At 38.5% G+C, this 72,089-nt stretch overlaps 1 protein-coding gene and 1 long non-coding RNA gene across 2 annotated transcripts; one reads left to right on the forward strand and one right to left on the reverse strand.

Moving 5' to 3' along the window:
• Nucleotides 1-12,976: 12,976 nt before the first annotated feature.
• On the reverse strand, nucleotides 12,977-19,361 carry LOC107830921 (uncharacterized). Its single transcript, XR_001658253.2, has 3 exons — nucleotides 15,762-19,361; nucleotides 15,206-15,283; nucleotides 12,977-14,212 (listed from the first exon to the last, which is right to left on the reverse strand). It is a non-coding gene; the product is annotated as an uncharacterized LOC107830921 (long non-coding RNA).
• Nucleotides 19,362-27,198: 7,837 nt separating this feature from the next.
• Nucleotides 27,199-38,534, forward strand: LOC107781480 (derlin-1). The gene is made up of 7 exons (XM_075225389.1): nucleotides 27,199-27,367; nucleotides 32,446-32,581; nucleotides 36,658-36,731; nucleotides 37,030-37,123; nucleotides 37,332-37,460; nucleotides 37,571-37,731; nucleotides 38,029-38,534. Exons 1-7 carry the CDS (start codon nucleotides 27,351-27,353, stop codon nucleotides 38,252-38,254), a joined length of 837 nt encoding a protein of 278 aa, XP_075081490.1. The 5' UTR covers nucleotides 27,199-27,350; the 3' UTR covers nucleotides 38,255-38,534.
• The last annotated feature ends 33,555 nt before the right edge of the window (nucleotides 38,535-72,089 follow it).

The following is a 72,089-nucleotide window of genomic DNA, read 5'->3' on the forward strand; positions in this document are numbered from 1 at the left end:
TCCAAAAATGCATGACATGACCATTGGGATCGGTTATACCATTCAGATAAGTTATTTTCTCTTCAAACAATTGTTCAGAAAGATTATTGCTTGTCCTATCTTTCGAAGTCATCATTTTCCATTTCTTTTTTATCAATAGTAGTTTGTTTTTAAGAAGGATTTTCAGAGCTAACTACCAGTTGCCAACACGGTGCAAGGTAAATGGGGATAAGACAGGTGAGGATAATGTAATGGGACGAGAAAGACATCGTTGTAAGACCAGATGATGGATTGGTCTAAGATTTCGGGACAATGTGGAGCAAAGGTGGAAAACAACGGTTGAGAGGTTGGTGAATACAGAATCATCAAGAAGGTCGGAAGTTATCAGCCAAGTTTCAAAATGGTCGAACAACGCAGAGCATGGAAAAGAGCGAAAGGGAAAACCGTCCCCAGCAGGAGCATCCTCACATTTTAAACTAACAAATTCTCTTTGATTTTAAGCAGGGACAGGAAATGTTATTGATGACAGAAAGACATGCCACAAGAAAGATTGTCAAACTGGGGCAGAAAATTTTTTTAAATTTTGAAAATTTTCTGGAAGTCAGGTACCCACTTAGGGAAGAAGGAAGATAACACAAGTTCGGTGAAAAGCGGTATCCCCAGCAGTTTTCGGAAGAAGGCAAAACAAGTTTTAAAGAAAGCAATTTCGGGAGGAAGATAACACAAGTCTCAAGGGAAGTAGTTCCAGAGGAAGGAAAACACCAGCTTTAAGGGAAGTAGTCTTTGAAGGAGGAAAATAACATATTTTTGAATGAAACACCGGTGTTATCCCCAACAGTTTTCAGAGGAATGAAACACCAGTTTTTAGGGAAGCAGTTCTGAAAGAAGATAATTCAAGTTAGAAGGAAAATGGTTCAGGAGGCAGGAAGGAACAACAGCAATAGAATGCATTTTAAGAAGTTGTTGAAGTCAGGAGCCTGTCTGGAGAATGGAGGTGTTATATTTTAAAAAAGTAATTGAAGTCAGGAGCCCGCCTGGAGAATGGAGGTGTTATATTTTAAAAAGTAGTTAAAGTCAGGAGCCCGCCTGGAGAATGGAGGTGTTATATTTTAAAAAGTAGTTGAAGTCAGGAGCCCGCCCGGAGAATGGAGGTGTTATATTTTAAGAAGTAGTTGAAGTCAGGAGCTCACCTGGAGAATGGACGTTGTTATATTTTTCAAGTTGTAGTCGAAGTCAGGAGCCCGCCTGGAGAATGGAGGTATTATCTTTAAATTGTTTAATGAAGTCAGGAGCCCGCCTGGAGAATGGGGGTATTATCTTTTTAAGTCGTAGTAGAAGTCAGGAGCCCGCCCGGAGAGCGGAGGGTTGCAACAAAGATCCCCAGCATAAAGTAAAGTTCAAAAGTTGGAAGGAAGGCAACACTAGTCAGAAGAAGGCAATTCAAGCTTCGAAGGAAAAATAATTCGAAGCTCACAAGAAGGAAATAAGCAGTTCAAATTCGAAAATCAAGAGAAGACTACGAGTCAAGACAGAAAGAAAGAAACATCAGAGGAAACACCATGTCAGCAAGACATCAAAGCAACCAGAGACACAAGAGCAAGACTGAAAATCTAGATAAGATTTGGTAATTCATAGACTACAGTTTAGTCTAGCTTCTTGTTTTCTACTAGCACGGTGTAATAAGGAGGTCAGTAAGTGGCGACAGCAGCAGCAACAGTAGTAACAGTAAAACCACAGCTCCGTGGTAGTTCCAGCTACCAAAACTTCCCGAACTACATTGACCTGATTCCTTTTAGCCAGGGATATGTAGGAAACCTTTGAAGCAGAGGTTCGGTCAAATTCTTTCAAAAATGCTTCACATGGAGTAGCCGAACGGGCAAAAATCGCTCGTATCCGCTCACTTTATCTTTGCACGAAAACTCTTCATGTTTCCGGACAAAGAGGGGCAGCTGTGAGCACGTGATTTTTTCCCTACAAGAACTACTCCCAAAAATTCAAAATAAAATAGTTTTGTGTTGCTTGTGATTTATTTGTACTTGTCTGTGCATGTTTATTTTTACTTTAATTAAGAAAGATACAAAAATATGTGTTGCATGTGCTTTAGGATTTAATTTTACATTTAGGAATTAATTAAACAATATTTGGATTTGCGAGAATGAAAATCACAAAAATATGTACTTTGCATTTAATCTCCAATTGTGTGATTTTATTTTAGTCGGTATTGTGTGTGATAATTGTTATTAGGAATTAATTAGTATTTTTAATTTGTTTTATAATTCAATTTAGAATTTTAGTTTTATTAATTAGGAAATAGAAGAAAAAGAAGAAAAAAAAACAAAATGGGAACCGGATCGGGCCAAATTGGCCACAGCCCAGTTCTTACCCAAAAAATCAGCCCAATACCCGCCCCAAATCCAGTCCACCTGTGACCAACCCAGAACGACGTCTTTTGGGCATTGTGAATCTGGACCGTCAATCTCATACGATCAAACGGTCTAGTCCGCCTCCAGAATTATCCAAACAACGTCGTTTTAAGTCAGTCAATCTCAACCATTCGCTTGATTTGATCGAACGGTCCAGATCAACTCCTCCGTCACCCGACCCATTTCCACCAAAGACCAACCCGGTCTTAAGACAAACTAAATGACGCCGTTCCGTTTAGTGATTTGATCCAAGCCGTCGATCTTAATTGATCCAACGGCCTGGATCTGATTTCGTCCCCAGTATATATTTTGCCAAACAGACCCCACCCCCCTCAGACCCCCCCCCTCTCTCGTCTCTTCAGAGACCAAAACATACACCACCACACACCACCGCCTTCCGCCCGCCGAAAATCGCCCACGGCGGCGGACGGTGGCCAAACAACCCCAGAAATACACCCCTGAACCACCTTGTTCCCCCCTCTCCGATTCCACACTCCATTAGCCTCGAATCATACTATAACTCCTAGAATCTTCGATCGAAGATCCCCATCCCAAACCCTAGCCTGTCCATTTAACCCCAAAATCACACCCAATAATCCCCTTGACCTCCTCGTCGCTAATCACTAACCAAATTGGCTCGAATCAGAGTAAAACTCGTCGAATGACGGATCTAGGGTTCAACGGTTCGAGACTGTTTCGAAGCTGTCAGGGTTGAACGGGTTCTAGTTAGTATTATGAGCCTATTTCTGACGAAATAGACGTATAATACTAACTGGAACTTAAGTTCGAAAGGGCATGTTGGTGGGATCCGAGAAAAGAACAGTAAGGTCTTCTTAGCTTTTCCTTTTCTTTTTTTTATATGTTTATTTGTCTGTGTTAAGTTGTAATTAGTCGCTGCTTCAGGTTTTCATCATTTTTGTCAAGTAATTCGTTTGTGTTAAGTTGTAATTCATCATTTTGTCAAGTAATTCTTCCTCCTCTTTCGGACCTTTTTCTTGGTCCAGTTTGCTTCTGTTGATTAGCATATGCTATAAATTGTTGACTCGATTAAATAGTTTCGTCAATTGTTTCGTTCATGTCTATAGTTCAGTTGTTCTCTTCAAGTTATTGGATGTTGTTTTATCTTCTGACCTTTGTATTCTCAACCTCATGGCTCATAGCTAGTATACTTGTTGTTCCAGCATTTTGTTCGAGGTTAATTTGGAGTTATATTTGTTCCCAACATAGATAACTTATTCTCATGCATCTGTGTGAATCAATTTTTGACCTTAATAGTCCAGTCTGACTATTGCCCTGAATCATTGAATCCCCATCTTGGTTGAAATGTTGTTAGATTTGATCTGAGTTCAATTGGTGATTGAGTTTAATGATTCGAATCTACTTGTTTATTCTGTTAAGTTTGTTCTGATATAAATCTGACCTTGTTGAATTGTCCTAATGTTGTTGATTGGGAGTTAGTTCATTAGTCAATTAATAGGCTTAAATTGGTTATAGCTGAGGTTTCATACAGGTTTAAAAGGATTGGGGTAGGATAGTAATCACAGGGGTTTCAGGGGATAATTTGGGACTTAAAAGTTTTAAAATGGTTAGTTTAAGTGTTCTGTCTAGTAAGTACTAATGTAGCATTAAACTAATGCATTTGTTTAGTAGTAGTGGGGAACAAAACATAATAGCATGGGGAGGCCTGATGGAAATGAAATTAAAGTATGTACTACCCATAGCCATTGAATTAAATAAAGAAAAGACAAGGGTTAGTGGTGAACAAGTGAATCAAAAACAGAACAAAACATACTCTAGTGGAGTTCTAAAGAATATCATGGGCAGAATTAGTTTCTTAATTCTGCCTGAGTGCTCTTACGAGCTGGCAGGGTCAGTGTTTGGGTATAAAGGGAGGAGTCCAGGATCAGTCTTGGGGGAGTAAGGAAGTTTTGGAGAGTTTTTTTTTAAAAAGGCAGTCTTAGAGAGTATTTTAAAAGCTAATGCATTCAGCTTTTTAGAGTTCGGGAGAGTTTAAGAACAGAAAACCAAAAATATATTGTTTCATTGCATTCATAGGTGTAATTCGAATTCTGGACAGAGTTAAAGGGGGTTGATTTTTGAAATTAGACTCAAAGGTGACACAAAAAGAATAGCAAGAAATATAGAAAAAAAAAGCAATTAGTCCTCTTAGGTTCTTCATTTGATCCTTCTTTAAGCAGTAAAAAATAGCATTGCAAGCTTGAAGTAAAGTGCCTTATTTTCAATTGTTGGGGTGTAGTTTCCAGTTTCAAGTCTGTTTACTGGAGTGTTTCAGGTTCACTGGTTGGTTTTCTTGTTGAGTTTGAGGTCCAATTAGTTGCCCGGAGATATTTATTGTTGTTGTTTGGTTTTACAACTGGTTATGAGCTGTGATCAAGTGTTTTCCTGATTTGAAACTGGGTTTGGAGCTGTTTCTGAATTCCAATTTGCTGTCTGCTGGTGTTATTTGCTGCTGTTGTTGTTTGTCGTATTGTACTGCTGCTGACTTCCTCTTTATTCTTCTGTTCACTCCAATCCAGGTACACAATTAAGCTCAATTTGATGTCACCTTGAGATGTAAACATGAAATGGAAGTGCTCGGGCCCTTAAATATTTGATGTTGTATCTGTAGCTCAGTAGATATAGATGATAAGTAGTTGTTGATCATAGGCTAAAAACTCGTGTTTTAGTCGTAGTAACAACACTTTAATTATTGTATTTTACAAATATTTGAGCTTAAATGATTAACAATTATACTAAATTCATGATTTATGCCTTGCAGGAAGAGTTTCCAACTTAAAAATTAATTCAGGATGAATTTGAGTAATTTGAGGCTTTGAAGTCTGAGTAAAAGCTAAATAAATCAAGTTGGAATCAAGTTGAGTAAAATGGCCATAACCTTTTGCTCAGAACTCCGTTTGGCCTCCATAATATATTGATGGAAAGCTATTTAAAAGGGCTACAACTTTCATGTTTTGAATTTTATCGAGTTCCCAATAGCGCGATCAGTAGAGCGCCCAGATGTGCGGTCGTGCTAGTTGTGCGCGTCCAAGACAGAATACTGGGCAAACTAGCGCGCCCAGATGCGCGGGCGCGCTAGTCCAGTCCGGGAAATCAATTATTTGAGGGAAAAATGGGAAATCTGAGAGGATCCACTAAACTTACATAAAGTAAAGCTCCATTATTGAGATGGGAGATCAGATTTTGAGGGACAAAAAGCCATAGAAGAAGGAGGAGCTTCATCTTGGAGCTAAGAAAGGAGAAGAAGAACAACATCTTGGAGCAAGGATTCAAAGAGTTCTTCTAAACTTTCTTCTATTTGTTTGTTAATATTATGTTTAAAACTTTTATTGTTGATTTTTGTATGATTATGAGTAGCTAAAAACTCAAATATTCTTGGGTCATGGATGTTAGATAATTATGTTATTTGAAGCTTAGATTGAAGATCTTAAATCTATCGTTATAGGTTGTTTATTTGATTCTGCTTCGAATTATTTTACTGCGTAGCTAACAGTGAAATATTATTTACAAATCTTGAGTTAAACTTGAAAAAGGAAATTCTTGATTGCATATAGAATCAAATAGAGCAAGATCTGAATCCTGGGCATCGGGTGAAAGATTTGCAATTAAGATAGACATATACTTAATTGCCTTGTTTGGTTGAAAAATAGGAGTTGTAAATGCATTCTTGCTAATATTAATACCATAGACATATAGGTATTAGTTTAACTTGAATAGATGCATAAGAACTCGAAAGATTCTTATGAATATTATTAACCCTATAATCAATAACCCGGATAATTCAATTAATTAATCTAAAGCTAAAATAGTAGCATAATTTCTAGCAAGTTCATGACCCGGGAATATATTTATCCAAATTGTTATAAACATATTGTGAAATTGGTGTAGTAATTTTGTGTTGAATTATTGTGCAATTATTAAGTACGTTGTAAATTGGTTCTTTATATATTTTGTGATAATTTAACTTGAATTGATAATTGTTTGAGTCTACATCAGTCGATAAGTTGATCACAATTCCTCGTGGGAACGATACTCTACTTACCACTATATTACTTGTCGATCACGTACACTTGTGTGAGTGTTTTGGTCGCAACAAGTTTTTGGCGCCGTTGCCGGGGAATTAGACATTAACTATTCTTCTGGGTTAGACTTTTATTATTATCTTTACAAGTTTATTTTCTTTTCTTTTTGTAAATATGTTATTTTTATAACTATTTGATTTTTCTCTTAGTATGTTTCTAGTTCTCTCAGGATGACATCTGAGGATGAAATATACAGAAGTAAGGTTAATGATGAAGACGCTTAGTTAATCAAAGATTTTTATGGCCCATATTTTTTGGCTAAGTCATGACCTCACCTCTTGGACATCTGAATTTGAATATGGGAGTAAGGGTTGGTATTGGGACGGATATTCTCGATTAGTGTATTCTGCTAAACGACGTTGTTTACTAACAACGGTGATGAAAGATTGGTCTAAGGAGAGAGATTAGCTTGCACAAAAAAGTGATAATTTTGGCTTGGTTGTGCATAACTTGGATTCAGATTTGAGTGCAAAGGTTGATGCGTGTAACGCCCAACAATTTAATGATGAGTTGTATGAAGCTGAAAAAAATCTTCTAGACCAAATAGAGGAGCTAAAACAAGAATACCAATCATTAGATCATATTTTTCTTGAGGATGTCCATGTTAAGAAGAGTGCTCTAGAGTCATGTGAGGGAGTAGATAACATTACTTTAGAAGAATTGAGTGTTTGTATAAATGGGGATGTAAATAGTAGTAAAATTTATGAGTCATGGCGCATTAGACCTCATTCCAATCATTTTTCCACATTGTGTTTAGATAGTAAGATAGTAATCGAGCCACCTGACCCTATGGGGAAGTCAGAGAGTGAGGATGAAAGTGTCTATATTCTTGAATTTATTGTGCCAAAAAGCAAAAATTACATTCCTCATCCAAAGGCCGAGAAGTGTCGAGTGAAAAATTTATTACTTGGCCTGGTTATCTTTGTAGCCCCACCAAAGAAGCATAGCGACAAACTTGATGCCTTGTTAGGGGTACAATTCATAAGTTCAAGGTGGAAGCAAAAAGTGGTTCACATTGTATATTGTCTATGTAGGATTTGTATATACGCCTGTGTAGTATATTTTGTATAATAATTTTGAATTTTGTTAAATAGACTAATTTCTTTTTATGTTTATTGTTTATATTTTCAGCTTAGTTTGTAATTTATATTTTTATGTACAATTGTAGTAAGTATCTCTAATATTAGGTAGACCGATAAACATTATATCATTCTAATTGAAGAACAGGATAGTCTGAATCTCTGTTATACATACTAAGTGTCAACATGATATTAACATAAGTGTGAGGTATTTACTCCACCTGCTCTAAAATGATTTTTTTAGCTAATATATCATGTTGTGCAGATAAAATGTCTAGGCGCCCAAGCAAAAGATCAAACATTGGACTACCTGAGGTTGCATCTAGTAGCCGACAAGGATGGGGATGGGGACAATGTTCCCTCAGAAGACGAGGAATATCTGCGCACATTTGAAGAAGAAGATGCTTAGGCCAATGGCCTCAGGGAGTATTTTTTCTGATCTATTTTGTTTTTATTTTGCATTAGGGACAATGCAAGTTTTTAAGTGTGGGGTGGTTTGCCCCTATTATAATGTATTTACTTTGTCAAATTGCTCTTTGTTTGATTGAGTTTAATTATTTTTTTTGATTTTATTTAGTGTGTTGAAGTTTCTTTTAGTTTGTTTTGTTAAATTACAGTATTGATAGAGAGTAGTCCTAATTTCGAAATATTGCTACTAGATTTTCTTGATTTAGTCGGGAAAAAAAACAAAAAAAAAATCAGAATTAATTCGAAAAAAAATAATAATATATTTTTGTTTATTTTATTTTTCAGTTTAATGTACGCTAGTTTTGGTTTAATTTAAATAATTCCCCTTGGTTTTTCTTTATGCCATGGTTCTTTTCCAAGGGTGTATTTGAACCGGGTATAGTAATTTTTTTTTCTCCTTTATGTCAATTGAATAAAAAGTTCCTAAATTAAAGAGTTAATTCTTCTCAAATGCACATGCTTGAAAAGTGATATATGCCTTATTTGTGATGTTCAAATCTCAATTCTTGATTCTAAAGTAAGTGTCTTAAATTATATAATTATGACTATGCTTAACTGCTTTGACTAGAGAGTCGAGAAAGATCCAAGCTTGAGTGAATTGTGTGCCAATATGTGAGTAAGGATTGCTGGAATATTCTATGTATAATAGTTGATGTCTAGAACTTGCCCCCAAGTGTTTTGCAAAGCGAAATAGTAGCATTATTCAGTTTAGGAGATGATATAGGCATTTCTTTGTTGAACCAGTTTGATAATTATTTCCACCTAATTGTATATATCTTAGTCAAACCTTTTGAGCCGTTAATCCTATTTCTTTGGCACCCACTTTATAAACCTTACCAATTTATGTAATATATTAGTTGTTTGCACCTCTATCTCTCATGAGCACTTAATGTTGTTTTAATGTTGAAGAAGTTGAGAAGAGATTGGTTGGTTTATTTGAAAAATAAATCAAAAAAAAAGAGTGAAGAATAATTCATATATGTATATATGTATATATATAGGGGATGAATTTTCAGTAGTAACATTCCCTAACCTAAGGTGCTTGAAGAGAATGGAATTTGTTGTTAGTATGTAAAATCTCAAAAAGGTTGGAGATGGTTTAACATAGGAATGATGCTGAAATTTTGAAATATGTTGTATGTTGGAAGTGTTCAAAGAGGTGTAGTTACTACATTCTATATTTTTCACACCTTTTTTTTCTAGCCTACATTACAACCAATAAAAGTCCTACTAGATCCTTGACTGAATAAGTTCAATTAGTAGAGTATTACACTAGGGGCAAGCATATGGTATGTCATCTGTTGCACATGAAGTTCTATTCTAAGAGTGAGTTAATTCTTCCTATTTTGAGTTCCTAAATATTCTTGATTATTATTTTGAGAGGAACTAGTCTATATTATTTGTGGGAGGGCACATGATTTTTAAAGGCAAGGAGAATTTTTTACCTTTGTGTTAGAGCAAGTAAGCAAGTTATGAAAATGCGCGGCACTTGTGAGTCATGTCTTGAGGTTGAATTATTATGAATTGGTACCTAAGTATCAACATGTGTTATTACAAGAAATTATTTGATAAAAAGATCGTCCTTATCTGAAGTGTATGTTAATTGCTCGAGGACGAGCAATGGTTTAAGTGTGGGGTGTTGATCATAGGCTAAAAACTCGTGTTTTAGTCGTAGTAACAACACTTTAATTATTGCATTTTACAAATATTTGAGCTTAAATGATTATGAATTATACTAAATTCATGATTTATGACTTGCAGGAAGAGTTTTCAACTTAAGAATTAATTCGGGATGAATTTGAGTAATTTGAGGCTTTGAAGTCTGAGTAAAAGCTAAATAAATCAAGTTGGAATCAAGTTGAGTAAAATGGCCATAACTTTTTGCTCAGAACACCGTTTGGGCTCCATAATATATTGATGGAAAGCTATTTAAAGGGCTACAACTTTCATGTTTTGAATTTTATCGAGTTCCCAATAGCGCGGTCAGTAGCGCGCCCAGATGCGCGGCCGCGCTAGTTGTGCGCGTCCAAGACAGAATACTGGGCAAACTAGCGCGCCCAGATGCGCAGGCGCGCTAGTCTAGTCCGGGAAATCAATTATTTGAGAGAAAAATGGGAAATATGAGAGGATCCACTCAACTTACATAAAGTAAAGCTCCACTATTGAGATGGGAGATCAGATTTTGAGGGAGAAAAAGCCATAGAAGAAGGAGGAGCTTCATCTTTGAGCTAAGAAAGGAGAAGAAGAACAACATCTTGGAGCAAGGATTCAAAGAGTTCTTCTAAACTTTCTTCTATTTGTTTGTTAATATTATGTTTAAAACTTTTATTGTTGATTTTTGTATGATTATGAGTAGCTAAAAACTCAAATATTCTTGGGTCATGGATGTTAGATAATTATGTTATTTGAAGCTTAGATTGAAGATCTTGAATCTATCGTTATGGGTTGTTTATTTGATTCTGCTTCTAATTATTTTACTGCGTAGCTAACAGTGAAATATTATTTACGAATCTTGAGTTAAACTTGAAAAAGGAAATTCTTGATTGCATATAGAATCAAATAGAGCAAGATCTGAATCCTGGGCATCGGGTGAAAGATTTGCAATTAAGATAGACATATACTTAATTGCCTTGTTTGGTTGAAAAATAGGAGTTGTAAATGCATTCTTGCTAATATTAATACCATAGACATATAGGTATTAGTTTAACTTGAATAGATGCATAAGAACTCGAAAGATTCTTATGAATATTATTAACCCTATAATCAATAACCCGGATAATTTAATTAATTAATCTAAAGCTAAAATAGTAGCATAATTTCTAGCAAGTCCATGACCCGGGAATATATTTATCCAAATTGTTATAAACATATTGTGAAATTGGTGTAGTAATTTTGTGTTGAATTATTGTGCAATTATTAAGTACGTTGTAAATTGGTTCTTTATATATTTTGTGATAATTTAACTTGAATTGATAATTGTTTGAGTCTACATCAGTCGATAAGTTGATCACAATTCCTCGTGGGAACGATACTCTACTTACTACTATATTACTTGTCGATCACGTACACTTGCGTGAGTCTTTTGGTCGCAACAGTTGTATAGTCCAATTTGATCTATAACTCAATGAAATGTAGACTGTGAAGTTTGTACCTAATTAGGACTGTTTAAACTGTTAATGTGTATTCATTAGTTGTAGACTTACAATAGTTTAGTACTGATTTCAATTAACATTGAGTTAAAAATCGGATATCAGTATTGTTTGGACCTACAATTAATTCAGAAGTCAACATGTGGTGCTTATTCCGATTTCAGGTTAAACGCGCTTTTAAAACAACCCAACATGCTAGTTATTGATGTCCTCTCCTTTGTTCGTTAAGCTCACTATTTCGACGTAGGAACAAGTAATTGCATGTTAATGGTTAATATCAATAGTCTACTTGAATTTGAATCAGTTAACTTATTCATGAATGTTAGCAGAATCAAATAACCGAGTCGTGTAGTTCAAAACTCGATCCAGCATATGGATTGGGTTCTTTGGACCTAAAGTTGAAATGGCATTTGGTCTACTAATTTTCAATTGATAGACTATAGGATTTTCTAATATTAACTAATTAGGGCCCCCTTTTACTTATTTCTTTAGAGACAAATAAATAGAAGAATAATAGTCATTTTAGGATTAGCCTTTAAATAATAAATGAGACGAGACTCGCCAAATAAAACGCATAAGTTGCGGGGCCCTCAGTAAATATTGCGTTAAAATACTTTAGATTTCGGGACGGACCGTCTAATAAATTTCACGACTTTTCTCAAAATAATAACGCGCTAGTCACTTTAGGCGCGCTTTTAATAAATTACTTTCTTAAACTCGGGTGCACATTTATGTGACCCAAATCCAAATCTCAACGGAGTCGAAATGTGTCAATAACCACGGGTGCATTGATGTGACGTGGTTCGAGACGTGTTTTCACGACGTTGCAATTCTCTCTTAAAATAACAACAATAAAAGCGGGAAAGAGTTAAAATTTGCACACAGGTCTAACATGTATAAAATCAGATAAATAAGTCGAATATGGCAGTTGAGCGACCGTGCTAGAACCACGGAACTCAGGAATGCCTAACACCTTCTCCCGGGTTAACAGAATTCCTTATACGGATTTCTGGTTCGCGGATTGTAATACAGAATCATTTCTTCTCCTCGATTCGGGATTCAACCGGTGACTTGGGACACCATAAATCTCCCAAGTGGCGACTCTGAATTAAATAATAAATCTCGTTTCGATTGTCCTTTAATTGGAAAAAATTCCCTTACGCCCCTGCCGGCGCAGGTAAAAAGGAGGTGTGACAGTGGTCTTATCCTAGATTTTTGTTTTTTAGGTAATTACCAATTACCCGTATAATTAAGAATTATCTCGAATTACTTAAAATACCATTCACTTTGAACACACTTTATATCACTTACTTATAACTTACTATCATAGTCATGTGGTACCATATAAAATAAATACATACACTATTATTATTAAAATATTCATGTAAAAAAATACATATATTTTCTCAACTTATAATTTTCCTAATCTCATATAAAGAGCACAAATTTTCGTACTCTTAATTCTTAAAATGGTAAAAAGATAACCTTCTTTTCTTGTGAGAAAGTAATTTCTATCTTTACAATAAAGAAAATCTTATAAACTTTCTTATTTTATGTGTATAACTTAAAGTATTTTCGAAAGTAGTAATATTAATAACTATATAGAATCATAATTTTCAAACTTTTACAAAAATATTCCACTCAAAATATCATATCAAATATATAGAATCATATATATAGGGTCTTGCAATAACATAGTCACGACATTCTCTTTAGAAGAGCAATCTACTTTTAGCAAGATACTTTTGCTAATAAAATGACAAGGACACATAGGAAATCATGATTCAATTTTATCGTAGATAATGAAGAAACATGCAGGATTTCTAGTAACGTAGCAATACTTTTGAAGATATTGTGAAGGGGCTCATTTCCCAACATTGCATCATAATCAAAACTAGAACAACACTTACGAATCTCCACCAGGTATAGCATCTAGAGCATCAAATAGGAAAATCCAACTAACGGTAGATTCATACAAATAACAATAACTGAAAACAAGACAACAGGACACATGGCCGAGATTTGAAAGTTAAATTCATCTATAATCTCATGAATCGTCTTAATCCCTTCTAGCTTATATGGGTTATTACAACTTATCCTAATATTAAAGTACGGGATGTAATATCCTTCCCCCCTTTAGAACATTCGTCCTCGAATGTTAACTCTTAGAGATTTAGAAAATTTTCATTAGGGTCTCATATATAAATTAGGTTAAAACCTAAACTATATCTGAAGTCTCGACTATTCACAACTTTTTGTAGTTGAGTATCTCCTATATTCTTCACCTTTATCTCACTTATCTTTCAATATCGCATCGTATCTTATTTTTCTTTCATAACCTCTCTTCCACATTACGCCTTAAATACTGCGATACTTGCACCTCTGGTGCATACAAAATCTGGCGAAAGCTTCATACTGACTTCTTACGACTTGGCATGATTTGAAAACAAAAGAAAGGAAACATTTCGTAAATGCCCTATAGCCTCTCAATTATAAATTGTGGTGCGCAACACATCCATAAGTGAGACTCTACAAGACATGTCTTTGTAGACTCCCTAGGACACGACTCGCTCTGATACCACTTGTCACGCCCCGAACCTAGGGAGGCGTGGCTGGCACCCGGTGCCATACTGGCCCGAGCGAACCACTATGTAACTCATTTATTCCTTTTGTAACTATCATGGGCCAATATGGCTACAACTCATAATGTACAATTTTAAGTGGACAACATTGTATCTGTGAACTATTTTTCTTAAAAGATGGACACATATGGGCCGTCAAGGCCTCTGACATACCGTACATAATAAACCTGTGTCTAAAAAGCCTCTACGATTATATGAAATCAAATGGGACTAGGTACCGGCCTACCCATATGTCTGTAGCAAAATTTTAACATAAAAAACCATGATGACTCATAGACTCGACTGCACTCCGAATAAGGTGGAGTCTTACCAATCCTTCGTTGAATGTCAATCTCGTCTACTATGAAGGCTCGTCAAACTGATTATCTATACCTGCAGGCATGAATGTAGCATCCCAACAAAAGGACGTCAGTACGAATAATGTACTGAGTATGTAAGACATGTAAATAAATATATAAGGAGCATGAAAGAAACATAGAGTAAAGGACTCAACCTGCAAGTTTGGATAGTTCTATAAATTATGAAATACTTATAGTGTCATGCATATGCGTATAAATGTCATGTAATGCATAGGTCTGTACGTACATAACATAATCAAGCCTCTGAGGGCATCCCATCATATCTTCTCGGTCATTATGGGCAAATCATCAAGTACATAACAGACCTGGAAGAAGTATAGAGTAAATAACTTGACTTGTAAGTCTGGATAACTCTGTAAATCATGAAATATTTATAGTGTCATGCATATACATATGAATGTCATGTCGTGCATAGGTACATGTGTTCATAACATCATCAAGCCTCTGAGGGCATCCCATCATATCATCTCGGCCACTGTGGGCAAATCATCAATGTATACCAGTTGATCAGGTGGTGGTGCGTATATAACGCCGTAACCTTTTCCCATATCCCACATACATATAATATACATATATAATGTCATCTGGTGCCATGTGTGCAAAATCATCAACGTATACTAGCTGATCAGGTGGTGGTGCGTACATAACGCCGTAACCTTTTTCCATATTCCATATACATATATACGCATATATAGCGTCGTCTGAGTCATGGGTAAATGCACATGTAAATGAGTGCAATGCATGAGAAGTACGTTAATAAAACTTCTCGGAACGTCATAAGACCATTATACATCTGACTAATATCGTAAAATAAATTTTTTTCAACTTACGTATTTTTCTGAGACCTATGAACAAACAATAGAATAATAAGACTTATGGGAATTCAAAAACATAGGCATCTCAAATACTTTTGTGAATAGAGTCATTTATGGAAATTGTGCGGTTGCTCGTTTCTTCTGTATAATTTGGATCATGCCAAAAGAAAGAAGGGATAGCCTTAATATACCTGGAGGAAGGAACTAATATTAGCGGAGATCTTTAAAAAGTATTCACCCTCATCTTGGCAAGGCACACGAATCCTCTACTGCCAAGTAATACATAATTATCAACAAACATATGAGCAAAATCACAATAATCATTCACCTATGTCAGATTTGGGCTCAAAAAAGCAGCTCAAAAGGCAATAGAAACATCCAACTAGTTTTGCTAAAACATATGTCCTTTTTTGATAACGTAAAGTAAGGATTTATGCTCCAGGTTCTATCCTTCATGCTTTTAAAGAAAACAATCACCCGTATTTTCCATTATCACGGATTCTAGTCCTCGAAACTACAGCCATATTATCACCTAAATAAGTAGAAACATTTTTAGGTCAGGACAAACATTCAACAAGGAGATTTAAGAAGTTTGTTCTTCTCCACATCATCCTAACGAGTAGGAGTTTTAGAAAACATCTAACAAGGACACCAAATTGAAAGAAAGAGAGGAATGATGTAGCATACTGAAGATCTAATCATTCAATTACCTAATACTATTAAGACTTGAAAGAAAACAGGAAATACCATTTACTAGTACATCAAATTTGATTCACCGTTTACATTTCTGCTATCTACCTACAAAAGTTTATGTGTCATCAAATAGTGACCCCTCCATCTCAAATTAAATATCCCACCATTGATCGGCATGAGTCACAAATTTTTGCTTTGCAAAATCTGCCACGTGGTGGTCTTATCCTAGATTTTTGTTTATTAGGTAATTGTCAATTACCCACATAATTAAGAATTATCTCGAATTACTTAAAATACCACTCACTTTTAACACATTTTATATAACTTACTATCATGGTCACGTGGTACCATATAAAATAAATACATACACTATTATTTTATTAAAATATTCATGTAAAAACAACAACAACAACAACAACAACAACGACAACAATGACCCAGTAAAATTCCACAAGTGGGGTCTGGAGAGGATAGTATGTACGCAGACCTTACCCCTACCCCAAAGGAGTAGACAGGCTATTTCCGGAAGACCCTCGACTCAAGATAATAAGAAAAACAAAAAGGAGAGAATATTAGTTTCACCACAGAGATCATAGGAAAAATAGGAACATAAAATGCAGAAGGAAAAATGCAAAACAAAAATGATGGCTAGTAAATAGGTCCTGCACCGAAAAGAGAAAATAGTAAGACACTGCAACGCCCCTAGCTATTTCAGACAAAAACCCTACCAGACTAGGCTCACAGCAGTACAAGGTAACGCAAGACTCAGCTATTTCCTAGCCTACAATCGTAATACTCGACCTCCATAACTTCCTATCAAAACCTCCATAATTTCCTATCAAGTGTCATGTCCTCAGAAATCTGAAGCCTCGTCATATCCTGCCTAATCACTTCTCCCCAATACTTCTTAGGCCACCATCTACCTCTTCTCGTGCCCTCCACAACCAGTCGCTCACACCTCCTTACTGGAGCATCTGGGCTTCTCCTCTATACATGTCCAAACCATCTGAGTCTCGCTTCCTGCATCTTATCATAAATGGGAGCCACGTGCACCTTCTCCCGAATATCATCATTTATAATTTTGTCCATCCTAGTGTGCCTGCACATCCACCTCAACATTTTTGGATATGTGAGTTCTTAATAGGCCAACACTCAGTCCCATACATCATCGTCAGTCTAACCACCGCTTTATAGAACTTACCTTTGAGTACCGTTGGCACTCTCTTGTCACAAAAAACTCTGGATGCTAACCTCAACTTCACCCATCCTACCTCAATACGGTGTGCGACATCCTCATCGATCTCCCCTCCCCGTGGATAACCGAACCAAGGTACTTGAAGCTGCCTCTACTTGGGATAACCTGTGAGTCAAGCCTCACATCCACACCCACTTCCCCCGGCTCAGTGCTGAACTTACACTCCAGGTATTCCGTCTTTGTTCTGCTCAGCTTGAAACCTTTAGACTCAAGAGTCTATCTCCAAACTTCTAGTCTCCCGTTAACCCCGGCTCGTGACTTATCAATCAGAACTATGTCATCGGCAAATAGCATGCACCATGGCACCTCCCCTTGAATATGGTTTGTTAATGCATCCATCACCAGGGCAAATAAGAATGGACTGAGCGCAGAGCCTTGGTGTAACCCCATTTCAACCGGAAAATGCTCAGAGTCACCTCCTACTGTCCTAACCCGAGTCTTGGCCCCATCATACATGTCCCTAATCTCCATAATATAGGGAATCGACACACCTTTTATCTCCAAGCATCTCCAGAGAACTTCTCTAGGAACCTTGTCATATGTTTTCTCTAGGTCAATAAACACCATGTGCAGATCCTTCTTTCTCTCTCTGTACAGTTCCACCAACCTCCTAACAAGGTGTATAGCTTCTGTGGTAGAACGACCCGGCATAAACCCGAACTGATTGTCGGATATAGACACTGTCCTCATCACCCTCGCTTCAATGACTCTCTCCCATACTTTTATGGTATGACTCAGTAATTTAATACCCCTATAATTGTTACAACTTTGGATATCACCTTTGTTCTTATACAATGGAACCACCGTACTCCACATCCACTCATCCGGCATCCTCTTTGCAATAAAAATAACATTAAACAACCTAGTCAACCACTCCAAACCTACTCTCCCTACACACTTCCAAAATTCCACCGGAATCTCGTCTGGTCTGGTTGTTCTGCCCCTACTCATCTTACGTATAGCCCCCACAACCTCCTCAACCTCGATACGTATGCAGTGCCCGAAGTCACGGTGAATCTTATAATGCTCCAATTCGCCTAGCACAATATCATGATCCCCTTTTTCATTCAGAAGTTTATGGAAGTAAGTCTGTCATCTCCTCTTAATCTGGGCATCTTCCATCAGTATCCTACCATCTTCATCCTTGATGCATCTCACTTGGTCCAAATCCCGAGCCTTCCTCTCTCTCAACTTGGCCAGCCGGAATAACTTCTTCTCCCCGCCCTTTTCCCCTAGTTCCTCATACAAATGACCATAAGCCGCAGTCTTAGCCTCTATGACTGACAGTTTAGCTTCCTTCCTAGCTACCTTATATCTCTCCATGCACGCTCTCCTCTCCTCCTCACCGATGCTCCCCACTAGCTTCATGTATGCTGCCTTCTTCGCTTTCACTTTACCCTGGACCACTTCATTCCACCACCAATCTCCTTTATGCCCACCAGAGACACCAGTAGAGACCCCTAATACCCCTCTCGCAGAAGCCCTTATACAGTCTGCTGTTGCTGACCACATAGTGTTTGCATCCCCACTGCTCCTCTAAGCACCCATAGCCGCCAGCCGCCACTCCAACTCTTGGGCTTTATCCTTAGTCAAGGCTCCCCACCTGATTCTCAGTGTTCCCCGAGCAGTTCATTTCCTCCTCTTTAACCTAATACCAACATCTATCACCAATAGTCTATACTACGTCGCGAGTGTCTCACGCGGAATCAATTTGCAGTCCTTGCACAACCCGCTGTCACACCTCCTGAGGAGGAGATAGTCAATCTGAGTCTTCGCTACCGCATTCTGAAAAGTAACCAAATGCTCATTCCTCTTCGGAAATCTAGAGTTCGCAATCACCAACCCGAAAGCTTTAGCGAAGTCCAACAATATAGTACCTCCACCGTTCATCTCCCCAAAACCAAAGCCTCCATGCACCTCGCCATAACCACATGCGGTCGCTCCAATATGACTATTGAAGTCCCCTCTTATGAATAGCTTCTCGCCAGGCGGAACCTGGCACACAATCTCATCTATCCCCTCCTAGAAGCGTCGTTTAACCTCCTCAGCTAGGCCCATTGCAGCGCATAAGCGCTAATGATGTTTAGGGTGTACTCACCAACCACCAACTTAATAACCATCAATCTATCATTCACTCTTCTAACTTCGACCACAGACTCTCTAAGTTCTCTATCCACCAAGATACTCACTCCATTCTTACCTCTCTCGACCCCTGAGTACCAAAGTTTATACCGATCCGCATCCTTCGCCCTCGACCCTATACACCTTGTCTCCTGGACACACGCTATATTGACCCTCCTCTTCTGGAGAATCTTTACCAACTCTATAGACTTACCCGTCAATGTACCTACGTTCCATGAACCGATTCTTAACCTATAGGCACCCTTGTTCCCTTTACCTTCATTGCCTCCCGACCCACCCCCTAACCCCCGCCCTACATCCCGCCCCCCCCGCTCCCCCGAGGACATGACCTCACTCGACCATCCCAGACCACAGCCACTATACTTACGACAGACTAAGGGAATCCCTAATACACACAAGGCAACATACCAAGTTAGACAAAGACATTCTACAACTATAAGCGCACTAATATGATGGATAAACAAATAGGAACAAAGATTGCAATAATTTAACTAACACAATAAAAGAAAATGAATAAGGGGAGGTACCAACTCCCACGAGCAGAACCTGGGGATTGTCTTGGTATATACGACGATGTTGTGTCCACCTCGACAGCAGCGAACCAACAAAACTCGCTTAAATAGAGTTCAAGAAACTTGAAAATGGAGCCCAGCAATGTTGAAGAGCAGGAACAGCGTTATGAACCTCAGCAGTTATAGAAATCGAGTCGAACAAAATCGAGCAGTTTTGTATATTTTTTTCTGAAATTTGAAAGAATCGGAAACAAAGAGAGGGGTTTGAAAAATTCTTGAAACCTCACTTTCCTCTCAATATTTCTGTCCGATTTCTGCTGCTCTCTTAGGGAGTGAAAATGGGGGACGATTCTCAGCTCTCTCTATTCCTTTTTCAAGGAACGACGCTTGGGTTTTTTATGGTTGCCAGCGAAAATTTTGTTCTCTTTGGCTGATGTTCCTCTGTTCCTTGAGATCCGTCGTTCTATGTGGGATGAGGGATCTCCTTCCACATGGAACCAGCAGAAAGTATTCATGTAAAAAAAATACATATAAAGAGCACAAATTTTCGTACTCTTAATTCTTAAAATGGTAAAAAGATAACCTTCTTTTCTTGTGAGAAAGTAATTTCTATCTTTACAATAAAGAAAATCTTATAAACTTTCTTATTTTATGTGTATAACTTAAAGTATTTTCGAAAGTAGTAATATTAATAACTATATAGAATCATAATTTTCAAACTTTTACAAAAATATTCCACTCAAAATATCATATCAAATATATAGAATCATATATATAGGGTCTTGCAATAACATAGTCACGACATCCTCTTCAGAAGAGCAATCTACTTTTAGCAAGATACTTTTTCTAATAAAATGACAAGGACACATAGGAAATCATGATTCAATTTTATCGCGGATAATGAAGAAACATGTAGGATTTCTAGTAACGTAGCAATACTTTTGAAGATACTGTGAAGGGGCTCATTTCCCAACATTGCATCATAATCAAAACTAGAACAACACTTAGGAATCTCCACCAGGTCTAGCATCTAGAGCATCAAATAGGAAAATCCAATTAACATTAGATTCATACAAATAACAATAACTGAAAACAAGACAACAGGACACGTGGCCGAGATTTGACAGTTAAATTTATCTATAATCTCATGAATCGTCTTAATCCCTTCGAGCTTATACGGGTTATTATGACTTATCCTAATATTAAAGCACGGAATGTAACAATTCAAATTTGGTTAAATTCTATGATTATGTCTTGATTTTTATCATTTAATTTGGGAATTTGGGGTTAAAATTGGGAAAAATGAAAGAAAATTTGGAGAGTGAATTTTAGGGATTTGGATGACCATTTGACATCGGATTTTGGTGAATTTGATATGGGTAGACTCGTGAGCGAATGTGTTTTCTAGTTTTGTAATTTTTATCGGATTCCAAGACGTGGGCCTGGGCCGGGTTTGGCCAAATTCGGGATTTTTGGTCTAAATTGATGATTTTCGTATGAGTTTCATTCCTTTAGCGTATATTGAAGATAATATACTGATTTTGGTTAGATTCGGAGCATTTGGAGGCTGAATCGAGAGGCAAGGGCATCACGGGCTAAAGTTTCGGCTTGGTTTGAGGTAAGTAATGCTTCCAAACTTGGTTCTGAGGGTTCGAACCCCCGAAATATGTGTTCTATGATTAATATTGAGGTGACGCAAATGCCAAGTGACGGGTGTGTATGTGTGCACCGTGAGAATTGCGTCCCGGATCATTTCATGACACCGCTTAGTGACTCTTTCTTGCTGATACTTGTATAGTGATTAAGTTAATGAGCTGTAAATCATGCTAATTACCATGTTAAGGCTTCACGCTGATACTGTTGAGACCCGAGAGGTCTTTTCTTGCTGTCATATCATTAGCTTCATGGATATTCTGTACTCAGTCCTGTTCATGCATATTATATCATGTCTCAATCTCGGTTATTATTATTTGGCACATCATACCATTGTTTCGGGCTAGTTTATTGGTATCGGGAGCCAGTGTGTGTGAGACTGGAAAGTTATGACTGAGTGAGGACGAGGGCCTGAAATTGAGTGACAGTTATGGGATCGGGTTGTACGCCGCAGAAGATTATTTATTATGCCTTCATTCACTTGTTATAGCGCTTGGGCTGAAAGGAGTCCCTCCGGAGTCTATACACCCCCAATGAGCGCGGATGATATATATTTCCATGATGGATTTCCCTGGATAGATTTGTCCAAAGTATTGATACTTGGAGATGGATTTCTCCTCAGGGTTGGATTACCCTTTATCATCGGTACCGGTTGACTTGAAGTCAGTGTTATATATATTTCCGAGATGGATTTCCCTGGGCCGGATGGCCATATGCGGTACCGAGTGGTTGAGCACTTGAGAGTGGGAGCACATGATGCATTTTCATATATTTCTGGCATTTACATGTAGAGATTTACTGAGTTTACACTTCACATTATTCAGATATGTGTTCTGCTTTACTGTTGAGTTGAATAATTAAACTGTCAGCATACCTACTTTACTGTTCCATTTAAATGTGTTATAACTGTTGAGGTTTAGTTCGTCACTACAAGTGAGTCCATAGTTTGGACTTGTTACTTACTGAGTTAGTGTACTCACGTTACACTCTGCACCTTGTATGCAGATCCAGGTATTTCAGGCTACGGTAGTGGCTGTTGACTGTTCCAGACGTGGATTTCATCGGAGATATCGAGGTACCTGCCTGACGTTCGCAGTCCTGACTTTCTCCTTCCTTATCTACCCTCTAGTATATTGTTTAGATATTTTCAGACTATTTTGGTCTAGTTATGTTTTCGAAACAAATGTAGTATTGCTCATGACTTAGTGACACCCGAGGTCGGGAGTTTTATTTTTGTTTTGACTTTACATATTTTATAGAATTTCAGTTAAAATGGTATTATTTAAGGTTTAAATGAAATGTTGAACTATCTTAGAAATGTGTCGCCTAGCCTAGTTTCACGATATGCGCCATCACGATCGGGTCGGTTTTGGGATCGTGACACCTACTTCTATACATAATTAAATCATCATATATTCAGTTCTTTAAGAAGCAAAACTTAACTTATTTCTTACTTTACATAGCCAAAATTCTACCAAATATATGAATAAAAATATGTAATTGGCTGAATTGCCACCAATAAGGTGTTTACTAATATTTACTCAAATTACATATGTATCTTTTAAAAATTTAATCTATTTATCCTCTTTTCCTGAGTAAATAATAAGCTTTAGAGAAAGTGAACAGAGTTATTTGAGAGATTATGGAATCATGCAGATCGAGAACCCCTCTTTGTTTAAAAACTTACTTACTGTTAATAGAAGAACATGTGAAATATTTGAAGAAACTACAAAAGAAAGAGTCATTATTAGAATTCAGTAACAATATTTCAAAATACTTATGCGAGGAAGTCCCTTCCAAATGACATCACTTCTTCAAATTTTATTTGCAACTATACTGGTGCGTTATCATCCAGCCGATGTTAGAAAGTTGTGAAAAATATATTACATATAAATACTTTAAATTACTTTGGAAGGATACATGACAATTCATCAGATACTTAATTATAATCCTTATGAAAAATATATTACATATAGATACTTTAAATCACTCTGGAATGATACATGACAATTCATCAGATACTTAATTATAATCCTTGGTGAAGTTATTTCTTAGAGAGTACATGCAAGAATATAGAAAAATCTGATATATCTTGTGACGACCTGGCCAGTCGTCTTATGAGTCGCCGCTCTATTTTTCATATTTCTGCATTGCTATGCTTTAATTATTCGTGTTATGTGGTATCAGGTTGGTCGGATCGAGTTCGAAAAGAATTTTGCAAGGTTTGAGACACTTAGTCTCTTTAGAGTGAGTTTAAGTTGAAAAAGTCAACCAGATGATGACTTATGTGTTAGAGTACTCGGATGTGAGTTCCGATGGTTCGGTTAGCTTCGGGAGGTAATTTGTGGCTTAGGAGTGCGACCGGAATGAATTTTAGAGGTCCGTAGTAGATTTAGGCTTGAATTGGCGAAGTTAATATTTTGGCGATTTCCGGTTGATAGCCGAGATTTGGATATAGGGGTCGGAATGGAATTCCGAGAGTTGTAATAGCTTCGTTATGTCATTTGAGATGTGTGTGCAAAATTTCAGGTCATTCAGACGTGGTTTGGTTGGGTTTTTGATCAAAAGCGTATTTCGGAAGATTTTAGAAACTTAAGCTTGAATCTGATGTGTTTTGAGTGATTTGATGTTGTTTGAGGTGTTTTGACGATTGGAAAAAGTTTGAATAAGGTTTTAGGATATGTTGGTACTTTTGGTTGAGGTCTCGGGGGCCTCGGGTGAGTTTCGGATGGTCAATCGGACCATTTTAGAGTTTGGGAGATTGCAGAAAATGTTGTTCAGCTGTTGCAGGGATTTTACCCTTCGCGTTCGCGAGTGGAGCCTCGCGTTCGCGAAGAGGTAGTTAAGGAAGGCTAGAATTAAGCCTTCGCGTTCGCGAGAAGGGCTTCGCGTTCATGGAGGGCTAGCAAGTGGTGCATCGCGTTCGCGAGAAGGTCTTCGCGATCGCGTAGAGGAAATTGGGTCAGATGGGTTTGAGGTCCAGTGTTCATCGCGTTCGCGGATGAGTGAGCGCGTTCGTGAAGGTTAAGGTGGACGAAGCATCGCGTTCGCAATGGTCATTACGCATTCGCATAGAGGAAAAGTTGGTCAACGCGAGCGCGTTCGCGAATAAGGAAATATAGGCCTGGGCAGAATGTTTTTAAGTCGTCTTGTTCGCGATTTTGGGGCTTATTTCACCCATAGATGCTCTTTGGAGATTTTTGAAGGAAATTGAAGAGGGATTCAAAGGGAATCGTTGGGAGGTAAGATTCTTGGACTAAAAACGCGATTATTATGTGAATTCCACCTAGAAAATCATGAAAGCTAAGCCTAAAATTGAACAACTAGGGCTTGAGAATTTGAACTTCTGATTGGGGATTTGGAGGACCATTTGGCGTCGGATTTTATAACTTTTAACATGTATGAATTCGTGGGGAGATAAGGAATCTAATGATGTTAAAAATTTCTGAGTTTCGAGAAGTGGGCCCGGGGCTTGGGTTTTGCTAATTTCGGGATTTGTGCCCTTTATTGATGGTTTTCGCTTGGGCTTTGTTCCCTTAGCATATTTTGACATTCTCGTTCTGATTTTGGATAGATTCGACGCGCGTGGAGGCCGATTTGAGGGGCAAAGGCGTCGCGAGCTAGAGATTTAGCCGGTTCGAGGTGAGTAATGATTGTAAATGATGTTCTGAGGGTTTGAAACCCCGAATTGCACATCGTAGTGCTATATTGAGGTGAGACACACGCTGGATGACAGACGTGGGGTCGTGCACTATTGGAAATTGTGACTTGGTCCGTCCCGATTGATGATTTTACCTTGTATTTGATTGACACTCATTTGCTATCATCATGATTTGGGCTGATTGCCATATTTGAGCTTCGTTCCAACTACTTGAACCCTTCGGGGGGTTTTTATTACTATTTCCTCACTGTTTTGACTTATTACTTGAACTCATTCATGTTATTTTCTATTGTTTTACTACTCAGCCATTTTTACTTAGTTTTGAGATTTAAATTATATTTTAAATGATGTTTGGGCTGAGAAAAACTGTTTTACTATTGCCCGAGGGGCTTGTGAGTATTTTTGACTGAGTAAGGCCGAGGGCCTAGTTGTGAGGAAACATTGATATTGATTTGAGGTCGAGGGCCTAAGATATATACGCCATGAGGTGGCTTGATTGATATGTGGCCGAGGGCCTAGTTTGATGCCACGAGATGGCTTGTTATTGCGCTTGGGCCGTAAGGGGCCCCTCCCGGAGTCTGTACACCCCAGTGAGCGCGGGTACCCATTGTGATGTGAGATTGAGCCCGAGGAGCTGGTATTGTTCTATGTGATTGAGCCCAAGGGGCTGATACTGTTCTATGTGAATGAGCCCGAGGAGCTGGTATTGTTCTATGTGATAGCCTGAGGGGCTGGTACAGTTCTAAGATGTTTCCCGAGGGGCGGATTGTTGATACTGTGACCGAGGGGCGAGCCTTTATGTGTTTACTTTTCATAATTGACCGTCAGTTTCCTGCTTAAACATTTAAAAAGGCTTTTCGTGAAAATTACATTTGAGTTAAAGGATTCTATCTATCTTTCACTGATTTACTGATTTTAAATATTTTTACTGCTTCATTATAGAATGCTTTGTGCCTTATGTGAATTCTTACCTTCAGTCGTTATTTACATTTGTTACTCACTAAGTTAGAGTATTCGCTTTACTCCCTGCACCCCTGTGTGCAGATTCAGGCGTTGTTGGTACCGCTCCCGAGTGCTGATACCTCCAGCTTCAAGCGGGCTTTCGGAGATTACGAAGTAGCTGTTGACGTCCGCAGCCCGTGTCTCTGCTCCTTTATCATCTCTATCTCTTTCAGACATATGTACTAGCTTATAGACTTAGCAGACTTGTATTATAACTTATATATGCTCATGACTGGTGACACCCCGGTTAGGGTTGTGTTGGGTTATACTTCCGCATTTTATTGATATTATTTGCTACTTCATATTATTAATCATGGTTTAGGCTATTTTAATGTTGATTAACTGTTTAACGTTGAATTTGGGATAGTTGGCTGACCTTGTCTTCACGAGAGCGCCATCACGACTGAGTTCGGGGTTAGGGTCGTGACATATCTAAACTTCATTAGGGGCTAGATAATAATGTTGCATTAGAATATAGAGAAATGATTGAAGAGTAATTTATAAAAATGAATGTGGAAGATTTCAACAATCAAAGCTAAAACCTACACAAGATCGATTTTAAGATTACCGTAAATAGCTGACTCTGATATAGCCGTTTTTTCTTTCTAAATGGACCCAAAATAGCTCAAGAAAAAGTTAATACATAGTGAATTACTCACAAATATTAGATTAGATGTTGATGAATTGTTTATGAAAAAAGTAAACTTTTAGAGCTGGCTTTCATCAAATACCATCAGTAGCTTCAATTGGCAAGAATAGAAATTGTAAATGTAAAATAAAAATAATTCAGCTAACAAAAAATATACTTACATCATGTTGGAAACTGAAAAGAGCATTTAATAAGAGATGATTTGATCTTTCTTCCAAAATAATTGGTTGTAAAGCTCAATGGTGAGAGTATTGTTAAAGATTGCTTGATAAGGAAACTATTTATGTCACTTATGAAAATGCAAATCATGCAAAATACATGACCAAAAAAACTATCCTAACTAGCAAAATTGAATATGGCTATCAACTAAAAAAAATGTTGGTTGCCAACCAGGTGATGACACTTTTTAATAAAAATTGATTTAAATGAAATTATAATATCTTAGAATTCGAGCTCATAAATCTTTAATTGGAATTGAATTCGGAATTAGTACTCTACATAAATTCATTTAGCCAATTATTCAATTTTATTTTATAAGTGGAACTGAAACAAATGAGCCCTTAGCATCCTTTTTCTCAAAAAAGAAGAAGGATCCACTCTAGAAAACGGATCGCCTGACCTTCAAAGAATGATCTAGAAGTTTGAATTAGGGGCGACCTTATTATCAAATTCGTTCTCTCCTCCTCTACAGCTACATTGGAAAAATCTTTTCTCACCGAACAACTAACTTCTCATTCGCAAGCTTGTAATTTCGGTTTCTGAATTCGCAATGTCATCTCCTGCTGAGTAAGTCTCCCTTTATCTTCTCTCTCTCCATGGAGCTATATGTACACACTCATCATTTCACACACTTTGTGTGTAATCTGATTCTAAATTCTATTTTCTTTATGAAAATACTCTCAATTTTATGTTCTATAATTCAACTTTTAGGGCTTTTCAGTGCGTCAATTGGATTGAGGATCCCCAAAACTAATTCCGATCCTCAATTCACATTTTGCCATCAATATGATGGCTTTAATATTTTGGGTGGATAGTTGCTTGCTTCTCCTTAGTACTCCATGCCTCCCATTTTATATGATTTTTTTATAACATTGGTGTCGGGCCAGTTTGCGCGCACCTCAGCTAGTTCCACCTCCCACCAACAACATATATCAGGTAACTCTGTCCACCAAGGCTTGGACATATGGAAAGAAATTACCTAGTGTTTTTGCCTCCATTAGGGTTCGAACCCGAGACCCCATAGTTCTCACCCGCTTCATTGACCAGTAGGCCACACCCTTGGATGCCCCATTTTATATTACGATGTTTAGATTGTGCAGGAGTTTAAGAAAATAAGACTGACCTTTGAAACTTGTGTCTAAAACAAACAATAAATATTTGTGACTATAACTATCTCATTAAGATTAAAATAAGAAGTTTAATGTTGAAAGGTATCATGATAGACTAGAAAAGGAAGGTGTATCACATAAATTGGGATAGGAGTAGTACCAATGTTAAGAACCAGAAATGTTGGATTTTGAGAGAGAAAGCAGTAAATGGCTGAAACTTTGTCTTATAGAGGTCACGACATAATAGAAATGCATAAGTGCGACGGATGGACCATTTGATGCTATTAATGATAATGCATTTCTGCAATTTCATGGTGTTTAATAGGTTGCTCCATTGAGGTACCCCGTTGTTTGGAAGGGAAGATTCCCCATTTTATTACGCCATGGGAAGTATCAAAGCGTACATTTGATATGAGCAGAACATGGCATACCTTAAATTGGATGGAAAGAATATAGGTGATACCAAATTATGTGCTAGCCTGATTATGCTTACATCCACATGTGAGGAGGATGGATCGTAATAAATACTAAAAAGGTTGTATATAAAATACAGATAACACTCTTATTTACTCAAAAAATGTCTAAATGAATACCTTACAAATGCACTCTACTTCACAATTCAGTATGATGCAAGTGTATCACAATATTTTATTCTCTAGTGTTGTCTTACATCTCTTTCAATCTACATCACAATTCAGTATGAGGAAGTAATTCTCCCTACTTCTCACGTATAATTCTCTTTATGTTCCTTCTATGCCTTAAAAACGAGAAAGGGTGTGTCAATTCATAAGCTCATTGTTAGTACCTTGCACCCGCCATTTGAAGATTCTAGGCCTTCTTACCATTCAAACTTGTCAGAGGTTAATCTTCCATTCAAAATGCTTGAATCAAGCATTGATTGTTTCGACCTTGATGTTTGAACCTAAAATTCAAGCATCAAGTATCTAGGACCATAGAAAAATTCAACCATTGCTAATTTCCCGAAAATTAAAACTTCTTAACAAATCTCCACCTTTGTATTTTCTAACATAGTAGACTTGCTACATACAACAACGATAACGACCCAGTGAAATCCCACTAGTGGGGTTTGGGGAGGGTAGTGTGTATGCAAACCTTACCCCTACCCCGAGGGGGCAGAGAGGCTGTTTCCGAAAGTCCCTCGGCTCAAGAAGATGAAAAGAGGCGAAATATTAGTACCATCAATAAAAATCATAGAAGAAATAACAGCATAATAAGAAATAGGACATAGATGGAAAGCACAACAATAACCAATATATAAAGCCCGACTCTAAGAGGAACGAAAGAGTAGTGAGAACTCAACACTAACCACTGGTAGTCTAAGACTAAATCCTATAGACTAGCCTCACCCTGGAGCGTCGTAGAAATATTCACAACTACCTCCTACCCTACAATCTTAATGCTCAACCTCCGCAACTTCCTGTCTAGCTACATGTTGAACAAAATTGACTTGTCAATTTTCATGCCAATCATGTAAAAACAATAAATGATCTTATCAAGTGGTATCACCTTGGCTAGGTCTTACTTGATTCTCTCACTTAATTTTGTGTCATCAAGGAAAATTTTGACCCGGAGCTGCACTCCACCGCCTTTGCACTCTGAATTACCTTTCGGTACCAACTGCATAATTCAACCCAAGGACTCCACTAGACATTCAGTTGTATAGTGCCTGTCTCCATCTTTGCTCTAACTTCTTGTTTAAGAAGTCCTCCCGCCGAAGCTTGCTTTGGCACACTCTTACATCCCCAACAGTAACTCGGCTACTGCATTGTGCTTAATCTTTGAGAGAATATGTCAACTCACCCTATGCATGCATGAGCCTCAACACTTCCCATCCGTCTCAAGAGTAGCTTTTGTGAAGCTTCACTGAGAGAATGATTGAAGTTTTGAACTATAGTAATCGGGATGAAGAATGTTGAGTATGATGCAAATGAGAAGACAATGTTGGTGCCCTCTCTCGACAGTTCAAATTAAACTAGATATTAGCCTGGCTTTAATATTAAGATACCTGAAATTATCCTAAAGGCTATACCTTTATCTTGTCGTATCTATCATTCATGCCTGATTGTAAAAGGTTGAAAGTGTTAAGAATGGTGTTAGGTATTAGTTTCATGGAAATTTCATGTGTCAAATGCAATTAGGGGAAGGGATTAGCCTTCTACAAAACCTGTACCCTTTTTATGTCTATATCTAACCTATAACCAGTTCCACCGGAAGAGAAGAGGAGATTGTGATGTCATTGCTGAAAAACTATTGGTTGTTGCTTGTCATCTCATCCCACACCTAAGTTGCAGTGACTCTTCGTTTTTGGTGCCGCACCCGTCTCAACACGATACAAGTGCGGGTGCGGGATATGTCCCGGATTCGGTCAACTAATTTCAGATACTTTGACCTGAGTCCATCGACAAATTTGGTGGAAAAATTGAGATTTGATTTCTAAAAATTAAAAATAGAACAGATTTAAGAGATGGGAAATGGCATACCTTCAATATTGTAGTAGTGCTGGCTCATATTTGCTGCTTTGTGTTTTAGAAGAATCAAGAATTCTAGGGTTCGTGTTTTGAGTTCGGACTTCTGGTAGACAACAACAACGATATAGATGGAGAGTTGGTGGAAGGCCTTGAATGACTTTCTTTTTCTCTTTATAGTTTTTATTTATTTATTTTTTTATTTTTTTATTTTTTTATTTTTTATACTCCCTCCGTTTCAATTTATGTGAACCCATTTGACTGAGCACGGAGTTTAAGAAAAGAGAGAAGACTTTTGATCTTATGGTGTAAAATGAGGTACATATATTTTGTGTGGCTATAAATCATTCTGTAAAGGTAAATTGTTTCCAAATAAGGAAAGGGGTCATTCTTTTTGGCACGGACTAAAAAGGAAATAGGTTCACATAAATTGAAACAGAGGGAGTAATAATTTTGAATTTTCTTAGCCGAATCGCCGCACCTGTATCCATACCTGGATCCGCACCTCCGAATCTTACATTTAGATTTTGCCGAATCTGACACTCGGATCCGTGCCCGTATTGGATATCCGCACCTGAGTCCGAGCAACTTAGTCCCACACACTTAGATTTTCCTCGCCCTCACTCCCCCCTTCACCAACCAGCGAGTGTCTCTTGTGTCCGTATCTTTAAGAATCTAATCTCCCCAGCCTTACCCCTTACACTTAGCACTTTTTGTTAACTTTTGTTGCCTATTTTATTTTTTAAAACAAAAGATTTTTGCCCAATCTTCTTTTTTTTTTTTGACTTGGTGACTCAATTTTGATTGAAACTTTAGCAATTTCTTTATTCCCTTAAATGAGGAAAATCAAACACAAAAAACATTTAACTAGCGAAGCTGAAATATTTCTTGAAAGACTAAATTATTGGAAATGACTACTGCTGCTTTCTTTTGGGGGCAGAGCATGACTTGGATAACTTATATCTGATAAAATTTAAGTATTTGATACTTTATTAAAAAAAGTGTTTCATCACCACGTGCTGTGCCGTCTTTATTGAAGGCTAATTATCTCCATCTTTATCAATGAGTTGAGCTTGATTATCTGTATTTCAGAATATGACGTGAAACTGATCTTCCTTAAAACTTCTCGCATTCGACTGACCACAAAATGCATGTTAGGATTGAGATCCACATGTTTTTAGCTAGTTCCTTTCTCTTCCATCTGATCCATCTTGCTAAGGCACCTTTGACAGTGTAGAGCATCTCACTGCTTAAGCCAAACAGTTTAAGATATAGTTCCTAGATTTCAAGTCACCTCTGAATAATGAACGTGGAGATGACAGCGCCTTTTTGCGCATGTACCATCTATTGTCCTATTCTGTCCGTTTTGTAAATTATCTTGCCTGACTTATTAAAAAGGAAAAGTTGCATGAGACAAACCTCTTGCTCTTCTGTCGTGAAAAACAGGCCACTTTTATTTGTATTTTGTTCTCCATATTACGAGCAATCTGTTGACCATTTCTATACTACTAGAGAGGTGATGATAACGTGACTTCATCGCGACCTTCCAGTTATTGTACCTGATAGAGTATACCTCTTGTAATTGTCTTCGCTGTCAGTTAAGTTTTGTTGGTAATGGGGTTATTATTCCCCTCCTAAATCTGAGCTCTCAACTCCCAATTGGTTCTGTTGCTGCTTCTTGTTAAGCATTTGGAGACTTTACGTTGTGCTGTGAAGTTGCTAATCTGAGATTTATTTTTCTGTGGCATGTGTCCAAGCGAGTCATCCCTTAGAATCTAATCCTTCTATGATTTCCAAAAAAAAGGAAAAGTTTGAATGTATGTGTCTACTGATTTGAGAAGTCAGACTATATGTGAGAACTGTGGATTGCTGTCCGTCCTTCCTATAATCTCTGGTCTTAAGATTTGATATCTTTTGCTTTCCTTATTTTATGCCATTAGGTCATTTTTAATCTCATATTCTGGTCATTGGTATGAATGCTATCTGCTTTATACTTTATGTTTTCTCTATCAAGTAATCACTGATTGACCTAATTGTTTTCTCATCACAGGTTCTATAAATCACTTCCACCTGTAAGCAAGGCGTACGGGACTGCTTGTCTAGTTTTGACAACTGCATGTCAATTGGGACTGTTTGATCTTGTTGATATTGCATTATTGTATGAGCTAGTATTCTCCCATTTTCAGGTAAATATCCTTTTATTTAATTATACTTCGGATATCAGCATCTTTACGATGCTAACCAGACACCAAAATGTATCATACCTACGAGGCCTGTGACAAGCTTATTTAGTTTGAAACATTCTCAAGTTCCAATGGCTGAATTCTAATATTCTCATGCTTAGTGTATGACTTTGAGCTATCTAAATTGTTATGTTAGTTCCTGTTATTGTTGTTTTCAGTAATAATTTGATGGTTATAGTTTTTAACATAGGATAATTGCGCAATGGATAAAAAAATTGCGCAATGGATCTTGCAATAGATGTAGATATACAAGTATCTCTGATGTTCTTATACTTGGGAGCTAGCCTGCTTTTTTATCACTCACACATGGCTTTCGCTGAAGCTGGGACTGAGACGCACCTTAACTACAACTCCTCTGGCTTCCCCTCAATGATATTAGTTCATGTCAATCTTAAATGGTTCATTTATTGTTTGGTCAAAAATAAAATTGTTGCTTTTGCTCATGCCATAATGTGGTGACTTTCTGTTTCTGCAACTTATCCTATTAGCAAACAAAATGGATGTTAACTACCTCCTCTCAGCTGTTCTCCTAGTCGAAGAACAAATTGTTTCCCGTATGAACCAACCAATTCATTGAGGGGTTGGGGGGGGGTAATTTTGACTTCCAATGACATATCAAATAAGCTTGAGATATGATTATTTCTTATTTGGAACTGCAATTTAAATTGTATAAAGAAATTCTGAATGCTATATATAACTATAAAATGTATCGTGCCTGGTGTGAGTCGTGTGACCAAAGGTGAATTGGAGATTTAAACTAATAGGTCAAAAGTTCTCAAATTTTTGAATATATGGGATCGCAAATTGTTTCTCGTATGAACCAACCAATTCATATTGTCTGAAACAAAATAGACAAAAATAATAAATATGATAAGAAGAAAACTTCGGGTGCTGCAGATCAAAGCATGGAAGACAGCTCACTACTAAGTCCATGTGTAGTGCATATATGCGCCCGTATGACCACATGAAGTACTTGTCTCAGTACCTGCACAATTAGTGCATAAGTGTAGTATGAGTACATAAATCAACGCGTACCCAGTAAGTATCTAGCCTAACCTCGAAGAAGTAGTGACGAGGGGTCGAATTGACACTTACTAGTGACCAAAATAATAAAATACATAAGTAGACATGTATGAAACTCAACAAGTAGCAACGATGCAGGTAAATAACATAATAAAACTTCCAGACAAGAATTATTACGAAATCACCAATACCACAACTTGCCTTAAAGGCACAAGGTCAACCAATACCAATACCACATCAAATCTCAAGTACTATGCATGAGTCTGTCGAGGCGAACGACCCGATTCCATAGGAATAGTGTTACACAATACTGTCGAGGCGAACGACCCGATCCTATAAGAGTAGTTCATAGTACTGACGAGGCTAACAACCTGATCCCATAAGATAATTTACAACACTGCCAAGGCGAACGACTCGATCCCATAAGAGTAATTTACAACACTGCCGAGGTGAAAGGTTCGATCCCATAAGAGTAATTTACAACCCTGCCGAAACGAATGACCCGATCCCATAAGAGTAATTTACAACACTGCCGAGGCGAACAACCCGATCCCATAAGAATAATATAAACACTACCGAGGCGAACGACCCGATCCCATAAAAATAGAGAAACTCTCTCACTCGCGAAACGGAACTACCATTCAACAAATATTTCACAATTTCCAACGTAAGAGACTCGGTCAATATTTTTATTCTAGTCTCAATCTTAGTCATAAATTTAAGTAATCAAGCAAACAAGATAAATTTACATAGCACATTTAAAGCATGATGTGTATCTAAGTCTACCGGGACATAAACATGAATGTAGCTACGTATGGATTTTTGTCACCTCGTGCATACGTAGCGCCCAAATCAAGTAGCACACAACAATTAGCACACCTACGGGGATAATCCCCCGCAAAAGAGCTCTCAAATTCGTCCAAACCCAAGTGGAAAGGGAGAGAAATGAGCTATGCCCTGAAATAAAAATGTGATCTGCCCAGCGATTCCTTTTTCGGGATCGCGGAAAGTCCCTTGCGATCGCGAAGACCAAACTATTACAGCTGACCAAAGTTCTCTTCGCGTACGCAATAGTCCGGTCGCGTTCGCTATGAACAACCACCCAGCCTTCCGCGTTTGCAGTCCCCCAGCCGCGTTTGCGAAGGCCAACAACTCAACTCAGCCTCAGCCTTCTTCGTTCGCGAAGATGGCTCCACGTTCGCGAAGAGGAACCAGATCCTCCATCGCGTTCGCGTGGCCCTCCTTGCGTTCGCGAAGAGCAAAATCTCAGACCCCTCCCCAGCCTCCTTCGCAATCGCGGGACTACTTTCGCAATCGCGAAGCACACCAATAAACGAGCAAACCAGCAATATCAGCCAACTTCAATTTTGCTGCGGGTGGTCCAAAATACCTGAGCCACCCGGGACCTTGTCCAGACTCCAAATGTACCAACAAGTCCAAAACATTCTATGGACCTACTCGAAGCCTCAGAACACAGTAAAATAACATCGAAACCAAGAATCGCACCTCAACATCAAATTAATCAACTTTGGAACTTCAAACTTCTTCCAACTAACTCCGAACGCCACGAATTATACTTAGACAACTCGGAATGACGCCAAATTTTACGTACAAGTCACAAATCACAATATGAACCTATTCCAAGGCTCAGAACCCCAAACGGACATCGATAACACCAAAGTCTACTTCAAACCAAAGTTTAAAAACTCTAAAACCTTCAAGACACTAACTTTCAATAATAAGCACCGAAATGCTCCCGGTCCACCCGAAATTCGATCCGAACATATGCCCAAGTTCAAAATCATCATATAAACCTATTGGAACCTTCAAATCCCGATTTTGAGGTCGTTTACTCAAAGTGTTGACCCAAGTCAAGTTGGCCACCTTAGGCCACTCCTATGGAACTAGGTGTTCCGAATTCAACCTGAACCTCAGAAGCACATACAAAAAGTCTCAAATAGGGGAACAAAGATCTAGAAAGCAAAATGACCAGTGGGTCGTTACACATATGATACCGTTTTACTTTTTTTTCTTAATAGAATCTAAAATCTAAAAATTGTATATAGCCCCTAATTCCCAATCAAATAGCCTCCAATTTCCAACCCTTCGCTGTCTCTCTCTCTTGGCAGAATCCTTCAGTTCAACTTCAAAGTTACATTGCGTCCAGAGTCGTTTCCGCTGCCATTAGCCACTGGCCACTGCCGCTTTTCGTTGGTTGTTGCCTCTCTCACCGAGCCACTGGCCACTGCCGCTTTTCGTTGGTTGTTGCCTCTCTCACCGGCAACCGCATCGTCATGTTTCACTTTGATTTTAATCCTTGTATTGTACAAAAGAAAATCAGTACTTAATTCAACGATATTTATTTGGGTATTTTACGGCATATTTTGTTTCAAGTTTGGGAATTGGGATCCATCATTAGTTTCGGATCAAAATTTTATTATTAACCTAGAATTGTCTTCTTGAAAATTACGTGACTTCAAGTAAAGCAATTTGCTTTGCTTTTACCACTTGCCACTACTACGGTTGAGAGAATTTTTTCGGCGATGAAGTTGATCCGGAGTGAATTACGAAATCAAATGAATGACGAGTTCATCAACGATTGTTTGGTGCCTTATTTATATGTTTCAGGAAATGAAAACTCGTAGAGGACAATTTTAATGATGTATTTTAATTTTAATTTTTATTATTAATAAATATTTATTTTGTTGACTTCTTTGTATATTTGCTTCTTTGCATTTTGAACCCGCATAAAAATCCTGGGTCCCCACTGGTGGGTCCCCATTGGTGCTACATGCATGTACCTTAACAAAAGATAATAGCGATTCATGTTTTTTGTTAAATTACATCATATTAATTGATGTTGAGCCAGTAAATGAAAAATTTGCATCACTTGTTATAAGTGATATCTAGTGCACGTATCTGAAAAGTGTTTAATTTATTTTTTTGGGTTTAATTTTCAATATTAATGAGGATACCGGATGCTACATTTGTTTCAGGTATGGAGATTGATCACAAATTTCTTCTTTCTTGGGAAGTTCTCAATTAATTTTGGGATTCGCCTCTTAGTGATGTAAGTGCCCACAACCTATGTTGCTCGGACCCTCCGAAAATATAGCCGGGTGCGTGTCGGATCCTCCAAAAGTAGTGCACTTTTGGAGGATCTCACACGGGTGCCACAACATTTTGGAGAGTCCGCGACACATAGCCCACAACCTCTGACCAGTATTTTTTCTTTTAAAAGTCTTATTTCTCTAATATGAATCATTTTCTACAGCACTATTAAACCTTGCAATTAGTTATGAAATGCAAAAGATTTTTGTTTTACTTTTTCAAGTATTAATTATGATTATAGCTTCTTGATGTTATAGAGCAAGATATGGAGTGCAACTGGAGAGTGGACCTTTTCAAAGACAAACAGCAGATTTTCTGTGGATGATGATATTTGGAGCTTTGACATTGTTGGTATGTCAACTGCTGAACATTTAGGGAGTGAATTACCCAAGACATGAGCTCCTATTGTGTCTTTCTTAGCTGTAACCTCATACCCTTCCCTTGCTATCGTCTTTATTACTCTACAGTTTGTTTTATAATGAAGATGATGTTTCATTCCTCTGATATGCGTCAAACCAATTTTTCAATTGTTTAACATATTGTCTCCTGCTATGCCTAGGCTTTATCGCTAATCCCCTTCTTCCGCTCCCCATTCTTGGGCATATCACTGGTTTTCATGCTTCTATATGTCTGGAGTAGAGAATTCCCAAACGCTAATATCAACATTTATGGTCTTGTGACTCTAAAGGTATGATTCTGTTCTTTCGTTTAGATACTTCAAGCCTCAGTTGTCAGGTTTTCGTGCTCTTTATCTTAATTTTCCTTTGGTGAAATGTTTCTTCCCATTCCAACTTGCAGGCTTTTTACTTGCCGTGGGCCATGCTCGGTTTAGATGTTATTTTCGGTTCACTAATTATGCCAGATCTCTTGGGGATCATTGCTGGACATCTCTATTACTTCTTAACCGTGTTGCATCCACTTGCCACGGGGAAGAAATTGTTGAAGACACCAATATGGGTGTATCCTTTTGATTGCAGTTTTGACCAATGACCATCTAGATGTTCTCTTAACTGCTATCTGAATTCACCCATGTAGGCATCTTTTTTTCAGAGAAGCACCAGAGAGGTCATTGCAGTTGCATGTTCCTTGCACCATCAAATTTTATTTTGCTGCTGTGTTGTCCCTGGCTAATTTGGTTTTTGTTTCCGATTTCCACCTAGCAAAATCGAAACGTAAAGAAAGAAGATGCTCATTTTTCTGCATTTAGGAAACGAAATTATTCTTTTCTGCAAATATCTTTAACTGGTGATACATAGACATAAGCTGGTTATGCGTTTGAAGATTGGAGCACCTACTGCTACTCCTGCACAACCTGATAATGCCGGTGCAGCTTTCAGAGGGAGATCTTATCGGGTTGGCGAAGCAACAGCTTATCCTGCACAGCCTGATAGGGGTTCTGGTGCAGCAACAACTAACACTGTGCAACCTGATAGCAGTTCTGGTGTAGCATTCAGGGGGAGATCATATCGCCTTGGTGGGTGAGTTGCTGCATTTTCCACCTTCAACCGGTAGCTTCAAGTCAATAGTGAATTTTTATTCACGTTAGCTTGACAATGCAGCGCAAGGCAATTTTTTTTTTGTAAAGTACAATGTTGAAAAGGTGTAATGCTGCCATGACATGTTGAAATGCAGATGAATGCATAACCACCCGTAACCCACCCTTCCTGAGGAAAAACTGATTTGTGTAGAATGGTAGAAGTTTTTACGGAAGGATAGCTGGAAACAGATTGTCAATCCATTTGGGGAAAGAAGAGTTGATAGGTGAAAATTTCTGATTTGGATATTTGCTATGGATTTTCCACGGAGAACGCTGCCAATGAATAAAGGTTGCGTAGTTTAGCAGCTGTTAGATTCATGTTTTGCTTTGAGTCACAGATATTGTGACTCGTATCATCCAAAATCGATTGACGGCCAAAGCCACCGTGAAACCACGCAAGTAATGTCATGGGCTGCTTTCCAGACATGCCCCATGACCCCTTGGCCGCGCCCCATGGCGGCCTAGCAAGCCTCACAATGCCTAGCGCCATGGTCGGCCCCGTGGTCTTGGCTGCGCCAAGTGACAAGCGCGCATGTGCCTCTGTCGCCCCACCGATGCCTCTCGCCAGCGCCCAAGGGCTGGCCAATGACAACAGCGCCGCGCGCCCTGACAATGCCGCGCGCGCAGATCCTGATGCCTCGCCAGCGCCCAGCTGCAGGCCCATTCCAGCAGCGCCTCGCGCACAGACCCTGATGCCAAGCACCAGTGCCCAGCCTCAGGCCAGCACATCAAGTGTCGCGCGCGCCCACAGCAACGCGCGCGCAGACCCGCAAGACAAAGATGCTGCCATCGGACTTAGTTTTTCCTTGTAATAATCTAAGTCCTTTTCATTGTAATCATAGACTAGTTTTCATCATTTTCATTTCAGTATGCTTCTACAGCTTTCTTAGGACTAGTCTTGTAATGTTGGTTTATTTTTTTTAAGCATTATTAAGGGGGACCAAACAATCAAACATTTCAATCAGCATTTTCTGGTGTCTCTCCCCTCGACACCGCATCATTGTAATCAGCATTTTCATTCATCAATAAAATCATCATCATCATTCAAAACCCAATTCTCTCTCAGCTTCCGCAATTGGCTTACGACATTGGTTTTCCCGCACGGCACTGACAATCTAGTCTAGCGTGCGGCGAGGACCTCATTGGCGGACAGCAACCGCACTGACATCGGTTGCTTAGCCTTACGTTGCCCTTCCAAAGATCATCAGGAAGGCGTTGCGTAACAGTAAGCACGCGACTAGGCTCCGAAACATTCAACCTCACGAACCTATTGGCCAAAGCCTGAACATCCAAAGTTAACGGTTTCTCCCCAGCTACAGTAAAAGTAGGCTACCCATGCTCTTCGCCTCCCTGCTCAAAGTATCAGCCAAAACATTGGCCTTCTCGGGATGATAAAGATGGTGATATCATAGTCTTTTAGTAGCTTTAACCACCTTTGTTGCCTCAAGTTCAGATTATTTTGCTTGAATAGGTGCTGTAAACTCATGTGATCCGCATACCATACAAATAATGCCTCAAAATTTTTAGCGCATGAGCAATGGTTCGGGTAGTTCTTCGGCGCATGAACAATGGTTTGGGTAGTTCTTATGTGGTTTCGACTGTCGCAAAGCATAAGCAATCACTCTATCCTCTTGCATCAATACACACCCAATGGCAACATGTGAAGCATCACAATAGGTTGTATAAGTACCCGATGCTGAAGGCAAAACCAGAACTGGAGTTGTAATCAAGGCAGTCTTGAGCTTCTGAAAGCTCTCATTACACTCATCAAACCACCTAAATGGGGCACCCTTTTGAGTCAATCTAGTCAAAAGAGCTGCGATGGATGAAAAATCCTCCACGAAACGGCGATAATACCTGGCCAATCCTAGAAAACTCTGGATCTCAGTAGCGGTAGAAGGCCTGAGCCAACTCTGAACTGCCTCAATCTTCTTCGGATCCACCATTACCTCGCTGGACATCACATGGCCCAAAAAATGCTACCGAATCAAAGCCAAAGCTCACAATTGGAGAATTTAGCATATAACTTCTTCTCCCTTAAAGTCTAGAGCACGATCCTCAAGTCCTGCTCATGATCCTCCTGGCTATGAGAAAACACCAATATATCATCTATAAGCACAATAACGAATCAATTAAGATATGGATGGAACACACTGTTCATCAAGTGCATAAATGCTGCTGGGTCAGTGGTCAGCCCGAAAGACATCACCTGAAACTCATAGTGACCATAGCGAGTTCTGAAAGCCGTCTTCGGAATATCTGAAGCCCGAATATTCAACTTATTGTACCCCGATCTCAAGTCAATCTTTGAGAATACCCTTGCACTCTGAAGCTGATCAAACATGTCATCAATACGCGGTAGTGGATACTTGTTCTTAACTATAACCTTGTTCAGCTGCCTGTAGTCAATACACATCCTCATAAAGACGTCTTTCTTCTTCACAAATAGAATTGGATCACCCCAAGGCGAAACACTCGGTCTGATGATACCCTTATCAAGAAATTCCTGAAGCTGTTCCTTTAATTCTTTCAACTCAACTAGTGCTATGCGATATGGTAGAATAGAGATGGGCTGAGTGCCTGGCATCAAGTCGATTCCAAAATCAATATCCCTTTCGGGTGGCATGCCTGGTAGGTCTGCTAGAAATACAACTAGAAAATTTCTCATTACATGAACCTGTGCAATGGTAGCAGTATCAATACTAATATCCCTAACCAAGGCTAAGTATGACAAACACCTCTTCTCAACCATCCGATGTGCCTTCAGGAAAGACACCACCCTACTAGGAACATGGACCAACAAACCTCTCCACTCCAACCCCGGCAACCCCGGCATGGTCCACGTCACAGTCTTGGCGTGACAATAAAGAATAGCGTGATATGACGACAACCAATCCATGCCCAAATAACATCAAAGTCCAACATACTGAGTAGTAAAAGGTCAACCCTGGTTTCATAACCCCCGATAGTGACCAAACACGTCTACCACAATAGAATCACTAAGAGGCATAGATACATAAACCAGGGTACTCAAAGAATCACGAGACATATCCAAATATTAAGCAAAGTAAGATGACACATACGGATAAGTGGAGCCCGAATCAAATAAAACTGATGCATCCCTATGACATACCGGAACAATACCTGTGATGACAGTATGTGACGCAACACCCCCAGTCCTACCCCGAAAAATCATAACAACGGGCCTAGCCTTCCCCTCTAAAACGATCTCTATTGGCCTGTCCTCCACCCATAGATGGCTCTGCAGGTGTAGCAGTAACTATAGCCTGAGTACCCTGCGGAGGTCCAGCCCTCCGAAGTCTGGGACAGTCCCTCACCATATGCCTGATATCACCACACTCAACATAATCTCTCTGAGGGCGCGACTACTGGAACTAAATCTGACCCGGACGGATAGAATGACCGCTGTAGGCACCCCCTGTAGGAGGTGCACTGGAATATGGATGACCAAAGTGAGTACTTTGAGGTCCCTAAATAGATGGAACACTGTGAGTGACATGAAGTGCAGACTGTACTGGTCGACTGATGAAACCTCTATCGTGACGAGCTGATACTGCTAAGCGGGTACCACTAAACCTTCCAAAATTTTGAGGCCTCTTGGCCTTTCTATCCTCCCTCTCCTATCCACGCACAACTCCAACCTCTGAGCGATCTTCACAACCTTATGAAATAGAGTACCAGTCTCCAGCACCCGTGCTATCCTGAATCTGAGACCAAAACTGAGCCACTCGATATATCTGCGGACTCGCTCTTTGACTATAGAAACCAAAGAGGGTGCATGACGATATAACTCACTAAACAGCATGGCATACTCGAACATGATCATAATCCCCTGATGCAACTGCTCGAACTCTATGCGCAATGCATCCTCGAGGGTTTGTGGAACAAACTCCCTCAAAAATAGATCAGAAAAATGAGTCCAAGTGCGAGGTGCTGCATCAACTGGCCTACTCTTCTCATAAGCCTGTCACCACCTATATGCCGACCCCATCAGCTGAAAGGTAGTGAAGTCGACCCCGCTCAACTCCACAATGCCAATAGTGTGGAGAATACGGTGGCACTAGTCTAGAAAGCCCTATGCATCCTCAGAAACTACGCCACTGAAAGTGGGAGAAAAATACCTCTTGAACCTCTCTAACTGCTTCTGCTCCTCCTTTGATGCCACTAGCCTAACCTTAGGATAAACTGCAGTCACGGGCTATATCGGCATATCACCTGGAGCCTGATCAACATGAACCCGCTACTCTAGAGTAAGGGCGAAGGGAGTTTGAGCTCCTCCCCAAGCCTGAGAAGTAACTGGTTCAATTTGGATCAATCTTGCCTAAGCCAAAGTACCGAACATGTTTAGAAAATGTGCCAAAGTCCCTAAGTCTAGGGGTAGTAACATGCGTCTCAGGTGCCTGCTCCCCAATCGGAGCTAGTGGTAGCTCCCCAAATGCTGCTCTAGCAGGTGCTCTAGCTGTAGCACGTGCCCCTCTTGTCCTCTGCCTTGACCTCTGCCCCGACCTCTAGCAACACCAACGCCGGGGGAAACATTGTCAATAACTGAATCTCGTGTCCTCACCATCTATGAGAGAATAGAAAGACAAATTTCTAATTTCAAAATCAAAAAATTGGCATGATAAGAAATAAAAGAAGTGGAATTTCCTAATAGTTCCGTAGCCTCTCGAAGATAATACAGATGTCTCCTTACCGATCCGCAAGACTCTACTAAATTTGCTTACGACTCGTAGCACCTATGAACCTAGAGCTCTGATACTTACTTGTCACGATCCAAAATCCCAACTTGAGGATTGTGATGACACCTAGTCTCTAAGACTAGATAAGCCTACACGTGACAAGATTAACAGAATTAAACCACATATACTAATTAAATTTAAAGTAGTAAATGACATAACATAGCTGAAAAAGAACAATAGTCATACATCCCCAAAATCGGTAGTATGGAGCCATAAGCTTTACTGCGAGTTCACTAGCAATCTAAAATACAACACTGATTGGAAATAAAATAAACAGTATCAAATAATCACTAGAAGGTGACTACGAGGCCTGCGAGTGTCATGTAGGTGTACCTTGACGTCTCCGCAATATTTGAATCAACTCACTAGCGTCCAGCACGGTCCGAGGTACCTGGATCTACACAAAAATATGTAGAAGTGTAGTATGAGTACACCACAGGTAAGTATCAAAGATAACCTCGGTGGAGCAGTGACGAGGTTCAAGTCAAGATACTCACTAGATATAAAGCCTGTGCGGAATATCAATATATAGCTAACAACGAAAAATAAAATCAATAAATGACAACAAAAGTAAATATGTAATAACATGGCAAATTAACTAAGGCAAGTAATACATGAAGAGAAAATGGTTAAGGAAACATTGAAAAGTTCAACTCAAAGATGTACAAATCACAAGAATAACAACAAGAATCACCCCGAGGTAACACACCTCATAATCACAAATCACAAGTCACAATTCACCCTTATAATGCCGCGTGAGCTTCACAATTTAAAATATTTTTTCAAAATAGCTTCACGTGCTTTAGCCCCCTTATCTCACTGCGTGTGCATCACATGAAGTATTTCCCCTTACTAGCAACGCGCGCATAAACCCCCTTATCTCGACGCATGCGCATCAGTATACACTACCCTTATGCCGCCACATGCACATCTCAATCATAACACAACAATCAACCGCACACCACGCGCCCATATGCCACATCATTTCTCAAGCAACAATACCAATGCTACAACAATACATAGTCCACGGCTCAACAATAACATATACAAGAATTACAACAACAATACAAAAGTACGGAAAGTAAATCAACAAGAAGATGTGCTTCATATAACAACAACTTCAATTCAAGGCATATTAATAGTCTAAGAGTCTAATCCGGTCAATTACCACTGATAAGCCCATGTAAACACTCGTCACCTCATGGGCGCGTCTTTCCACATAGTACAAATACTGCAATTAGATCAAATCCTAAGGGGTAATTTTCTCACATAAAGTTAGGCAAGATACTTACCTCAATTAGGCCAATTTAACACTCAGAAATAGCTTTTCCATTAAAATCACCTCTGCTATGCTCAAATCTAGCCAGAAATGACTTAATGTCATCAAACAATAAAAGAGAAAATAATTTCAATTAATAAAGTTCCCAAAAGTCAATTTCAGGCCCGCTCGGTCAAAACCCGAGTCGAAGGGTAAATCTCGACTACCTATAGTCCAACGAGTCCGTATGTGTATTATTTTTCAATTTTGAGTCAATTTCGACTCTCAAATCTTAAATTTTTCATATTTTCAAACATAGACAAAATTCCCTAAAAATTCTCTTCAATTCTCATGATTTAGATGTTAAATCTCATATACAATCGTGTTATATAATAAAAATGGATCAAAGTCACTTACCCAATAGTTTTGTATGAAATCTCCTCTCAAAATCGTCTCCCACCGAGTCTAAGGCTAAAAAATGTGATAAATGAAGCTATGTCTTAAAATCTCACTATTTTGTTCAGCAGCAAATCTCGCAAATACGACCTGGGGTTCAAAAATGCGAACCTTGCAAATGTGACAAATGAATCACAAATGTGATGCCTGACAGACGCAGGGAATGCCGCAAATGCGACCCTGACTTATGATAAGTTGGCATTTTACCAAATTATATTTTCTTGATACTTAGACTTTTGTATGATTTTGTTGAGAAATTAAGGCATTTGTTGAGGTTCATTGACATATTTCAGGTATCATGTGATTTAGAGAAGATACAGAAGAAAACAAGTTAAAAAGTGTTAAAATGGGAAAAATGGACTGCTGCTAGTTAACGTTCTTCGCCATCGGGGAGAGGTTTACGCGATCGTGGAAGTCCAGGAGAAGAGAATAGCCATAGTGAACACATGGGATGGCATGCGAATGTGCTGAAGGAAAGTCTGGGCAAAGGCTAGTCAAATGCCTTTCGAGAACGCAATGATCTAGTCGCGATCGTGCAGCTTTGGGAAGTTGTAATCCGCGATCGCGGTTCATGTTGTCGTGAATGCATAGTTGAATGGACGTTCAACTTGGTCAATTGTTCTTCACGAACGTGTCTCACCTTCAGCGATCGCGTAGGTTTGCAGAAGTTGGTTGTTACACCTTATGTTTTCGTACGTAAAAGTACGTCGTAAGTCAATTAATGTAAGCTCATAAATGAGATCATCTTTGAGAGTACATAAAATAAGTTATTCATGTTACCTTGGAGGTTACAACTATATAATATCATGAATAACAAGTACCAAGAGGGTTGAAAAGCATAGAAGCTAAATGAATTGAAGAAAATAAGTTTTGTCGAAAGTTGACAAGTTTGGTATTACACCCTGTGCGTCATAAGGTGACATATAATGAATATGAGACTTGTTAATCATGGTTGGAATGAGTTAAAGTCATAATAAGACTATATATGATGTTTGGATATAAAATATAAAGTTTAGGAAAAATCAGATTTAATTTACGGAAAAATCGAGTTAAGATTTACCTTGTAACGAGCCGTTTTGAGAAATTAAATTCCTAAGCTTTATGATGTCATTTTGGGACATATCTCATAGCAAAATGAAGGGCTTAGAACCTAGTTTCCAATAGTCCAAACCATTTATTCATACGACATCGGGGTAGAGAAATATGAATTTTTAAAGTAGGGTCGCCAAGTCGCATCGCCGCACTTCGGAGAAACTGGCAGGTTTATAGGCCAGGTTGCGAGGCCATTTTCTCCCAATATATTGAGAGTTACACGAATATCCTTATATGGAATTAAATCTCTATGTGTCTAGTTTCTAACGCTGCAAACTGTTTGTCAATACAACTGATGTGCCGGAGAATTTCGGCACATTTAATACAAATTGCTTAACTGTTAGCTTGTTTTAAATGTAATTATCTTTTATACTTATGTAATTTTAATGTTTTGTAGTGTATGAGGTGTAAGGGCCCAAGAACATGGAAATAAAATCAAAAAGCCACAAAAGGACAAGAAAATGGCAAAATGCGATCGCAGATGCAACAATGCGGACCACAAATCTAACATGCGGGCCGCATATTGCCCAGCGGAATCGCAATGACCAACAGTCTGTCGGCCAAATCCAGGTGCAAGAAATGCGGTCCATTATGCGACCATATAACAGGTTTGCGGGCCTCATAATGGATCGTAAACCCGTTGTGGAAGTTGCTGAAGCTTGAAATACGGTGACACTATGCGGTCGCAAATCAACAATGCGGACCGCATAACAAAGATGCGACGACTACCTGAAAACTAGGGTTCGAGGATGCGATGGCTTTGACAAGAATGCGGACCACATGTCTGTTATGCGACAGATATGCGGTCGCATAATTTACCTGGAAGGGTATTTTTGTCCGAAATTGGTCCCGAGTTTTAGGCCACTACAAATAGATTTATTGGGGTTTTGTGGGGGCATCTTGTCTTATTTTTGAGCTACATTCCAAGTCTTTAATATTCCTCACTTTTGGAAGCTTTAGGAGTGAAGATTCTTGCACTTTGTAAGCTTTATGACATTTAATGTTCTCATCTTTTTGTATTTTAGCATGTGTAGCTAACTTTAAATACTAAGGTTGTGGACCCTAAATGAGTGTTTAACATTTAATATATGTATAATGGTTGGTTGATATATATTTATTTCTCATTCTTCATCTATTGTTGGTGGTTGCAAACATTAACAAGTGCCATTAAATTCTTTCTTTACTTGGAAAAGTGAGTTAGAGTTTGGTAGAAGTAAATATCAAAGACTCAAGGCTTTAAACCTTGTTTAATATAATCGCTTAGGAATATGTGGGTCTTATTTGGCATATATTGATTGTTCTTAATTGCAACTCTTTTATATATGAAAAAATCATAAAGAGGAAATACTACCCAACTATTGGAAAATATTGGGTAGTCATTTAGAAATTAATTGCTTATCTAAAGAACCTTCCATTAGAAATATATTATATTAACACCGATAGCATTACATTTCATTGAAGGGGACACAACCTTGGTTTCCTTAATCAAATTATTTACATTTTCAACGTTACAATTAGTTATTTCTTCACATCACATTCATATTATACTCTTGTTACAATTAACCGAATAGAATTATGACCTAAGTCAAGTAACACACTACTCGAGTAACCTTTTCACCCTTATTCCCTGCGGGATTCGACCCCAACCTTGTTGGATTATTATATTTGACACCGACCGCCTTACACTATTTAATTAAAGTGTAATTTGAGCGTATCAACAACGTCGGAGAAGAGAGATACAAGCGTTCGAAGTTGCACCGCTCAAGCTGCCAAGCAAGCAGCTTACCCACCTGTTTGGAGAATTGAGACGGTGGGCTTACAAGTGTTCTTTTCCCTTATATATCTCATAATTATACACAGAACACTTATACAAAAATACTCTCAAGCTCTCCAAGGGTTTTCCAAGAAATTCCAAGTAATGTCAACATCCCTTTCACGAAATCAAGAAGCGATAACATTAGAATGATCCCTACGACGTAAGTATCGCTATATCGCCTATCTTTTTCTTTATAGTTTGAGTTTTATAAGGTACTTCTTAGTTAAGAAAATGCCTACTTTATGTATTTAAGCTTTTGAATATCAAGGAAGGTAGATAAATTCGTTTACTAAAAGTTAGAACTCACGGGACGGTGATCGGAAGCCGTGAGTTCGATTTATTTCACTTTTAGTGGGCTGTTTTGTTGTCCACCTGTGTTGGCCTATTGTGATACTTATGTATGGAGTTTGGAAGGATGAAGGGCATAGAGTGATAGTGTAGCATGCTGGTCGCTTGTCGTTGCAATTTCAGGCTAATTAAATTACTTGTTGATTGGGTGTGTTTTGGTATATGTTACACCCTGTGGGTCACAAGGACACGTATAATGAATATGAGACTTGCAAATCATAATTTAAATGAGTTTAAAATCATAATATTACTATATATGATCTTTGGATAGAAAATATAAAGTTTTGGAAAAATCTAATTTAAGTTGCGGAAAAACTGATTAGGGATTTGTCTTGTATTAGAGCTTTTTGAGAAATAAATTTTGTGTGCTATATGAGGTCTTTTTGAGACATATTATATATTAAATTTAAGGTCTTGGAATTTAGTTTCCAACGCACTTAACCGTTCATTTGTACGACATCCAGATAAAAAGATATAAGCATCGGAAGATGGGCCAATGCGAGGGTGCCAAGCTAGCACCTCTTTGACTTTTCAAAAGCTTATATCTAGGTTTTAGCTTGTATATCTATTCACTTTTACATAGAGACAGACCAGAGAACACCATAAAAACCTTTCCTTAAGCTCTCCAAAGGGTTTCAAAGAATACTAACATCCAGGGTACGAAATCGAGAAGCGATAACATCAGAACGATCCCTACGACGTAAGTATCATTATACCGCCTCTCTTTTCTCTTTGTAGTTCGATTTTTGTAAGGTACTTCATTGTTAAGAAACGTCTAATTTATGTAATTAAGTGTTTAAATATCAAGGAAGGTTGATAAATTGGTTTCCTAATAGTTAGAACTCACGGGACGGTGATTGGAAGCCGTGAGTTCGATTTTGTTCCACTTTTAGTGGACTATTTTGTAGTCCATTTGTGTTGGCCTATTTTGCTACTGATTTATGGAGTTTTGGAAGGATAAAAAGGAATGGAGAAACACCATATGTGGTAGGGTAGTAGGTTGGTCGCTCGTTGTTGCATTTTCAGGCTAATTGATAAGTTGTTGATTGGGTGTGCTATGGTATATTTGGGGTTTTTGTTGTATTGAAGGTCCCGAATTATAATTAGGTTGGTTTAGAGTTGTGGATTGTATTGTTTTTGTATATCCCCTATAGTAGGATTGAGGGAGAAATAAAATCAGGGGAGATGCTGCCCGTTTTATTTTAGAATCGAGTTATCGTTTGAGATACGTAATATACTAGCGTCATCTAAGTCGTACATATATTTCTTTGTTATAGGGTTGGCACGCTAGTTATCATAAGCTTGTTGTGGAGTTTCATTGACGACTTGGGGTATGTGAAGGCTATCCCTCTTTTCCTTTTGGGGCGATCCATATGATACAACGAAACGAGCAAACACGCAACTTTCACAAATGATTCTATTCTTAGAAGTACTAGGGTTGCCTATGTTCTGGATTCCCCATATGTCCTACTATCATATCGTCTGTTCATGGGTCTCATGACATTCCGAGAGATCTTATTGACTTACTTCATTATGCATTGCATCCATTTATACATGTATACTGACCCATGACCAGATGGCTTTATATACGCGTATAGTACATGTATATGGGTTATGAGGAAAGGTTATGGCGTTATATACGCACCACCACCTGATCAGCTAGTATACATTTATGATTTCGCCCACAAAGGCTGAGATGATATGATTGGATGCCCTAAGAGGCTTGATGATATTATCTATACATATACCTACGCATGGCATGACATTTATATGCATATGCATGATATTATAAATATTTCATGATTCACAGAGCTATTCAGACTTACAGGTTGAGTCCTTTACTCCATGTTTCTTTCATGTCTTTTATATACTGATTTTTATGCCTTATATACTCGGTACATTATTCGTACTAACGCCCCTATTGCATGGGAGCCTGCGTTTCATGCTCGCAGGTGCAGGTAGACAGGTTGACGGTCCCCCTTCTTAGGATCCTTGCTCAGCGAGAGTTGGTGTACTCCATTTGATCCGGATCTGCTATTTAGTTTTGGTATGATAATTTTGTATACATATGGGTATGACGGGGCCCATTCCCGTCCTTTATATAGTGTACACTATATTAAAGGTCATCCTTGTCGGCTCACCCTATCGTATTCCGTATGTATATTTATATATGTCTTTTGGGTATGTTTTTTCGCGTATGTTATTCACATTATTCAGTATTTTATTACCAGTCATTATGCATGACCTACACTTATTTCATATTTATATCTTAGATGTATGCTTATTGGTGTTCTATAGGTAGAACTCGGACACTCGTCACGCCCCATTGGTTTGGGTCGTGACAGTATATTTGGGGTTTTTGTTATGTTGAAGGTCCCAAATTCTAGTTAGGTTATTTTTTAGTTGCTGATTGGATTGTGTTTGTATCTCGCCTATAGTAGGATTGAGGGATCAGTAAAATCAGGGGAAATGCTACCCGTTTTATTTTAGAATCGAGTTATCGTTTGAGATACGTGATATACTAGCGCCATCTAAGTTGTACATGTATTTCTTTGTTATAGGGTTGGCACGCTAGTTGTCGTATAATCTTGTTGTTGAGTTGCATTGATAACTTGAGGTATGTTAAGGCTATCCCTTCTTTCCTTTTGGCATGATCTATATGGTACAACGAAATGAGCAAGCATGCAGCTTTCACAAATGATTCTTTTCTTAGAAGTACAAGGGTTGCATATGTTCTTGATTCCACATTTGTCCTACTTTCATATCATCTGTGCATGGGTCTCACGACATTCCAAGAGATCTTATTGAATTACTTTATTATGAATTTCATTTATTTATCCATGTATATTGACCCATAACCAGATGGCGTTATATACGCATATAGTATATGTATATGGGGTATGGGGAAAGGTTATGGCGTTATATACGTACCACCACCTAATCAGCTGGTATACGTTGATGATTTTGCTCGCAGAGGCCGAGATGATATGATGGGATGCCTTCAGAGGCTTGATGATGTTATGTACGCAGATACCTATGCATGATATGACATTTATACAAATATGCATGAAATTATAAATGTTTTATGATTCGCAGAGCTATTCAGACATACAAGTTGAGTTCTTTATTCCACGTTTCTTTCATGTCTTTATATACTGCTTTCATGTCTTACATACTTAGTACTTTATTTGTACTGACGTCCTTTTTGCCTGGGGACACTGCGTTTCATGCCTGCAGGTCCTGATAGACAGGTTGAGAGTCCTCTTAATAGGCTATCAGCTCAGTGGAAGGTGTTGATGAACTCCACTAGCTCCGAAGTTGCCTATGTGGTCAGTATACTTTGGACATGTATTGATTGGTATGGCGGGCCTCTATCCCGACCTTTATGATGTTTATTTAATCTTATAGGCTTGTAGACATATGTCATGTATATGATACTTGTATGGCCTTGTCGGCCTATGTTTTGAGTTTAAAAATGATCATGTCGGTCTTATTGGCCCGTATATCACATGTATATGTTTCTATATCATGTTGGGTCATCCTATGTCTAGTATTCCCTTATGTTTTATTCTGGTTACTCATAACGGCTCTTTTGGCCCATTTACCCATGATGATATGATAAGAAAGATATGTAACGTTGATACTCTATTGGGTAAGGCACTGGGTGCCCGTCGCGGCCCTTCGGTTTGGGTCGTGACATTGGTCTCCATGATCGTGGTCATTTTCTTAGCGATCACATAGCTTATTATCTGGGCAGAATCTGGACAGAATGGGCATTTCACTTTATTGGCTCCCAAACCATTTAATACTCGACCTGGCTCATTTGGAAGAGATCTTTGGCTATCTTTAGGAAAATATACAAGCTTGGGAGCTGGGGTTCTTGCATACACACTTGGGGATTGAAGATTTGAAGACTTTGGATGAGATTTTCTTACCCGTTTTTTTACTAATTTCTTCATATTTACTTTGTAGAATATCTACGTGTGAAGTATTTATTCCAACACTTGAAACTTTATTATGAAATTATTTATTGTGAAAGTTTGGATTGAATATTCTAGAAAATATTCTTGTTCTATAATATTTTCAAATGTATTAGCTAACCCTAGCACTCACCCATTAACTTCGAATTAAACTTGAAAAAGTTAATATGGGATTGGGAAAGATTAATTAACAAAAACTTGAGGTGTTAACCCTCATTGTATAGATTTCACACAAGGATAGGATTGAACTACTTGTAGCCATATTTGGGTGCACTTAATCTCTTAATTGTTTCAGGGATAATTCAATTAGGAAGTCTTGTTAGTCTTCGGAAGAAGCTAAAATAGAATTATTATTCGACGCTAATTAACATAAACTCACCATATTTATAAAATCATGAAATACATTGGATCGTTACGTGAGTGTAATACCTTGTGTATCCATGCATGTAGCTGTTAATCATTTTATTTGCTTTCTAGGTTAGTTCATATTTTTGCATCTAGTTATAATATTTCTCAACAGCCTTTATTAGTGTTTGGCTTAGCATGATAAGCAATAATTCTCTTACTTGCCTAATCGTGTACATATTGTTCTCTGTAAGATTCGACCCCGAATCATAGTTGGATAAATTATATTGCATGCGATCGTGTCCGCTTACTCTTTAAGGAGTGGATTTGGACGTCATCAAAATTGGCGTCATTGCTGAGGAACAATTTGGTGCATTTAGATGTTTGAGAAGTAAGCATATGTGATTTGGTACAAAATTCTGAGTATTTGTGAAGTCATTTTTCTTATCTTTGTTTAGTAATTACTTTTTCTTGTCTTTGTTTGTTTTCTTGTTTATTTTCTTAATTTTTGAAAATGGCATCATATAACAAAAATTGGTCAGATGGTAGTTGTTCATACTTTGATGACCCTTGTCCTTATTGTGGAGGACCACACTCGTGGCAAAATTATTTAAATTTTCCCGGGGATGGATTGTGCGCACAATCTTAAATCTATGAGTGTAGTATATGTGATAGGTCTGGTGGTCAAAATGGCCATTGGGCTAATTATGATTATTTGTCCTTACCTTCCCTCAACCCCTACTATGACGATTCTACTTTTTGTGATGACAATTATAGGGATATGGAAGTGGAAGAAATTGAGCATGGTAATGGAGAGTTAAAGCTCATTATAGAATGCCTACTTGACGGAGGAAACAAAAAGCAAAAAGCCTTGGATGAGATTTTGGAAAATAGTCTCCAAAATAATTTTGCTCTTGAAAGGTTGAACTCACAAATGGAAGAAATTCTTGAAGCTTTAGAGGTCCAAAAAAACATCGTAAGTGGATGATAGCCAAGAACCTCCCTTAGAGGTTGAAGCCGGAAATCCTTCTTTGGCACTTGACCATAATCAAGAAGAATTCTCAAATGCTCAAAATGATAGGTTAATGCTCATGTTGGAGGTCATTCTTGAAAATGAGGTGAAATATAACTTGGCACTCGAGGACTTGAAACAAGTACTAAATCAAAATAATGAGACTATTTTCACCTTCAAAAAATAAATGGAACCATTGGTTGAGGCTCAATACACTCACCAACATGAGAGTGTGGAAAGAGTTCAAGAAAATTCCTACTTCGGCGAAGAAAGGGGGCCTCATTTTGAGGAATCAAGAATTGAACATCCACCAACCGAGTCCATGCTTGTTGGTTATGCCGAGAAAAATAATAGAATTAGAGTCAACCGGCATAATTGAAAAGATGGTTGATATTGACTCTAGTTCGGGGAAAAAAGAAGATGTCAAAATTCGGAAAAAGTTGCAAGTTGGGAGATTGATATCTCATTTCAAGCATTTTTCAACTTTGGAATTCTATGGTGATATGGGTATTGAGCCGTGTGAATCCATATGGAAGTGCAAAGAAAAAAAGAAAGAGCCATACATCTTGCAATTTGAAAGTTCAATTACGTAAAATGACATTCCTCAAAAGAAATCCAAGAAATGCAACATGACGAACTTGAAGTTTTTCTTGATTATCTACTTTCCACCCCACGTCACTCATGGTCAAAAGCTTGATTCCAAGTTAGGTATCCAATTCATATCCTCCAAGTGGAGAGAAAACTGGTGAAGTTGACTCACATCGTGAGGCGTTTGGTGGGAGGCAACCCATCATTTTGAATTTTTTTAGTTTTTTTAAAGTTTTCCTTTTTAGAATAGTTTAGTATATTATTTTTGACTAATCTGCCAAGTTTCACATTTTTTGGAGTTGTTTTCAGCAGGTTGGGGTGGTCCGAATAGCCGAAACCAGTAGCTGAAGAAGACTATAGAAAACTGCAGAACTTTGCGATCGTAGACAATGTCATGTGTCCGGGTAGAACAAAGTATTTCCTATCTCTACGCGATCGCGGAGAAGTATCCATGGTCGCATCTATTTGGAAAATTTTGTACATAGCGAACGCACACATAGAACGCGATTACGTTTCATCTTGTTAAGTTCCTGCCTAATTAAAATACTAGAAATCTAAAGGCAACCCGCATCTGCCCAAAACATAGTAACGGTTCTTCCTAATCTCCTAACCCCAAAATCCTCTCAAATTCTCCTTACTCGCTAATTTCACTGTAATGTTCACTCATCATTCTAGTATGTGCTTCATTACTCTCCTCCATCTTGAATTTCAGTTTCTTCTTTGTGCGAAGAGTGAAGAAGACCAGCCATGATTTTTCCTTTTGTTGTTTCATGCTTAGGGTTGAAATTTTAAATCATTGAAGTGAAAATCTTTTGTGAAACTGTTCTTGTATGCTGGGTGAGGTTGATTGAGTGATTGAGTGTGTGTGACCCTTGAAAATTTGGGGGAAAAATTGAGCTTAAATGTCATGAAGTGGCTAAGAAAATTCACTGCCCTCTTTGTGTTTGATGAAATTCCCATACGAACTATTACCGGGCGAGGAAGAAGGCCTTTGCGATCGCGATGCCCCATCTGCGATCGCGTAGGTCTAATTCTGCTGAGAAATCAAATTGCAATTCACGATCGTGTTTACCTTTCTGCGATCTCGTTGCTTTAATGTCTAGTGAGAACAAAATGTACTTCGTGATCGCGATGATCAATTCTGTGATCACGATTCTTTGACCTCCAGGCATAAAAGTAGCCTTGTAGAATTTGATCCTGATACTTTTTGTCACTTTCTTTAGCCTATATACATAATAATACAGTGTATTAAGTACCCATACAAGCTTTTAACATATGGTCGAATTTTGTAGGTACTTTGAGCATAACATGGCCTCGAAAAATAAGGAAATTGTGCAATCACCTGTATATCAAGCTGTGGAAGAGGAACATTTTAATCGGGATAGATTCATAGCCGCTGAATGTGAAAGAAACTATGACAAACTCATGTCAAAGAGCATCCTCAAGGAAAGGGGCACCCATTTGGACAAACTTGAAGCTAAGATGCCGATTTTTTTCAGAAGATTGACTAGTAGTGGATGGATATTCTTAACTCCTGAAACAATGAGAGCTAACAACACAGTAGTAAGGGATTTTTTTTCCAATGCCCTGAAGACTGACTTTTGAGGGGAAGTATTTTCCTTTGTTAGGCGCAAGTGGGTCAACTTTGGTCCAGAGGTACTAAATGGACACTTTGACCTTCCTAATGCTGACAACGAGGTATACAAGCCAAAGAAAAGGAGAGAGGAAGCTAGTGGTTGGTGGAAAAGCTTCACGAAGGGTTAACCCCGACATGGGAAAGATTGCGCAAAGGGGTTGATTCTTCTGAATTCACAGTTGAAGCCAAGACTTGGGTATCCATTATTGGTTCCAAAATTATGCCATCTAGATATGAGTTCGAGGGGATGCCTGAGAAAGCATTGATGATTGATGCTATTATGGATGACTTGCCAGTGAACGTGGGCCAGCATGTAGTGAGAGAGATTGAGGAAGCATGTAATGGGAGGTCTAAGAGTCTATTCTTTCCCTTATTGATTACTCAGTTGTGCTATGATGCTAGGGGGCTAAAGGACCCAAATGATTTTGAGAAGGTCCTAGACAAAGCAACCTATCCGCTGCTCAGAAAGGGACCAAGTGGCGGGTCGAAGAATTGGAGGATTGATATCTCATCTCATTCATTTGGGTAGTTTATAGAGACTACCACTGGGACAGATGGTTCTTCCACAACTGCAACAGGTCCATATGTCCCCATCGGGCCATTTCCTTTCAGACCTCCCACTATGCGCCACCTCTCCAGTCAAATCTATGGCGTCGATGAACCTATCCAAGGTCCCAGAACGCCACCCAGAGTCCGATAACAACAAAGTCCTCTCAAAGTCAAACATAAAATTTTTTAAAACCTTCAAAATGTAAACTTCCGACAATAAGTGCTGAATCGCTCCCGTACCACCCGATACTCAACCCATACATACACCCAAGTACGAAATCACCTTACAAATCTATAGGAACTTTCAAATCTTTATTTTGAGGTCATTTACTCAAAAGTTGAAACTTGATCAACTCTTCCAACTTAAAGCTTTCGAGTTGAGAATTATTCTTCCAAATCAACTCCGATCTTCTCAAAAATCAAAACCAACTAAACATGCGAGTCATAAGGCCTAAAGTGAAGCTCTTAAGGTCTCAAACTTCCAGACGACATGCTAAAGCTCAAAATAAACTGTCGGATTGTTACATGATTTTAGGTATGTGGGATGGTTTTTGTGACGGATATCTTGAAATAGTTATCTCAAATAATTCAAACAATTGCTAAAGTTGTTCGAGTTTTTAAAACAAAAAATTAAAAAATAAAGATCCTTCTGGATTGTCCTATAGGAGAATTGTAGCTTGTCCTTTTCTCTTAAATATCATAATCCAACATCTATAGTCTGTTATGTAATTAACTCTGTGTCTCCCTTAAATTAGTGTTTAGCTTTTGGTTAGGGAAGTGCATCGACGCCTCCATAATGAATATGATAAAATCAAGCTTCTAATGTCGCTTTATGCTGTCTTGTTAAAACTAGGCTCATTACATGTTTAAACAAGCAAAAGATAAAATGGCAGCCGACATGAATTTAGAAATTTGAGGACATGTCTTACACATTAATATATATATATATATATATATATATATATATATAAACTCTGCGGCGGGTGTTCTGATATGGAAAACACGTTGAGGTTGTTCAATTATTTTTGCACTGCCGTATCACTGATCAGATATGGAGCTTATTTTTAATAATCTTGGCATGAAGTGGGTCATGCCAAGAAAACTTACTAAGTGCTGAAGTGTTGGAGTATAAAAGAGCTGCTAAGAAAGAAGAATACCTACTGAGACACTCTATTTCAGATGTTATTTGGTGGGCTGTTTGGTCCGAAAAAAAAGATCCTTAGAAGATGATGTAAACAATATCTAAAACCATAAATTTATTTGTATAGCTTTCTATACTTTTGGAGTAGATAGTGTCACGACCCCAAAATCCCACCTTAGGTAGTCGTGATGACATTTAGTCTCTACGACTAGGTAAGCCTAACACACATTGAGAATTTAACAGAAATAATGATTAAGATATTAAATTAAACTGATAACTATCATAATTAAACCAAAATGAAACAACAGTCAAACAATTTCCAAAATCGGCGATATAGAGTCATAAGCTCCAAATAAGTTCACTAGAAATCTCTAAATACAACATTGTTTGAATGAGGATAAACAGTAGTAGAGACAATAGCAGAAAGTGACTCCGAGGCCTGCGAGTGTCAAACATGTATACCTTGAAGTCTCCGAAGCGTCTGAATCAGCTCATTGGCATTCATCACGGACAGAAGTACCTGGATCTGAACGAAAATATAAAGAGGCATAGCATGAGTATAGTACAACAATACCCAGTAAGTATCAAGCCTAACCTCGGTAGAGTAGTGACAATGCCAGATCGTTACACCTAGACATAGAAACCTAAATAGAATATTACTGTTGGCCCAAGTAAAGGTGAAGTTTTGAAGACTGACAAAAGAACTCAAACATGGACCAGGTCCATCTTATGAAGCATAGTCATGATCAACCTAAACATGTGAGATGCACGTGAAGGAGATAAATCTAACTTATCAGAAGTAATATCTCCTGATCTGATCGAAAAAGTTGCATATTGCATAAGGAGAGAAAGACTCCTTACACGAAAAGAATACTGTTTAGGAAGAGGATAGTGTTAGAGTATGAGATCAACTAGAACTCTTCTACCATAGAAGAGTAGCGTCTGTATCCCAGTTAATCTCTAATTACTAACCCATTAAATATCAGTGTTGTTCTCTTTTAAAGGTAATGCACATAAGCAGAAGTTAAACGTAAATTGAGAGAAAAAGAGCAAGACAATTTTGCAAGCAATTTATGTGTGATTCAAGTGTGCAATTCTGAAGTTACTTGAACAAGATAGAAGAACTAGTTCCTAGTGTCTATCTTTAATTCTAGTTCGACTGGAGTAGGTGATTTCACATTGTACCTTCAGCTTTTATAGAAGCAAGTGTATTAGGTACCTAGAGTGTTCAAGTTAGAGTTAACTTGAAGTTGTCACAACAGTTGAGGCTGTGTGCCACAATGGGATTAGAGTTAATCCTAGGTTTACAAAAGAGTTTTTGTAAATGCAGTTTTTGGCTCAGTGATTTTAATGGAAGTTTGGGAAAATCCTACTGAGTAGTAGGTCGTGGTTATTTCACTTTTTGAGCCAGGTGTTTTCCACGTAAAGATATTTGTGTTCTTTATTTTCTTTACTTATTATTCTGCAAATAGTAGTAGTTGGAACACGTAGAAGAACCAGGTCCTTCTATAATCTAGTTAAGCGAAAATTGGGTACCACACAAATCACCCCCCTCTTGCATGATATTGAAGTATAAAATGTCAATTGGTATCAGTGGGTTATCCTTTAAGAGGTTAACACCTTAGGAAAATATCAAGATGAGTGCACCACTTGAAAACTGGGAAGGGCAATCCATTGCTAGGCCCCCACTCTTTAATGGTCAGTACTATTCTTGGTGGAAGAACAGGATGAGAGATCACATCATATGAGAAGACTATGAACTCTGGGACATAGTCACTGATGGTCCCCTGGCTACTACAAAGAAAAATACTGAAGGAGTGGACGTGCCAAAGACAAGAGCTGACTGCACTGCTGAAGATTTGAAGAAATGGGAAAAGAATGCCAAGGCTAAGAAATGGCTTGTGTGTGGACTGGGTCTAGACGAGTACAATAGGATTCAAAGTTGTACAACTGCCAAGGAGATATGGGACACTTTATAAGTGGCTCATGAAAGAACTACTCAAGTAAGAAGATCAAGAAGAACACTGCTGTATTCTCAATATGAGAATTTCACAATGAAGGAAAGAGAAACTATCCAGGAGATGTACACAAAGTTCACAACACTAACAAATGAATTTAAATCTCTTGGGAGAATTATCCTTGAAGAAGATAATATTGAGAAAATCTTGACAAGGGTCTTACTAGTAACTTGGGAAAACAAAATCACTGTTATTCAAGAATCAAAGAACATTCCTACTCTCAAGTTGGATGAACTGATTGGAAATCTCACTCCCTATGAACGGAGAAGGAAAACCATGAAAATGGATGCACCTAAGAAATAAAGGAGTCTAGCTCTTAGAATAGCTGAAGGTGCAGATCTAGAGGATGATGAAATGGCCATGATCACAAGGGATTTCAAAAAGTACCTGATGATAGGAAATGGTTCTTCAAGAGGTACAAACTTCAACAAACCAAGGGATCTTGAGAAACAGACCAATGAAAGTTGCTACAAATGTGGCAAGACTGATCATATGATCAAGAACTGTCCTCAGTTGGAAATTGAATGGAAGAAGGAAATGGCTGAATGAAGGAACATGAAGAAGGAACAAGTTCAACCCAAAAGGAACCAAGGATCAATAAAGTCTATGGTTGCTGCTTGGGGAGGAACATCAGATGAGGATTCAGAACATGAAGCTGGAGATGAACAAGCACTTATGGCCATTGGAGAATCAGATGATGAACAAGAGGTAAGTGTGATTCATCTCAAAGACAAGATTAAATTTTTGTCTAAAGAAAGGTTATCTGAACTATTGCTAAACTTCATCGATGAGTCTAAGGTAATAAACAATGAGAAGGAACAACTGTCTAGGGAGTGTGTGATCTTAAAAGCCAAGTGCAGAAATCTAGAATCTAGGGCTAATGAAAGTGATAGTAGAAATGTTGAGTTGAAGAACCAGGTTCTTGAACTTGACACCAGTGTCTTAGAACTTAGGGTTGAAAATTTAAAACTGAAACTAGGAACAGGTAAGAAGAAAGCTGATCACACACATCTCACCTTAGAAGAAAATCTAGAAAAGATGAAGGATGAGTTGTACAAGAAAGATGAACAAATAAGAGTCCTTAAAGAAGATCTAGGCAAGGTGAAACATAAACTAGATAGAACTTGCAAATGGAATAAGGCTTCTGATGCACCATCCTGGCTACAAGAACACCACAGTAGCAACAAGAGAGGACTTGGCTATGGGACCCAAGCACCTAAGTGGGACCCCAAAAGCAAGTACATCACTCTTCCTGAAAACAAAATCTGCACACACTGTGGCAAGACTGGTCATTACAAAAATAAATATAATGCAAAAGAACAGGCCAGTCAAAAGAACAAAATCTTTGTTCAAGAGAAAAATAGGCTGCCTGGATGGGCCAAAAGGAATTTAATTTACCCCTTTGCCTATGGAAAGGGACCCAAACTAGTTTGGGTTCCTAAGACTAACCCCTGATTTTTTTTGCAGGACCAAGTGAAGGGAAGTAGCTAAATATGGTACATGGATAGTGGCTGCTCAAAACATATGACTGGAAGCAAGAACCAGTTCCTTTCACTTGAGGACTTAAAAGAAGGTAATGTCTCCTTTGGAAATGGGAAGAAAGGTGAGATTATTTTTGTTGGAAAGGTAGGTAAGACAGACTCACATTCTAATGAGAATTTCTACTTGATAGATGGCTTGAAATATAGCCTAATCAGTGTATCACAACTATGTGACAGAGGTAACCTTGTAGCATTTACCTCTACCAAATGCTTTATGATTAATCTTACCACTGACAAGATTGTTTTGCAGGGAAAAAAAGTTATCAATATTTACATTGTAGATTTGTCCACTCTTTCAGAAAATGAACTCACTTGCTTGAGTGTGTTGGACAATGATCCCCTCTTGTGGCACAAAAGACTTGGTCATACAAGTCTGAATCAACTCAACAAATTAGTCTCCAAGGACCTGGTGATAGGGTTACCTAACATCAGTTCAAGGAAGACAAAGTTTGTGAGGCTTGTGCAAGGGGGAAACATGTAAGATCATCTTTTAAAAGCAAGAAAATGGTATGCACAACCAGGTCGATGGAACTGGTTCATATGGATCTCTGTGGTCCAATGAGAACATTGAGCAGATGTGGTAAGAAATATGTGATGGTACTTGTTGGTGATTATTCTAGGTTTACTTGAGTACTGTTTTTAACATCTAAGGATGAAGCATTTGACATGTTTACTGCCTTTGTTAGAAAAACTCAGCAACAACTAGGTAATCAACTTGCATCAATCAGGTCTGATCATGGAACTGAATTTGAAAATGCTAAGTTTGCTGAATTTTGTGATGAGCATGGTATAGATTATAATTTTTCTGCCCCTAGGTCTCCTCAACAAAATGGAGTAGTTGAAATAAAGAATAGGACTCTTGAAGATATGGCTAGTACTAGGCTTCTTTCTAGTAAATTGCCCCATAGCTTCTGGGCAGAGGCTGTAAATACTGCATGTTACATCATTAATAGATGCATGACTAGACCTCTTGTAGAGAAGACTCCCTATGAGTTACTTAAAGGGAGAAAACCAAATATATCCCATCTTTGGGCATTTGGATGCAAGTGCTTTGTGCACAATAATGGAAAGGACTCCCTAGGTAAGTTTGATCTCAGAAGTGATGAGAGAGTATTTTTGGGATATTTTTCCAATAGAAAAGCTTATAAAGTGTACAATAAAAGAACTTTATGTGTAAAAGAAAGTGTACATGTAGTTTTTGATGAAACTAACATTCTTTCTGAGAGATAGGAATATGAAGATGAAGCAGTTGGGCTGGTAAAAGAATTGAGTAAAGTTTCAGCTCAAGCTAAAGTTTCACCAAAAGAAGGAACATGTGATGGAACATGTTCTTCCATCCATGGCAACATGACAGTGGGAACTGAACAAAGAGAAACTAAAACCAATCCCTTAAAGGAACCTGTTCATGACCTTGTTCCTCAGCAACAGAACATGGGAGAAACATCAAGCAGAAATCAGTTGGTTGTGAAACCTCACAAGTATCAAAGTTCTCATCCCAGTGAGAACATAATCACTAATCAAACCTCTGGAGTTGAAATTAGATCACAATTAAAGAATCTGTGTGCTTTTGATGCTTTCCTATCTCTTATTGAACCTAAAAATAATGCTGAGGCTTTGCAGGATGCAGATTGGGTAATTGCAATACAAGATGAACTCAATCAGTTTGAGAGAAGTCAAGTTTGGCATCTAGTTCCAAGACCCAAGGACAAATCAGTAATTAGTACTAAATGAGTCTTCAGAAACAAGCTTGATGAAGATGAAACAGTTACAAGGAACAAGGCAAGACTGGTTGTCCAAGGTTATAGCCAAGAGGAGGGTATAGATTATGATGAGACCTTTGCTCCAGTTGCAAGACTGGAGGCAATAAGACTCCTCATAGACTTTGTAGCACACATGGAATTCACTCTTTATCAGATGGATGTCAAAAGTGCCTTCCTAAATGGCTACCTAAAAGAAGAAGTGTTTGTCAAACAACCTCCAGGGTTTGAGAGCAAGGAGTGTCCGGAACATGTGTACAAATTATACAAGGCTCTCTATGGAATCAAGCAGGCTCCTAGAGCATGGTATGAACGACTGTCCAAATTCCTGCTTGAACATGGCTACAAAAGAGGTAAAATTGACAGTACTCTATTCCCGAAGGAAAAAGGTAACCTCAAATTGCTAACTTTTGGTAAAACAAGTCAAATCTATATCGGGACCTCCAAATTCAATTCCAGGCATAGGCTTAGTCCAAAATCACGGTACGAACCTATCGGAGCCATCGAAATACCATTCTGGGGTCGTTTTCACAAAATTTAAACCTCGGTCAGCATTTCCAACTTAAGCTTCTAAACCAAGAACCAAAGGGTCCAAATCATTCTAAACCTTCCACGAAATGAAACTAACCATCCCAGAAGTTATAAAACCACAAATACATATTTGGGAAGCTTCAAAAGGGGAATTGGATCTCAAATAAACAAAAAGATCAATCATGTCATTACATTCTCCCTCTCTTAAAACAAATATTCGTCCTGGAATGTGCATAAAGACATAAATGAAGTGCCGAAAAGGTAAGGGCAACGACTCTGCATGTTATGCTTAGTCTCCCAGGTTGCCTCCTCGACCGATTGATCTCTCCATTGAACCTTCACTGAAGCAATGTTCTTTAGCATCAACTTCCGGACCTATTTGTCCAAAATAGCTACCGGCTCATCAATATAAGTCAATCATTGTCCAATTGGACTGAGCTGAAATCTAATACGTGATAGATCACCATTTCGGAGCATGGAATCATGGAACACCGGGTGAATTCCAGATAAGCTGGGTGACAATGCAAGTCTATAGGCCACCTCACAAACTCTCTCAAGGCTCTCGAAAGGACAAATATACCAAGGGATAAACTTGACCTTCTTCCTGAATCGTATCAAAACCTTCATGGGTGAAACTCTGAGAAAAACCATCTCTCCCATTATGAATGCTACATCACAAGCCTTCTGATCAGCATAACTCTTTTGCCTAGACTGTGCTGTATGAAGCCGATCCTAAATAAACTTGTATTTCTCAAAGGCATCTGAAACCAAATCAATGCCTAACAACCTAACCTCCCCCCAACTCAAACCATCCAACTGGAGAGTGACATCGTGTTACATCTCGCATTTTCGTACGTTAAAAGTTTCATCTTCGATTAATTAGTGTAAACTCAGGGATGAGATCATCTTGACATTAAAGAATTTATGTTATTTATATCAAGCAATAAATAAGGGTTATGAAGAATAAAGGGGTAGACGAATTAAAGAAAATGAGTTTCATTGAAAGTGGCCAATTTAGAAATAAATACGGGTCTAGCGATAATACCTGATGATTATGAACTAGTACCATGAAGGTACCATATGACCACGGTAGTATAATGTATAGATTATATATATAGTATATTAAAAATAAATAGAATTTTAAGTAATTTGGGGTGGACATTACCTAGTTAACTAATAAGTGGGTAAAGATTAATAACCTTCACCCACCCTTCCATGTGGCATAAAGCCACAATGGCAAAAGATGATGACTCTTGGTCACTTTGCCAGATGTCTACAATGTAATAACCAAATCATGACTTAAGTTAAGTCTGGATAAGATTTGTAAATCTTATCCATGAGATTTAGTAGGAATTCCTTGTAAAAGCTTCAAACAACAATCTGTGTTTGGCCTAAAACCAAGGACGTTGAAGTAGAAGCATTTCAAAGCTTCATCAGAAGCCATTTTATTCGAATTTCAAATAAATCCAAGCCAATTTCTTTTATAAATTTCAAGAAAGCAAGATTTCGTTCCACAATTTCAAAGCGCAGAAGCATAATCTGATTTTTGGGTTCTAAATTTAATCCACGAAGGTTTCCAACGAAATAATTATATAGAGTTTTTCCTACTCCAGGTATGTTAAGGCCATCCCTTCTTTCTTTTGGCATGGTTCGAATTATACTGAAGAAACGAGCAAGCGCACAATTTTCATAAATTACACTATCCATAGAGATACTAGGGGTGACTATAGTCTTGATTCCCCATGAAAAATATTATTATCTTCTGTTCATGGGTCTCAGAATAATACACAGTTGAATTTTTTTATCCAGAAGGAATATTGAGATTATTACGTATTTTTCATACATTTCACTCATTTATACATGTGCATTGACCCATGACCAGATGACATTATATACGTGTATATATGTAAATATATGTATATGGGATATGGAAAAAGGTTACGGTGTTATATATGCACCACCACCTGATCAGCTGGTATATGTTAATGATGTTGCCCACAGTGGTCGAGACAATATGATGGGATGCCCTCAGTGGCTTGATGACATAATGTACACCCATACCTATGCATGGCATGACATTTATACACACGTGCATGACATTATAAACATTTCAGAATTTACAAAGTTATTCAGATTTAAAGATGTGTTTCTTTATCCCATGTTTCATCTATGTCTTTTACGTACTAATTTTCATGCCTTACATACTCAGTACATTTTTCGTATTGATGCCCTATTTTATGGTGCCTGTGTTTCATGCCTGCAGGTGTAGGTAGGCAATTTAACGGTCCCCCTTCTTAGAATCCTTGATCAGCGAGAGTTGGCGTGCTCCACTTGATCCGGAGCTGCTTTAATTTTGGTACGATACGCTTATATGTGTGTGTATATATATATATATACGTTTGTGTGTATATATATATGGGTATGATGTGGTTCTATCCCATCTTTGTACAATTATGTTTCTATTAAAGGTCTGTAGACAATATGTCTAGTTGGGTTGTATGTGCCTTTGTCGCCTTTTAGTCTTGGATGTATAGTTGTCTATAGCAGCCTTGTCGGCTCGCCCACTGTATTCTGCATGTATACATACATATGCCTTGATGGCAGGTTTCCTTCATGTATGTTATTTCCATAATGTAGCAGATGTTATTCAGGTTCATATCTTAGACGCATGCTTAGGGGTGTTTGATAGGTAGGACTCAGGCACCCGTCACGGCCCATCGGTTTGGGTTGTGACAAAAGTGGTATCAGAGCAGTTTTGTCCTAGGGTTGTCTACAGACCGTGTCTAGTGGAGTCTTTTTATGGGTGTGTTGTGCCCATGAACCCCCAAAATCCATAACACATACACATAGCATGTCCTCCACGGTCTTAATGGTGCGATCGGACTTCCAATCCTTCTAGGGTTGAAATGACATGCTCAACTCAACATGTGTGCCTAACTCACTCTGCACATCTCTCCAGAAATGCGATGTAAATGCCGTGAATCGATTGGAGATAATAGACACCTGAACACCATGAAGTCGAACAATCTCATTGATATAAATCTGAGCGAACTGCTCTGAGGAGCGGGTAGTCACAATTGTAATGAATTGTACGGACTTGGTCAGTTTGTCTATAATAACCCACACTGCATAAAATTTCTTCAAGGTTCGTGGGATTCTAATAATGAAATCCATAGTGATACGCTCCTACTTCCACTCTGGAATATCAAGTCTTTGAAGCTAACCCCCAAGCCTCAAATTTTCGTACTCCACCTGCTGATAGCTCAAACACTGAGCTATATACTCCACTATATCTCTTTTCATTCTTCTCCACCAGTAATGCTACCTCAAATATTGGTACATCTTTGCGGTTCCTGGATGAATGGAATACCGTGAACTGTGGGAATCCTCAAGTATCAACTCATGAAATCCATCTATATGAGGCACACAAATTCGGCCTTGCATCCTCAACACCCCATCATCTCTAATGGAAACATCCTTGGCATCACCATGATGCACCGTGTCCTTTAGGACAAGCAAATGGGAATCATCATACTAACGTGCCTTGATGCACTCATACAAAGAAGACCAAGAAACCATGCACGCAATAACCCGGCTAGGCTCCAAAATATCCAATGTCACGAATCGATTGGACAAAGCCTGTACATTCAATGCTAACAGCACCGGGATATAAGCAAGACTCCCCATGCTCTATACCTTCCTATTCAAGGCATCAGCCACCATATTGGCCTTCATCGGATGATAAAGAATGGTGATATCATAGTCCATTAATAGCTCTAACCACCTCTGCTGCCTCAAGTTCAGATCTTGTTACTTAAACAAGTGCTGTAGACTTTGATGATTTGTGAATACCTCACAAGACACGCTATAAAGATAGGGCCTTCAAATCTTCAATGCGTGGACAATGGCTAACAACTCTAAATCATAAACATGGTAGTTCTTCCCATAAGGCTTCATCTAACACGAAGCATTAGCAATCACTCTAGCCTCTTTCATCAATATACATCCAATGCCAATCCGCGAAGTATCGCAATAAACTGCAAAAGAACCCGATGCTGAAGGCAAAACCAAACTGGAGCTGTAGTCAAGGCAGTCTTGAGCTTCTGAAAGATCTCTTCATACTCGTCGGACCAACTGAATGGAGCACCCTTCTGAGTTAATCTGGTCAAAAGAGTTGCGATGGATGAAAAACCCTCCACAAAATGGCGATAATAACTATCCAAGCCTAGAAAACTCCGTATCTTAGTAGTAAAAGATGGTCTAGGCCAACTCTAAACTGTCTCCACCTTCTTCGGATCTACCTTAATCGATTCACTAGACACCACATAGCCCAAAAATGCCATTGAATCAAGCCACAACACACACTTGGATAATTTAGCATATAGTTTTTTCTCCCTCAAGGTTTGGAGCACGATCCTCCTTGCTGCGAGAATACACCAAAATGTAATCAGTGAACACGACGACAAAAGAATCAAGATATGGCTGAAAGAAATTGTTCATCAAGTGCATAAATGATGCTGGGGTGTTGGTCAGACCAAATGATATCATCAAAAACTCATAGTGACCATAACAAGTCCTAAAAGTAGTCTCTAGAATATCTGAATCACAAATCTTCAATTGATAGTATGCCGATCTCAAATCAATTTTCGAGAATATCCGAACATACAGAAGTTGGACGAACAGATCATCAATATGTGGTAAGGGGTACTTGTTCTTCATTGTAACCTTGTTCAGCTGCTTGTGCTCAATACACATAGTCATAGAGCCGTCTTTTTTCTTCACAAATAGAACTGGAGCACCCCAAGGCGAGACAGTCAGTCAAATGAAACCCTTATCAAGCAACTCCTGAAGTTATTCCTTTAATTCCTTCAACTCCACAAGTGCCATACGATATAGTGGAATAGAAATGGGATGAATGCCCAACACCAGGTCAATACAAAAATCAATATCCCTATCGGGTGACTTGCCTTATAGATCTACTGGGAACACATCTGGGAAATCTCTCACTACCGAAACTGACTCAACGATAGGAGTATTATCACTAACATCCCTCACAGAGTCTAGATATGCTTCACACCCTTTCTCAACCATTTGTTGTGCCTTCAAAAAGGGCACCATCTTGCTAGGAATATAATCCAATATACACCTGTACTTCAACTGCTGCAACCATGGCATAGCCAATGTCACGGTCTTGGCATGAAAGTCAAGAATAGCATGATAGGGCGACAACAATCTATGACTAATATCACATCAAAGTCCACCATACTTAGTAGCAAAAGGTCAACTCTAGTCTCATGAACCTTGATAGTGACTAAATAGGAGCGATAAACATGGTCTACAACAATTGAATCTCCCAACGGCGTAGACACATGTACATGAGCACTCAAGGAATCATGAGATATATCCAAATATGGAGCAAAGTAAGATGACACATACAAATATATGGAACCCAGATCAAATAAAGCTAATGCATCCCCATGATAGACAAGAACAGTACCTGTGATAACATCATCCAATGCAACAACCTTAGTCCTACCTAGAAAAGCATAGAAACAAGCCTGGCCTCCCCCTCTAGGGCGACCTCTATCCGCCAAACCTCCATCCTAGCTTGTGGTGCAAGTGGAGCGGCAACTAGAGCAACAAATACAGCCTGTGAACCCTATTGATTCTGTGGAGCCTAAGGAAACTATGCAGGTGCACCCCTCCTGAGTTTGGGATAGTCCCTCACTATATGTCTGGCATCACCACAGTCAAAACAACCTCTCGATGGGTGTGGATGTTGAAACTAAGTCTGACTCAATCGGCTAGACTGACCGCTGAAGGTACCCCGTGCAGGAGGTGCACTGGAAAGTGGTTGTGCATAATAGGCAACTTGAGACCTCAGAATAGCTAGAGCAATGTGAATAGCTTGAAGTGCTGAATGAATTGGTCAACTCACATGACCTCTGCCATGACGAGCTGAAACTATAGCAGGAGCACCACTAAATCCTCCAAAATCTCAAGGCCTCTTAGCCTCCCTATCCTCCCTCTCCCGACCCCTCTACAACCTGCTAAAATGGATTATTCGTCTCCAACATCCGAACCATTCTGAATCTAAGACCATAACTGAGCCCCTCAATGAATCTGCTAACTTGCTCTCTGACTGTAGAAACAAAAGCGGGTGCATGATGGAATAACTCACTGAATTTTATGGCATACTCTAACACTCTTATGGTCCCCCAGCGCAGCTTCTCAAACTCTATTTGCCACGCATCCTAGAGGGTATAGGGAACAAACTCCCTCAAATATATCTGAAAACTGCAGCCCAAGTTGGTGGTGTTGCATCGGCTGGTCTACCTTCTTCATAGATTTGCCACCACCGATACGCTGCACCTGACAGTTGAAATGTAGTAAAGGTAACTCTGCTCACCTCCACAATACCCATGGTGTGGAGAATACGGTGACAATTTTCTAGAAATTCTTGGGCATCCTCAGTAAATGCACTATTATAAGTAGATCATACTTCTTGAACCTCTCAAGTCTTCTCTTCTCCTCCTCAGATGCCTCTGGCCTAACCTCAGGTTGAACCAAAATAAAGGGTTGTGCTGGTCTGCTGCTCTGGAGTACGAGCCTAATCAACATGGATCAGAGCTACTGGTGGCTCCTCAGTCACTGCTTGGGCAGGTGCTCTGACTCCAACACATGCCCCTCCTCGGTCTCTACCTCAGCCCCGCCCTGTCGCAGCTCTAGCAGGGGCTGCGTGTGTCTTCTAACCCGATCCAGGAGTGTGTGTCATCATTATCTGTAAGAGAATAGAAATACAAAGGTTTAGATTTTGAAATTAACAAATCCACACGATAAGGAATCAAAGAATTGGAACTTTCTCAATAGTTTTGTAGCCTCTAGATAATAAGTACAGATGACTTCGTACTGATTCGCAGGAATCTACTAAACTTTCTTATGACTTGTAGCACATATGAACGTGGCTCTGATACCAACTTGTCACGACTCTAAGCTCCAACCTTAGGTAGTTGTGATGGCATCTAGTCTCTAAGACTAGGTAAGCCTAACACACACTGAGAATTTAACAGAAATAAATGACTAAGATATTAAATTAAACCAATAACTATCATAGTTAAACTAAAATGGAACAATAATCAATTGATTCCCAAAATTGGCGATATGGAGTCATAAGCTCTGAAGAAGTAAACTAGACATCTCTAAATACATCACTATTTGATATGAAGATAAACAATAGTAAAGACAATAGCAGAAGGTGACCCTAAGGCCTGCAAGCATCAAGAAGGTATACCTTGAAGTCATCAAAACATCTAAATCAGCTCACCGGCGTCTGGCACAGGCAACAATACCTGGATCTACAAAAAAATATTCAGAAGCGTAGCATGAGTACAACACAATGGTACCTAGTAAGTATCAATCCTAACCTCGATAGAGCAGTCACGAGGCCATGCACCTACTAGACATAGAAACCTGAACATAATATTAATATAATCTAATAACGGAAAGCAAAGAAATAAATGACAACAAAACAACACAATGATATATGTCTAACAACGGATATTAAGGCAATAAAGAACAACAAGGAGTGAACATATGATAAGAACAACAAGTGATCAAGTACAACAAAAATACAAGTAACATGAATGAAAGAAAGATAATAACTCTCATATCACGTAAAAATCCCACCTTATCTCGCTAAATGTGCATCAATACATACCTTATACCGCTGCATGCAGTCAATATCACAACATTATAATCAACTCGCACCATACGTGCCCATATACCATAACATTGCATAAAATCAATAATATCAATGTCACCAAACCACATAGCCCATGGCTCAACCACAATGTTTACAAGAATCCCAATAACAATAAAATGAATGGGAAATAACTCAATAAGAAAAGTATTCAAATAAGTAACAATTTCAACCACAAACGTGTTATTAGCTCTCAACAACTACAACCTTAATAACTCAACAATGAAGGTATTTTAATGAAATGGAAACTTCAAACTCTAGTGCATAACATAAGTCTAACAATTAAAGAGATAGCACGAAATAGAAACTACGACTAAATGCATGAAAATAACTCAACAATGGAAAGACTAGCATATAACAACAACTACTAATAAATGCATGTAATAGTAACCTCGACAATGAAAACTAGAACATGTAATAACAACTTCGATGAAAGCATGTAAGAATAAACTTGACAACGGAAGCTAGAACAAATAATAGAAACTTCAATTAAGTGCTTATTAGTAACTTAAAAGTCTAAACCGGTCAATTTTTACATATAGGCCCGTGTACAAATTCGTCACCTCATGTACACGTCTTCCACATAAATTCAAATATTACAATCAACCCAATCCTAAGGGGTGGGTTCCACAAAGTTAGGCAAGATACTTACCTCAAATAGGCCAAATGAACACTAGCTTTTCCCTCAAAATTTGCCTCCGTATGGCTCAACTCTAATTAAAAATGACTTAATATTATCAAACAATGCAAGAAAACCAATTACGATTAATAGAGCTATGGTATTTACACAATTCCCCAAAAGTCAACGAAAGTCAACCCTTGGGCCCACCCAATCAAAACCCGAGTTCAAGGGTAGATCTCGACTATCCATAACCCCATGAGTTCATATATGTGCTTTATTTTCAAATCCGAGTCCAATTTGTCTCTCAAATCAATTTTCATTTTTCAAAACGTAGAAAATACTTTCCCAAAATTTCTCTTAGATTCTCATGAATTTGATATGAGATCTCATATATAATCATGTAACATAATTGAAAATTATTCAAAATCACTTACTCAATAGTTATTGATGAATATCCCTCCTCAAAATCTGCTCCTACCGAGTCTAGGGTTCTAAAATATGAAAAATAATCCAAATCCTGTCATCCCAGCACTTTTGTTCAGGTGCAGAAGTCACAATTGCGACCCTGCGA

The sequence above is a fragment of the Nicotiana tabacum genome, chromosome 11 (genome assembly GCF_000715075.1).
Source record: "Nicotiana tabacum cultivar K326 chromosome 11, ASM71507v2, whole genome shotgun sequence".
In the NCBI taxonomy this organism is placed as follows: Eukaryota; Viridiplantae; Streptophyta; class Magnoliopsida; order Solanales; family Solanaceae; genus Nicotiana; species Nicotiana tabacum.

What these genes read in the sequence shown, in the direction of transcription:
- LOC107781480 (XM_075225389.1), top strand. An exon ending in ATGGTCTTGTGACTCTAAAG is followed by an intron (nt 37,461 to 37,570) that starts GTATGATTCTGT and finishes TCCAACTTGCAG; the next exon opens with GCTTTTTACTTGCCGTGGGC. An exon ending in TTGAAGACACCAATATGGGT is followed by an intron (nt 37,732 to 38,028) that starts GTATCCTTTTGA and finishes GGTGATACATAG; the next exon opens with ACATAAGCTGGTTATGCGTT.